The sequence below is a fragment of the Chaetodon auriga genome, chromosome 2 (genome assembly GCF_051107435.1).
Source record: "Chaetodon auriga isolate fChaAug3 chromosome 2, fChaAug3.hap1, whole genome shotgun sequence".
NCBI classification, from domain to species: Eukaryota; Metazoa; Chordata; class Actinopteri; order Chaetodontiformes; family Chaetodontidae; genus Chaetodon; species Chaetodon auriga.
In genome coordinates this window covers 21,655,488-21,726,248 of record NC_135075.1, presented here as the reverse complement: position 1 = coordinate 21,726,248, position 70,761 = coordinate 21,655,488, and the positions used below count along the sequence as shown (strand labels likewise).

Below are 70,761 nucleotides of genomic sequence, written 5' to 3'. Positions count from 1 at the left end.
TACCTCTCAGCCAACTACGCTCCGTCACTGGCCGCGGTCGGGGGATGGGCTTGTCATTCACTTCACCTTTAACCTCCTGTCTGCCTCTGGATTCAGCACCTACCAGCTTTCAGCAGAGGATTAAACAGCTATTGACTGAGGAGTGACGTGATTGACAAGTTAAGGTTTCCTTCCTTGTCAGAAGGGCCTCTGTGTCTGTCTGGCCCATGTCTTCCCAGAACTCACATTTCACATTCCAGCGCGACTTGAACAACTTCTGAATTTCTCTGCTGTGAAATAGGAGGGAAGTTTCTGGAGCCCCGCTCTTCACACTGTTTGTCTAAAACGACCGCTGCACATCGACGGGGGGAATAAAGTTCTTGAATAAACTCGCATTTGAGTGTTATGTAAAGTTCTTACTTTTGCCGTTTGTGTGCCTTAAACAGGGTTTCTCTCACGGTGCCCATGTCCAGTGTTCATCAGCGCAGCAGCACCGACAGTCTGCAGCAGACACTCGTCTCAGATGAGGGAATTTTCAGCCTCAGTGGAACATGTGGGAGTATAGTTACTGTATATTCATTTTAAGCCTTTGACTGTATTTCAACTGAAAGAAGGGCAGTTGGCGGTGGGCATCTCCACTGGTGCTAAAACTACTCGACACAGACAGCGACAAAAAGTTTTGAATAAGCCCTGTTTGGTTATGATTTTGTCTGGAGAGCCCCTACACTCGCAGGTACAGCACTCATGCCTCAAAGATACATACAGAGCACCGTTACAAGATGATAAGCACCGTGTTGCTTAACACTTTGACAGTGAAGTAAAAAGAAAACAGAACGCTGCTGGAGGGAGGTCAAAAATGAAGTGACGCTGCTGCTAATGTTCCTGTCAGGTGATACAATATGTATGGCAGGTGAGTTAGCTCTATATCAGCAGAAAGAGACAGAGAATAATAGCAAAAGGCGAAAAGCTAGAAGGACTTGTCTCTCTCAGTCATCTGGATCCACCTGTCCGCAGTCAGAGCCTCTCAGAAGATTTGCTGCCGGTTGGGGAATTCGTGGCTGAACAATGCGTCAGGGGTTGTCATATAAAATGTGAGTGCTTTCCCCTGAGTAATTTAATCACAGACTTTTATGGAGGCATCAGCCAGCTCACTGAGAGACAGGGTAAAAGGATTGTAATTGGACTTTTTTCATTCAAAGTAATATATGGAATATGTGGTATAATTACAGCGCGGGGTAATGGTCTGAGGACGACTGAAATGCTAACGTGCAGTGATTGGTTTAATGTGTGTTCATCAGGGGGAATTTGCACCATATTGACTTGAGACTTTCCTTTGGTGGTTATTTAGGCTCATCAGACATTAGCGTGTGGCTTCCTTAGCCCCCCACAACTTCTCATAGCAGCCGTGCAAGAAGATGGAATGATTGAAGACTTTGTCTTCTCAATAAATGAAACTTAGCAGAAATGGTCTATTATGTGCCAAATGAGTAATTTGTGTGGGCGGCGTCTAAGGTCAGCTCTGCCATCATTAAAAAGCTCTCGAATAGTCTCGAAACCCTCTTATGCAACTGTGCCGTTTGAATAGAAATTGCTGTCGACTTTAAAGCTCGTTAGCTACTTTCATTTCACCATCTGCTTGTCATGAAATTTTGGTGACAGCAGATTGTTTTTGTACTGCGTATTGTACCTCTGCCAAGAGGGAGGATTTAATAAGTTAACTGAAAGAGGTACAAGTACTGTCATCAATATTCACTGCCTTTTGTGTTGATCCATACTACGAGGTGGGATCATAGCAGATTGTCACTTTGTTTTTTCTTAAAGTAATTTGTAGAAATTTCACAGATAATGAAGCGAGGTCCCTCAGTAATAAAATCTCTGACATTTTACGTATTCATACATTTCTACAAACATGTTCCTCATTCATTGTCTTGCTAGTGATTGAAGTGTGTTAGCTAAGCATCATGTTGACTGATCTTATTATACAATCTGTAGACAATACTTTACAGCTGCGTGTGGTCTAGCCCCCAAACTCCAGTGACACCGTGGTAACTCTGTTTCTGACAAATCGCACATCAAACTCTAAACGCGTTTGCGGTGACACAGAAATAATTCTTTACGGGAAACCAGGCTGTTTCTGGATGGCTTGGGAGTTGTCATGCTACATGTTTACGGTAGCTTGGGCCTTTCCGTTCACATCAGCCACCTCATTTTTCTGTTTCTCGGCTAAACCAATAAGGTGTATCTGCTGCTCCGCACCGCCTCTGTGCAGCGTGGGTGTGTGTGAGGGTGCGTGTGTGCCACCGCAAGCATAATTTTAACCATTAAAGCGCGCAGCCTATTGTATCTAACACAGTGATAGAAAACTCAAAATGACAGAATGGTGTTTTATGCTCATTTTCCTCCACGTGAACTCGTAGAAGAGCTTTTTATTTTTGTCATGTGACCTCATCTAGATGAGCTCCAGACCGCAGCTCCATATATACAAGTAAGAGGAATGCCTAACAATTAGCAGTGTAATGTAACCTGATGACGGCGCCACCCAAACGTTCAAAACATTAGGTCCAGTCACACTTTCCATCATCTCTCTCATCATGAAACATTACTGAAATGAGATCCAGGTTGGGAGTGTGCGCGCACGTGTGTGTGTGTCTGTGTGAGTGTGTGTGTCAGCGAGAGACATAGGGAGAGGCACAGAAGAGGGGAGAGAGAGAGAGAGAGAGAGAGAGAGAGAGAGAGAGAGAGAGAGAGAGAGAGAGAGAAGAGCACAGCGTTTCACAATCCTCAGATAAACTCAATGTGACAAGATGGTTACTTTCTCCCTCTGCTGTGACAGTTAATTCTGGACTAGGAAAAATGTCAAAAATGTTTAGCTGCGCTTGAGCAGAGTTAATTACAGAGCCCAAGGCAACTCAGACTAGGGCTGCTAATGGCCTTGACTTACAGATAAAGCTCCATTTACCAAGACTATTTTTTTAGCCACTGATCTAATTTACTTAGAATCAAATATTTTGGCAGCGGCAATTAGATTGTCAGTGTTTGGGTTACAATTTAGATTACGCAGCAGTCTGGTTTTTGCCTCACCTGCCGTTAACCTGATTAATCTTTATTGCAGTTTCTCTCATGTTGTAATACTGTAGCGCTGTTGTGTTGTGTTTGTGGGATGCATCTGAAATGAAACCGCATATGTGCGAAAATATCCTCAACACTGGTTTGACATTCATGCTCCAAACTGTCACACCTGACATTTAGACCCTCTGACCACCTATGAAACAGCCTCTCTCTCTCTCTCTCTTTCTCTCTCTCTCTCTGTCTCTTTCCTTCCTTTGAGGTCAGTGAACCACAGTGTTAGTGTTTTCAAGCCGCTCTTACATGTCTTTGTGGTTGCATCACTTCCTCCTCGCAGGTCCCTTCGGCGCTGCTGCATTGACACGTGAAAGTCTATGAAACAGCAATCAAGACATCAGTAGCACAGGGGCCGGAGCCAAGTGAACCCAGTCCCGGAGATCGGGACCCAGAGATGGCCCGTGAAATGAGTTGGAGTTGGAAAATCACCGGGGGGATATTCCACGCCTCGCTGCCAATTTCACTATCATAATCAACCTCAGCTTGTAGAATGATATTATAGGGCCAACTCTTTTCGCTGACACTGTAGCTGCGCATAGATTTTTGTGGCGCGGAAGATAAGGGAGCAGATAAGACGTACGCGGGGGCTGAATTGTGGATTGTGCAAAAAAAAAAAAAAAAATCAAAAGAGAAGTGTTGCATTTTTGTTCGTCTGATCGTAAATGTTCTTGTTTTAAGGCTCAGTTTTGTTTGACTTAATGTGTTGATTGCATCCACAGCTGCTGAGAGAAGACAAACGTTTGGCTCATCTGACCATCATCAGCGTCAGGTTTTCCATCAGGTTTTCACTCAGCATTAAAGATCAGTTCAGTATTTTGATATCGGGCCTAAACTAGTACAAAAACACACCATGGATCCAAATACAGCAATATTTTGTACAGACAATACATATAAAACATTAAATGACCGTATACAGTATGTATCTGCAACCACAATCAAACACTCAGATACCACTAAATGTACTGAGCTCATAAATATCGGCTTCACTGACACATGGACGTCCTGGGATGCATAAAAAACATGAACATGTGCTACATCTAAGTCCACACGGTATCTATACAGGTTTATTACTTTATGTATACTTTAGATGAGACATGGTTGCACATTAACATACTTCCTCATTGGAAATATAAACTCTAGATGTCAAACTGAACGGCTATATGTCAAAAAGTACCTTGAAAGTGGTTTGTTTTCCTCTAACAGCGTCGTTACAGCTCTGAGATTTATTGTAAACTCCTCATGAACCAGTAAATCACAATAGGTGAAGTACAGACTGAGACTTCTCAAATTTTCTTTTTGACTGAATATACAGCTTCCTTCTTCTTCTTCTTCCTCAACAGCATAATGAGACATGGGAAAAAACCTATACATCATCAAACAGTCCCTAACATAAAAGAAAGGTATGGTAAGGTGATAATAATTGCAGACCAGTGTGTTGTACCAGTTTACCTGAGGAGACACGGTAAGAAGTTAGTAATGAGTTACTGATTTTGCGTCGATGGCACCTGTGCAGCTTAATCAGAAGAGATTTGTAGATATTTAGAAAGTAAACATTAGTTCATTAACATGTTAATATGCTATACTCTATGAATTATGATGGAGAGCTGTTTGTTTATTTAGCTTCTTCTCATGGTATCTGCTCAGGTGCAAAGTTTAATTTCTTCAAGCCCCAAACCAAAACACAGTCAAAACCACGTAGATAAATGAAGAATTTGGCGTGTGGGTTTTGTGTTTCAGCTGACCAAAGCTGAAGGTAGATTTTTCTGCATACTGTTATAAACACACCTTCAACAGCATCAGAACTTCGATGGTGCTGTTAATCATCTATTTTTAGTCCCTATATTTCCATAACAGATGTGTCAAACCACTTTTGCAGTGATGGCAGGTTCCAGCTGGAGTTTTACTGGTGGGGTGACCCATTTGTTTACATCTGGATCACAGATTAAACCTTGAAGAAACACATCGTCCTCTTTTTAAGTCTCACCTGGACCTCTTTCCAGCTTTGAGAAGCGTGTCGCTCTCGCTGTCTCGCTGTCGTTTACAAAGCTTCTTCATGCAATCGCAACCTTTTGATTGCCAAAGAGTCCCTCGCACTTGTGTTTTACCTCAGATTTCTTCACTAAAGCATCACTTCAGCTATCACTCTGCCTTTTAATCATTTAATGACCGAGCTGGAGGACAAATGTTACCCTTAGAGTTGGACCTGTATGTTGTCTTGTTGACAAAAAGACTTAAAGAGTTAAGTTTTAAGCATAAATTGACGGACAGGAAGAGGAGGAACACGTGACAAACCTTTGTTGAGCAGCCTTTGTTCAGAAGTGACGTGGCGAGCGTGTAATAACTTGCAGATCATTGAGATACTCAGCTCTTAGCCACGTCTTAATCTCCACAGCAGGTGTTGCACTGTTGCGTTTGCCCACTCAGAAGTGCTGGAACCTGATATGTGTTTACACACACTGACAACAGTCTGCTGGTCCTTTGTGTTCTCCTTTGTACCAGGTCGTATCCACGTATGAAAAACAGCTGAATATAGATTTAATCACTGTGCCACAAGACTTCCTAATTAAAAAAACATGTCTGAAATTGATCTTTTTCACTATTAACGTCAGTCCAAAAATATCTTCCTAAAATTCCTGAAGAGTTTTCGCCATTGATTTGAAAAGGAGAGAGACCTGCGCGCACAGAGAAAATCTAGATCAATATATGTCTATTATAGGCAACAGCAGGAGACCTTTGAAAATCTATTTATACCCGGGAATAAGCTCCTGCCTCGGTGTGTGTCTGTGTGTTACAGAATGGCCTTTCTTACTGTAAATCTCCAGGACATTGCACAGATCTCTCAGGCAGCCAAAGCCAATCGTTTTCATTCACTCGCAATGTACATCTGCCTTTGCTATGAATATGGCTGTCAGTCTCGTAAAGACCATCACAATAGAACACACTCATTAGTATTGTGTTGCACTGTGCTTCAGCATCAAGCGCCTACCACCCTTGACTAATTTTCTGTTTGTATCGAGAAACAAAAGCTCTCCAAATCCCCCCGTGGGCTCCGGAGTGGCTTTACTGCACATCAAACTATGCTAATTACCTTTTGCATGATTAATTGGACCAATTAGAATTAGTAGAGGAAGAAAATGATTCTTGGCAAGGTGCGAAACATTAATTAGTCATAAAAAACGTTTATTAGTGTTCAAATTTAATCTCGCAGAACACAATGGGATTAAGGGGAAAAGACAGTTAATATGTGGCGTGTTCAATCACTCTCGGCTGCAGATGGAATAATGAGTGTCACTGCTTACATTGTGCTCCATCACGCACGCACGTGCACACACGCGCAGCCTCCATCCCCTACCACAGTTACTGTACTGTTAGAAAACACCCATATTCATCCATCACACAAAGTGGCAGTTGTAACACAAACATTCCAGCTCTGATTGATGAGTCAAGACCATACAAACGACTTATACACAGTAATCCCCTGCAAGATTTATGGCCCGAAGGCGATGCATTACAAATTTGCAATAACAAAATCACCAACAATAGCAGCAGCAGCAGCGGCTAATGGTGATTTAGCTGTGGCAGCATTTATAATGGTACGGTATGGCATCAGTAATAACAACGCTGCATTACACTAGTTTACACAGTGTGTCTGTAGCATGGGAAGTGACAGCCGCAGGGCAGTTGTTTATGATGGTGACAAAAACAAGCAGGTACGGTATGGGCATTGAGCGCGTGGGTGTTTTCTCACATTTTGTACATTCATGCAATAAAACAACACGGGGAGTGGCTTCACACTGAACAGAACCTCAGCCTATAAAACATTACCGTAATCTGCATGCTTGCATGCTGCACATACGAATGGTGGTGTGTTGTGATCACTGCGCCATGTCTCACTGCTGCAGATTATTAGAAAATGACTGCAGACATTTTTTTTTTTTGTTCATTTCAAGTTGCTTAACAAAGTCTGCTCGCGAGCTGTTGTAATCCTCTCTGTGCTCATTGAAGAGGTACAAGCTTTTTGCTTCGTTTCCAGGGGAAACACCCAAACAAGTTATGAAAAACTGAGAGTTAGAGGTGAAATGTGAAACTTCAAAAAAGGCACACTTGAGTGTCTTCACACATCATAAACAAACTCAAACAAAGCAACTACATCAGTAATGAGAATGTTTCCCGCCTTATAACCATAATAAGTTTATCAGCAGAAGTCAAGTGTGGTTTTGTCACTTGTCTGCTGGATCACAGAGGCAGAATTTTCCGACATTGATGAGGCTCCTGTGCATTGATGGGAGTTGCTGTGCAGTCGCGTATAAACTGCAATGAGACAAAAACACTGCTTGGTTTCATAGAATGTTTAAATGCATTGCATGTGTAGGCTAATTTTGCATTGCAGAGCCATAAATATACTTCAAATGAGAACAGCAGCTCTTGATTTTGAGTGCGAAGCTTCTGCGCTTTCTCTGCTGGTTTAAGTGCACCAGTTAAACTACGGGGGGTGTGCACTGTAAAACAGGAATTTATCATCAACTTAATGTAAATGCATATGTTTTTTTAATGCCGAGTGAAGTCAACTTAAAAATTCAGAGGCGTAGTGAATGAGTGGGCTGCTCGGTGTTCACTAAATTCATCAAACTGTGTTGGTTAAGAGGAACGATTAGCATGTAAACATAGTTCCCAGCATGCAAGCTTTCTTGACACCTGCCTCTCTTTTTGCTTAAAGAGAGCAGACATGATGGAAACTTACTGTTTGCATTTTAGTATGTTAGGTTTTTCCATTCCACTCAAAGATATGTTTCACTTATTGTTTCTTCACTGTGCAGAACGGCCGAGTTTTGACACTTAAAAGACTGTTTTCACAGCTGGAGGCGGAAAGTTACCGTGTGATCACCTTAAATCTGAGTTTAATGCTTATGCATGATTTTGTGACGAAGAAATGGACATTATTTGCATATGTATAGATTGTGTATTCTTCAGTGAGGAAGAAGGATGAGATTTACCGAATTTAAAATTCAACATTTTATATGGTAAAACTATATCAGACATGAATTATCATTCAAAGCAGAGTATTTTCTGTGTGTCTTAAAACATGTCTGGAGGAGATCTTTAAATCATGTTTGTTTCCTCTGACGCCAACGGATGTTAGCACTCACTTCAGTCCTGACACCACTAATTTAACAAGGTCACAGGTGCACAATGGGCTCACAGTGGAGCAGCCACAGCTTTAAGACCACTGTCAGTAGACAGAAAACAGATCTGACTCGACACATTTGCATCATAACAACAAAACTTTGAACCGTTTTAAGTTGAACCAACTCACACTGTTTTACATTATGGTGATCATTCACTATATTAGACACATTTTCTCAGCAGTGTAGGAGTTGTCGTGCAGTCTGCATTTTCATTTCTTCAATCAATGTTAGTTCATATGTAAAATGTATTAAAAATAACTAGAGCTATGGTGAATTTATTCTCAGAACAAACCGTTTAAGAAAACCTCTTACATTTTAAAACAGGACCATTCGGATAGATCGCTATTTCTGTTCATAAATAACCTGCTTTCTAATCGTTATGAATGTAGTGGCGTAATTCAACAGAGGTCCAGCTCAGAGTTTTCAGCATAATGAATCCGAATGGTCAAATGTTATTCTAAACACAGAAATTACAGGTAGCACTCGCCAGTAAATCAGCTCTAAAATCTCATTTCTTTTTCTGTTTTATGTGACTTATATGAAAATCTTTTGAACAGAAGTGATATAGAAGAGCAATAATGTCCAGCACTAATTTAATACCTTATTACCATAAGCCTGGTGCAATGCATGCATAATAAATTGTTGTATCTTTTACACGGCTCAGGCATATGGTTGGGAGACCGGATTCTCTTCAAACTGCACCAAATTTGCATGATAGGATGTGAGAGTTGGATGGATTTGGGGATTATATGAAACACAGCTTTCATTTCCAGTTCATTGTACTAAGGAGAGGTATCACATTTACACAGATGGCAAGGAACTTGGAAATGCACAGCTCCTGTGAAACACAAAATGTGCACAGGAGGAAAAAAAAAAATGACTTCAAAGACAGAATCTATACTCTTCTCTCTTTTTTCCTCCAAAAGAAAATGTGTTATTTAGCATGCATTTTTTTTAATGGGCTGCAGCAGCACTTTGCAGCTCAGATGGAGCTGATCAGTGTTGTTAGTTGTCTTTAAGCCGCATGGTCGCGGTCTCTCAGTGTGTCTCACAGGAGGTTAGAGACCCTGTCAGGACAGTCATCGTGTCCATTATGCTGAGATCACTCTGGAGGTCAGTCCAGTGAACATATTACTGCTCGGCTGACTGGCATCACCCTGACAGCGCATGGCCATCTTACTGTATTCTGACATTACAGCAGACGCTTACATGTGTTGTTTTACATATATATTTATTGTTTCTTTATTTCTTTGTGTTAAAACATTCAAATATAATTTAACTTCCCTGTTTTCCTACTTTCCGCGTATGTACTGTTTGCCAGCGTACTGTTGACTGAGGCTCGATTGCTTTGTTTTGCCTCCATGCTGTCAATCATCTGATTTGACACAAGCATTGATTGCCTTATTACCATAGAGAAAAAGCCTCCTAGTTTGTTAGCCATCATCATGGTTTGTGCTTTCAAACTTGCAACTTTATTGTAGAATATTTTTATCACACCGAGCAGTTGGAGGAGAAAAAAACAGACTCAATTAACTCCCAGCCACTTCAGATAGATTTTATCACTGGGCTTGAGGAGCATGATCTTTACTTTGCCCCAGATTTTAGCTTCATGCAAAAAAGACTCCCACGAATATGAAAGGCAGCCTCTCTCCTTCGTGCTGTCAGTTTGAATCTGGTTGTTCCTGACATCTGACTCAATATCCAACCACAAATATCAGTGGCCAGGTAAGGCTGATTTGCAGTGACGTCAGGGGCAGGGGATTAGCCGTGTTAATCAGCAGCGTTTTCTCCAGGTGACACTAACGTGTCTCCTTTCGCTGGTAAAGGTCAGACACACAGCGGTGGAACTAGATGCGGTTCAAGTTGGTGTTTTGTTTTCCGTCAGCATCCGACAGCCCTCACTTCTACTGTCCACTGCGCTGACAATCAGAGATGGTTGTGTTTTAATGTAACTACAGGGGCAAACTGGAAGCTATGCAAGCTATGTATAACTAGAAGGGCATGTGTGGAATTGATCAGTATTTGATAATAACCTGACGTACATTCCCTCTGTCCGTCTGTCTTTGTTTCTTTGTTTTTTCTGTATGGCAGCCCTCAGATGTAAGACATCACATTTGTATGAACAGAACATTAGAGGTCAGGCCAACATAATGCAACAATTTCTTCACAATAGGTAAAAAAGTGACTTTGAGGTGCTTTTACAATAAAAACGATCAATAGAATTTAATACTCTAAACCATCTGGCTCCAGTCTGCAAAATGGATTTGCTTCAAAAAAAAAGATGCAGTTGCGTCACTAAATATTATTCCCAGATCGTAATCAAAGTTGCACAAAAGATGTATAATTCCTCGATGTGCTTGTGAGCCACTGTCCAACAGTCCCAGCTGAGGGCAGATTTGATCGTTCTGAAAATATTCATCATCAGCAGCATCATTTGTAACTCACAGCTATGGTAGTTTATTAGTAACAGCAGCTGAAAAAATGTGTTATTGCAACAGCGTAAGTGAGTTTGGGACGGTCAGTATATGCACTGTTGTGTGTGTGCACACACATACAGCACAAACACACAACACTGGTCTGACCAGCATCATCAGCCTAAGCTCCACATTTGCAGCATTAGACAAACCTGTAGCTCGTGGAGGCTCCTGATCAACATATCTCGTTCTGTGGGGATGAACTCTTAATTTCACACCAATTATTCAGATTGCATTATGACAGTTTCATTTCACGTCTCCTCTGCTTGCCATGTGCAGTGGGGGTGGGGTCGGTCTTTTTTACATCTGTCTTAAATTACTGTACTGTCAGTAAAGACCACGAATACCAGAATCGTCAAATTTCAAATTCTACACATGGGTGTTGGGTCTACATAAAAATGTAGTAAAACCGCCGAGCAGTCAGGGCCCATGCAGCAGTGTAAATCATGTCAAGCACATCTAAATATTCAACTGCTAACTTCAAGGCTGTTTTCGCCTCCTTTTTCCATTGAGAGTGTACATGCGACTATCAGTGAGCACAGGAGCTGAGTGTCTCTTTCTTTGTCGCTCCGTTTCATGTTTTATAATTGTATACTTCAAGGCCAATCTAAAGCACAAAGCTCTCTAAAATTAGCTTGCCTATGAGTCATCTTTGAAACCATCCCATAAAGGTTACATGATTCTCAACAGCAGCAACTGCAACTGTTGACTGCGATGGGGGACTTAAACCACAGAGACCCGGGTGCTGCCGTGTTCTTTCACACGCTCTCAGTCAAGCCTCGTTGGGTTCTGTGAATGGACAGGGAGGACTCAGGTACCCTCAAGGAAATGTTGATGCTTTAAAATGAAGGTTTGTGACTCACTGGATTGTTATGTTGTAATGTGTATAAGCTCACAGGGAACCAGTCGTTCTGTAGCAATGCCTGTTTTTAACACTGGAAGGATGGATGGACGTCAACATGTCTGCTGGTCGGGTGTTTCGCCTTTTTTTTAATATCTAACAACTGAAATTTTATACAGACATCGCCATGTCCTGACGACATTTGTGGTTTTAGGTGAAAAGTGCCTACAAACAAAACAATACCATCGGATGGATTGCCATTAAATTTGGTTCAGACTCTCACGCCCCCCTCAGGTTGAACTGTGATAACTTTGGCTATCCCTTAACTTTCTTTGATTTATGATCAAATACCTGGAAGACATTCCCATCAGCCTCGGCTGTTTGGTTCTGGCTAACAAACAGCGCTGTATCAAGCTAATACGCTGAGCTGAGGCGCCTAACATGGTAATCCTGTGGTATACCTGGCATGCTAGCAATAGCATTTAGCTCTGAGTCCTCTGTGCAGCCTCACAGAGACATTAGCAAGACTTTTGTTTACAGCGACTTTACCGCAACAGTTACAGTAGGAATTATCTCATAATGCTCCATAATAAGAAGTACGTAGGTCAGAGAAAACATTAGTAATCACAGCAGATAACTGATGATTTTTGTTGAGTTTAACAGGTTGTGTTTAACTGACTCACGAAAGCCCCGATCTGGTATTTTCTGCCCTTAATTATTCGTGTTTGCAATCCGAGGATTTTACAGATTTAACCTGCTGTACAGTCATTCAAAGCACAGGTCTTTTTCACTCGAGTGTTTCACTATTAACGCAGTGGCTGTGAGAGGATGAATCAAGAGCTCAACTGAGGATGAAAACATGTCTCTGTATCATGTTTTGCTTTTGATTTGTGTTTTGTTGTTTGCTATACGTTTGTTTATGTTGGTATTATGGATTTGAACGTTCACCATGTGCCCACATGTGCTTCCACAGCACTGACAAACAGTCCTGTCTGTCCAGCTGTCTTTGAAAAAATAACATTGTGAGAGAAAAGAAAGACTGTGAACACAGTACGTCAGCCTGCCAATGACGTCAGCTCGGTCCTCTCACAGTACAAACACCAGCGACTTTATGATTGAGAAAAAGGCAGCATTTGCTCTCTTCATGCAACTTTCTTTCCAGTTGTTGTTTGCAGCTGCACACTATTTAACACCTTTCTGAAAGTACTGTAACGCTGTTCAAGCTCCTGCAACTATAGACGCGCCGGTGTTCACATACAATAACTGTAGTTTTTATCTGTGCACCTTGCCTTTTATTTTATTGTTGCTAAAAATGATGTTCTGGCAGCAGAGGAGAAAAAAGGCCCTGACTGCATGAAGGTAATTCGTATGTATTATTCATCTCTGCCTCTTCCATTTATACTTACAGTTGGCTGGAGTTGTATACGATGAAAAAGCCAGTGTACACACTGGATGAGTGGCTGCTTGCAGCACTTATGTTGTTATTCCATGTTTGGTGTTTTCGTTCCCATGTTACCACTGCCTGTGCTGATGATCAGGCTTTATGTTTTGTGGATTTTATTTGACATTCAAAGGGATTTCACAAGACAGCTACATCGTATTCCTTTCTATTAAATTGAAGACTTTGCAGTCATAATATAGGATGAGTAAAAAGGTAAAAAGAAATATTTTCTGCTGTAAGAGGAAAACACATCCATCAACAGGCGCATGTAAAGTGTTGTAAGACATGTATCATCCTTGCTGCTGCTCGAATGGTGGCTATCCTCTGTGCTTGAGTATAATGTGGTGTAAATCAGTCATTAGTGTAGTTATAAAACAATGGCAGGAATATGTCCACTTGTCCTCTCACCGATTTACGTGGAAAAGGGTTGAAATGTTGCTCCATGGTCTGTGAGCCTGTCATGGAGGAAGTCATTTCTCTGCGGCACCATTGCTTTCAGATGTGGTCAAACGGCACAGCCTCCTGATGCAAAAAAAAAAAAAAAAAAAGAACAGGCATTTTCAGAAAATGAAGTGTTTCGAGAGAAATGAGTTGTGGAGGGACAGTCCCTTCATGGAGACAAGTAATATAAACTCACAGAGAGAAAGTAGTGTGGGAGACAAGAACCAGTTTTATAAAGTTTTCCATCAGCAGGGACCACCACATATAGAGCAGACAAACGACCAGTCAGATTGTATGTTCATATGCAGTTCGCTGTAGTGCAAGTCAAACTTTATCTCTCATTAAAACTGCATTGTATGGAAACCTCTGCTCAGATTATACTAAAGCGTTTCACTGAAATCAAGCAGACATGATTAAAATTTTTATGCGAAGTAATGAATGAAGCATTTAGCCTAAAATACAAATGCACGTTTTGTATATTTTTTAAATAAATCCTCATTTGTTTAAACAGCTGGCACTGCGAACAATATGATCAACAGAACGCCGGGTATTTTCGAGCCTTAAAGAGCAGCCTCTTAAGTAATAATGAGAGTGAGAAATGCAGTGCATTTAAGTGAAAACCCCTATTAATTATGTATGATTAGAGGACTCTTAAAAGCTTTGGGGAGAGAAAAGAAAGAAACTACATAAACAGAACATGAACTCCAGAATGGCTGGATGGATACCAGACGTGAAATTGTAAATGAACCTTAAATATACAGGTGACTGCAGAATGATGAGAGATATTGCTTCTGCATGGCTGGACGCTGGCTGACCGTTTGTGTACAGGTCATGTCACACTTTGTACTCAGGTACTGTCCATTGTTGGCAATCTTTGTGTCAGTGTTGTGTTTTATGCTTCTTACTTTCTGTATATAACTTTCTATTTCATAAATGTTTTTTTTTTGTAATCAAGATGTGTGATTATGATGAGAAATGTTTCAAATGTCCTTGCATTCATTTAAATATGCACTTTATTTGCCTTGTGTTGATATTTAACTGATATAAGTGTGCAGTGTAAGCACAAGAGAAGATAACATTGTTTATCCGGCATATTCTTGGAAGCTACATGTATGTTTTATCAAAGAATGAGTCACATAGAGGTCACTGGGAAATATCATTTCAGCTGGAAATACATTCAGACATGCAGGTCATGCTATACACTCTGCAACTTCTCCAGCCCTGTCTTGTTCCTCCTCCCCTCCTCTTTTATTCTTCCTTTCTTTTCCCCACTCTTCCTCCCTGTCAGTGGCATCGTGCATGTTTTCACCTCTAAAGTGATTGTACCTGATTTATATGACAGGCCTTTAACCCTGCGTGTGCTTGTCCATCAGCATCAGGCAGAAAACACCCAAGGGCATGTGTGAGCAGGACCAAATCTGGCTCTCTGTCATTCAGTGGCTGTAACCTCCAACGAGAATGCACTGCAACAAATCACGTTTATTCCTGCACTGTTAGGATGTGAGTCAATCACGTAAGGTGATAAGTGCTGCGGGATGCGTACATCCAAAAATACACTTCTACCATAGAGCAGTGATCTTACTGCATTGATTCTTTTTGAGAAAGCAGATACATGCATGTGTTTTTAAAACATGGGTACAGAGAGTACTCTGAATGCACAGTGACTGGCAGTTTGAGCACAACATTTGAATCAGTCTTAGATATATCAAATATATAAATATTTGCAGGCTCAAAATGAAAGAGTACACTTGCATATCTGAAAACACAATTTTATAAAGTATTGTAATGAATTAAGAGGCTACGAGGAATTAAACCAAACTGAACGTTGTCTCCACCTCCAGTCAGCAGACGGCAACAGACGTGAATACATTAATGTTCTAATGGCCCCACTTACTGGTCATAAATAGTAGTACAGGCTAAAATGGGCAAAGAATACTGGCTGTAGTTGAGATGATGAAGGTTAGAAAATATCCCCAAGAGGTCAAAGTCCATCTATCAAGCCTGCGGTTCACATGAGGAGAGGCGAAAACAGCTTTCAAACAAAACTCAATGTGCATGAAATAAATATTTTATAGATTTATTTGATTACAATTTACTATGGCCTTAGTAAAAGTCACTGCATCATTACAAAATATCTATCATTAATGTTATATTATGCTAAGTAGTGCTTATACAGTTGATCTGTTGATCATCAGAAACCGAATCGTCAACAAATTTAATAATCAATTGATTCTTAGTCGATTAGTTATTGAACAAAAATACCAAACATCATTGTGTCCAGCTTCTCAAATGGGAGGATTTGTTTATTGTTTATGTTATTATATATTGAATGTCTTCTGGATTTAAAAAGTTGCCCATGCGAAACAAGCAATTTGAATACATCATGTGCATTTTTAAAAGATGACGTAATGATTAAACAAAAAATTATCATAAACAATACAGATAATTATAAGCCAGATAATATTAGGCCTAATATTTAAAGGAGTGGCGGAAGAAGTACTCAGACCTCTTACTTACCAAAATGTTGCAGAAGTAGAAGTACAGAAAGTAAAAGTATGCATTCAATGGTCCAGTTATAAGAAATATTTTAATATCATAGCTGGTGGAGGTGGAGCTAAAACTTATATATATATAAAATAAAACTTTTCACACTAACGAGTAACTATACTGTCGTGGATGAATTAGTGGGGTTATTTTTCTATCTAATGCATACTTAGAGGTATATGGTAGCACGTATATGCAGCGTGTTTAGTCAAAGTTGTCACTCCTGCTACAGTACAGAAGGCTACTTCCTTATATTACTACGTGAATTCAGAGTTAGATAATCTCTCATTTCGTTTAATACATTTTGTAACGTATTTTTATTATTTACATTTTTGTCGTATTTTAAATGTTTCTGAGTCTCCTCAGACAGCTAGAAGCTTTGATTTATGTTACATTTTTCATTTATATGATTATATATTATTTCATTTAGTTTCGATGATGAGTAAACAACGGCACTCGTGAACCAAACCTTGAATGTATTTTCCCCGGAAATGGATTTTTGAGATTTCAAAATAAAACTCTTCTCACTTCGTGGTCACGTGACTTCTCTGTTTACAGGCATCCGGAGAAACATGGAGGACACCGCTGGCAGTAATCCCCAATCTCTCGGATTTACAGAGAAATTAAAGTCTTGGCTCTCTTGGTCATGGACTTACGTGTGCTTCATTTGGTTCGGCATGGTGCTGATCATGATTTACGTCCTGTGGAGCCCCCTGAAACTGCAGGAAACTCTTACCTCAGGTGAATTAATGCAACTGCTAGCTAGCTATTGTTAGCCTTCGGGTTTAGCTGGCAGCAAACGGGAGCTGCTGGTTTGACAGTTCGTTGTCTGACTGATTCGAGCATAAAGATAGGCGGCTTTCTGGTTTGAGTTATGTCGAGTCTTTAAATATCCATCACCAGCTCCTGGCTGTTTAATTTTTTTAACAGCAGCGTGTAGTGCATGTAGTCAAAAATGAGTAGTTTATTGTTGTGTTGTCAAGTGTGCCTCTTTAATCATCATTTAATCGAGATAACTCACTGTATGTGGCTGCATGTCGCCTGCTGAACTGAACCCACTGCCGGTGTTTCTCTGCCGACAGATCAGCTGTGGTTGTTTTTAGCTGCAGGTCAGAGCAGAGGACACTAACTTTTCACAGTTCTGGTTGCATTATGGTACTAAATTCACCGTCTTCTTTTTCCTCTGCTTTCAGCCTCAGTGTTTTTGAATACACTGACCCCCAAATTCTATGTGGCGCTCACTGGAACCTCCTCTCTCATCTCTGGACTCATCCTTGTGAGTTATCGCCTTCATTGTTTCTCACACAATGGAATACATGATAAATATTCACACAAAATTAGGTTTACTTGCAGGCCACTTAGCTGACACAATTAGCTATAACTTCCTATATTTCAAATTCTTATTCAGGATGCATGGAAGCTTTGCTGTTAACCAAGGCTAATGAAACCTGCTGCATTGAGGAACATTGAGTGCAGTCATAGAAATGACATGTCTAGAAGATGGACAGATAGTTTAAGTGGAGTTAAATGATTCATCTATCTAGTGTCTAATTATCATTAGCACTCTTCAAGTGATCTGATAGCAAGTGCAACTATGGGATAACTTGAGTTTTCATTGTCTTACATATTTTTTGTAAAGCCCACTGCCACCATATGTGTTCCCACCACAGATATTTGAGTGGTGGTATTTCCGTAAATATGGGACCTCGTTCATTGAACAAGTGTCAGTGAGCCACCTGCGTCCTCTCCTGGGTGGAGTGGAGAGCAGCTCCTCCACTGGTCTGTTCACATCAGTCAATGGAGAGGCAGAGCCGAGGCCCAGTGTGTCAGGTAAGTATGGATACGATAAAACTGCAAGCTAATACTGCTCATATCATTACAAACACCAATAACAGTGTCGTCCTTCTGGTAGAGTGTAAGGTCTGGAGGAACCCTTTGAATCTGTTCAGAGGAGCAGAATACAACAGGTATGTGTGAGTTTCAGACGTGTAATTCAGATTTAGCTGTGTTGAATGCATCGAGTAGTACTTCAAATGAATGTTTCATCATGTGAAACTGAACTCTGCAGATACACCTGGGTAACAGGGAAGGAACCCTTAACATACTATGATATGAACCTGTCTGCTCAAGACCATCAGACCTTCTTTACAGGAGACACCCCACAGTTAAGGCCAGAAGATGCTGGTGAGTTTTAATCGTCTACAAACTAAAATCCCCAGTTTGATGAGTAGAGCAGAAATCAGAAATGTGATATAACTTTGTTTTTACGAGCACAAACGACTGCTGGCATATTTCCTTGGGAGAGATTTGGTTCTCTGGTTCCATATATTCACATTGAAGTGCTTTTTTGTTTTTCGCTGTGGAGTTTTTTGGCTCAGACGTATGCAATGAAACACGTCAGGACTGTAAGGTAAAATGTGTCATAAGCTTGAGTTTATCGTCTCGTTACAGTGATGCAGAAAGCCTGGAGAGAGAGAAATCCTCAGGCCAGGATCAGAGCAGCTTACCAGGCCATAGAAATGAATCATGAGTGAGTCCTGCTCCAACACAGTTACATATTCTCTCCATAAATATCGTATCTATGAACACAATACTGTATCTTCTTCTGTACTGTTGTAATGCATTTAGTAATACATACAATACATTAAGAACATAAATGCATTAATATAATCATATTTTGGCTGTTTATGGGCTCTTGCACATTCAAGTTATTGCCTTAGTTGCATTGTGTTTTTGACATGTGTGCAAACATTTCTATTGTCGTTTTGTATGACAGAGGAAAATATAATGTTGCATGTATGGACTGTTGAAAATCTGCCCCTTTGTGTCTTACATCTGCGTGTGTGTGCAGATGTGCTGCAGCCTACGTGCTCCTGGCAGAGGAAGAAGCCACAACTATCACAGAAGCTGAACGCCTCTTTAAAAAAGCATTAAGCATCGGTAAGAATGCATTTGAATAGACCTTGATGACAGCAGGACAATGGCTAGCTAGTTGATGAGTAATTACACCCACTTTGAATCCTGCTTGTGCGACATACTTTGCCGCACCCTGTGCAGTGCATCACTTGAGAATGCACTGTTGTGCAACTTCACATCACACATGAAGTAGAGCAGACAACATCTGTCCACACCCACCTGTGATGAAGGAGGTAATCACAAGCAAAATATTCCATCAATGGTCATCTTCTACACAAGACGCAAGATGTAGTGTGAAGCTGCTCTTTGGATTCTGAGGCCTATTTAGAACACTTTCTGTCTTATCAATGTTTTAGTCTTCTAAGTGTTTTTTTTCTACATTAAGTGCCTTCTATTTTCTGTTTGCCTCCACAGCTGGGAAAGATATCAACTTACTGGTGTACATTAAACGCAGACTGGCAATGTGTGCACGCAAGCTGGGACGCATCAAAGAAGCAGTAAAAATGATGAGAGATGTGAGTTTCCTTCAAAGATGTGCACCTCGTAATGCTGCAGTGTGCAATTACTCATGCAACTGCAGAGGCAACATGTTCGCTGTATTTAAAACAGGAGCAGTACAGAAGTAGTAGTAACGTATGGGATCTTATTTGTTTACAGTTAATGAAGGAGTTCCCGCTGTTGGGAATGTTAAATATACACGAAAACCTCTTGGAGGCACTTCTAGAGCTTCAGGCATACGCTGATGTCCAAGCAGTCCTTGCCAAATATGACGGTAAGACTAGACCCAATAAAAATGTCATTTTCCTGAAGTCGTCATACTATGTTTGGACAGAGGTTAGCTTGGAAATGTATGACTTATGTGACATGAACCCAATTTCTTCTGCCATTATAGACATCAGCTTGCCAAAATCAGCCACAATATGCTACACATCTGCGCTGTTGAAAGCACGGGCTGTATCAGATAAGTATGTTGCATGCCATTAAACTGCACTTGTTTTATATGGCTGCACTAACAGCAGCGTTGAATGACTTTGTGAGCAGCGTTCTATATGAGCTGTTCTTGTCTCAGGTTCTCTCCAGAGGCCGCGTCACGGCGAGGGCTAAGCACAGCAGAGATTAACGCTGTGGAGGCCATACACAGAGCCGTTGAATTCAATCCACATGTGCCAAAGGTCAGTTGTTACACTCATGAGTGACACGTAGTCTCTGATGGTTGCGGGCCGTGAAAACCCACCGATCAATCAAGGATGTGATATTGTCAGTCGATTGATTCATACGTTAAAATACTGTATATTTTCATCCACGCAGCTGCTGTGCTGTGAGTGCTGTGGGCAGATTTTTTTAATTCCACCTCAGTCTGATCACACAGGTGTCACATGACACCCAGAACAGACGAAGCATGCAAGTAAACACTCAGTCAGACAATCAAAGATGAGTTATGTTGGCGGTAACAGGTGGTGCAACTTAAATAGAGCATCTTCTTCTTCAGACATGCTGTATTTTGGCTCACCAGCAGGTGTCAGTATAGGTCTGAATACAGTCGCTCGTCTTTCATTTTATCACACCTATAGTAGCAGATTTAGACCCTAAACCTTGTTTTTATATCTGTATTTTTTTATTCTATGTCCAGATCAGTGATTTTGATGATGATTTTATTTATTATTAATCAATTCAGTGGGACGCTGCTGTATATTTGATGGACATAGTCACACCACTGTTACGAGACAATGCAGTATTTTAGGAATCAGACATGCATCATGTCTTTTTACAGGTAGTTTAGTCTGAATGTCATATTTGGGTCCCAAGAAAAACTGGAAGTGCAAGACAGATTGGTCACAGTTTTGCATAATAGAGAGCAGCTTTATGTACAGCTGAACCAGGGAGAACTACAGGACTACAACTGGATATCTCTCTGGCCTTTCACATCAGTTCCCACAGGATTAAATGTCACACATGCACACAGAGTCATACACAGCTAGTTGCAGCAGAGTTTTGTCTCAGTTTAGCCTTTGTAGTGTGATGTTGTTTCATCTCATGCACTCCTTTTCTGAGAGAGAAAGAGACTCAATGTTTGTGTGTGTGTGTGTGTGTGTGTGTGTGTGTGTGTGTGTGTGTGTGTGGTTGGAAGGGGGAGCGTCAGCCAGCACTTTGATCCAGCCTTTGATTTTAAAGTGAGGGCCCTCATCTTCAGTGTCTTTCCAACTGCTCCCTCCCCACAGTGCCCAGAGGCGGCCATCCTCTCTCCTCTCATCACGTACCCTCATCCCGTTTCTTATCCTCTCATGTTCCCTCATCCCCTCTCATCCCCCTGTTTGAGTCCAACAAGAGAGGCTGATGTCGGCTATCAGTGCCAGCTTTATCAAAATGACTCCTGTGAGTTTAGGTGAATAGCTAAATGACATTGTGAAATTTGTAAGACACCTTTCACAGAGGATTATTGGTGGGCTCATCTTTCAGCATTTGACTGTGGTGAAGGGGGGGTTGTTGCTTTGTGTTGTCTGGTATGTCTGAATGATGAGTGCACCTGTGACTGTAGCCTTTTTAGACACAGGCTGGCCTGTTGCCCCTCAAAGTAGGATCTGCAAAGGGCTTTTGCCCAAAAGTTCTGTCCTCTGCTGTAGATTTAAGTAAATCTTTGCTCTTCTTTTTCTTCTTCTTCTTCAACATTACCTGATTGAGAAGGAGTGGCTGATTCTAATAAGCTATCGATCAGTTGCTAATATCATGAAGCTTTGTTACAGCTATAAACATAATGTTAAAGGCTAAAGGAAGAGTTTGACATTTTTTCGAAATACGCGCGTGTCTGCAGAGAGTCAGATGAGAAGAGTGATACCACTCTGTGTCTGTGTGCTTGATATGAGTCTACCATCAGCAGCCCGTTAGCTTAGCTTAGCATGCAGACTGGAACAAAAGTGTATGGAAAGCATGTAGTGGTTTTTTTGTGCTGTTTCATTCAGGCCCATAACCCTTCTTAAAACCACAACACGTTTTTACACTTTGGTTTTTGTTATGATTAAACAAACAATGCAGCGTGTTAATTAGTGGACACAGCCAGGCTTGATGTTTCACCCTCCTTCTATTAAAAAGCTTTATTAAAATCGTTGGACCATGAAAAGGAACAAACAAAAGGACATTTAGGTGTTGCGAAAAGTGAGAGTTTTTATGCTAATGCTAAGATAAGCTAACCAGCTGCTGGCTGCAGCTTCATATTTACTGCACACTCAGAGTGGTCTCAGTCTTCTCATCTGACTCTCGACAAGAAGGCGAATAAATGTGTTTCCCAAGACATCACTGAAGCCTCCTAACAACACGTTTACCTGACCGTAGTGGCAATTTTAAAGTCCCATATCATTTCAAGTTATATCCTCATCTACATTACGAGCAAAAAGAAATAATAATAATAATTAAGTGAGATATTAATGAATAAACTCTATGTTGGTGTAAGGTGGCAGGAGATGCATCAAAGGTGACTCAATAACAAAGCTTGTGTGTGTTTGTGTTGCTATAGAGAAGCTGTACCAGATACTTCTGTGGCACTGAACTGGAACAAGCAGAGGAGAGCAGCTTTGGCAAATCCTTGTGTTTGTGGTTTTTTCTAAGTTTCTCAGTCGTCATCCTTGTATCCGTTGGCTGCCATGTAGTAAGTGTAGAGAAATTGTCATGTGTCAGGATGGTCGCCATTTGGGCCCCTGGACCAGAAAGATAAATCTGATTTTCTCCGCCCTCATTACCAGCACTCAGGTGACCTTGAGCGAGACCTTTGACCCCAAATTTCTCCAGTTGGACTGCTCAATAGATCAGACAGGGGTTGTCCTGGGTACCTTTCCAGGTGTGAATGTGTGTTTTTTGTGAATGTAAACAGGTCAAAAATCAACCCAGTGGCCAGAAGTGAAGGAGCAATGCTGGGTCAAGCATTAAGTGTGTGGGCGTGTTATCAAGCATGCCACAGAGATTATATATGAATATCATGCTAGGCTACGTCACATGAGCTAATTCAAACTGCTCAATAAAAGCTACATGCACACACATTAAAACCCACATCCACACGTTTCAGTCTATCTCAGTGCTGCCCTCATATCACATGACCCTTTTTCTTTTTCCCTATCTTCTTGTCCTTCTCCATTCATCCTCCTCCCCTTTGTTCATTTTGGTTTTCCTCTCCTCATCTTCTTGTCCTCCTCTTCCTCCACTCTTTTCTCCATCTGTCCATCCATTCTAATCAGCTTCTTTACCAGCCTGTGGTTAAGAAACTGACAGTTTGCCTGATGCTTGGACGGCTGATCAAGTGCTCCTGCTATCTGACTCTGCCGTGCATTTACACAACCACTTCAGTTCATACACATTTCATTTTGAAGCTGCCTGGGTCACCTGATCCCATCTACCTTGCTAGTTTGCTCCACTTTGGAAAGCAGTTTCTCATCTCACCCCATTCTGGTTGACGTGGTCTCATCTGCATCGCCTGTCGTGGCTCAAAAATGTGGACCTTTGCTTAGTTTACATCTGAAATTGGCTTTTTGGTTTGTAAATTGAGACAGAGAAGCAGTCCTGGGTTTGTTCTGGATTAAGATGGATGAGGTTTGATGCAGTCAAGGAAAAGGGGGGGAGGAATAAACGCTGTGAGTTTTCTGCCACTGTCCGGTCTCTCAGTGGAGGCTGGAGTAGCGGTGTTTACTGACTGTATGAAATTCTTAATCTTTGTTTGCATTTATAACCCCAACACCTGTTTGTCTTAATGTTCTTTCACGGTATGTTTGTCTGACCCTTATGGAGCAACTACAAGGCTGATGTCATTGTTGCCTGTGTGTGCCATTGTGAGAGGCAGAGTGCTGCAGATTAGAATCAGAAGGCAGTTTATGAGTTATGCTCTGGGCTTATGACTACCCAGGGATAAAAGGAGAACACATGAAACTCAATCCCTTCATCAAAGAGGTGACGGGGAGTGGAGAAGCAGACCGAAGAATGGGGTGGGGGTAGGCCAGCACAGAGGACTGAGGTGTCACCAGGTCTAATGCCGTGGCATGCGAGGAAGGACAGCTGAGCAGCCAGCCTCTCTAAATGGTTAATCTTAATCTTAAAACACAGGAGGACCCAGACCTACATGGGTGCCACATATAGTGGTGATTCATTATTAACAACAGACCAATAAAGAGGTAGAAATATGCGTAAAACTGTAAAGTATTTACCGTTATCTGTCAAATGCCCAGTTTTAACCAAAATAACATACTTAACACATCAAAATGATCAAATGTGAAGTTCAAGATTGGGCCCCATGCATGTGTTAAATAAAATCCATGCTATTTTATCAGTTATGGCAGTTGTGTTATGCTCTACAACAGAGAGGTGTTAGGTTTCCTCTTGAGCTGGCTGGCTGCCTCAGCGCTACAGCTGGGGGTGTGGGGAATGGTGAAAGGTTCATGCTCAGAAGAAAGGAGGCCGAACTGGTGAGGAGGATGAAGGTGGACAGTCAGATGTCTTGGCTGGAGCAGAGAGAGAGCTGATTTAAGTAAGTCAGACAGGGTAAGTGAGAAGGGCAAACAAGCAGCTTCTGGTTGCCTCTGGCTGCCGATCGTTGTAATGACTGCGGAGGATGTTGAGATGGAAAGAGGCTAGAAGACAGGACAGTTTACTAGAATGGTTGAGTGAAGTGGAGGGTTTACACCTGTTGGGTGGTTGCGTGCTTGATGGGAGGGTGAGAGATTCAGAGGGTGGCGAGTGAGGAACAGACAGCATGCCGCCTGGCAAATGGTCAGCCCAGAGCAGAATATACAGATATATTTAATAAATATGGCCACAGCAGCACAGGGATAGTTCAAACATGTGATAATGAGGATAGTTTAAGGATGAATGGGCTCTGGAACAATCAATGATGAATTGGTTAATTGTCCTGAGAGGTTGAGTTGTTGATCATTATTCAGTTGACATGAGTGTGCACCGTTATCAGGCAGTGGAAGTGAGAGGAAGTGGAGGATGAGTAACTGCAGATCAGCAGTAAAGTAGTTTTGTTCAAGCAGGGGGTGGGAAGTAAAGGTTGGGACAGTCAGAAACAAGACTAAACATCTACAGCCATGCTCACAGTGCTGTGAGGTTGTATGAAGGTACAGTGTGGTGCTTTGAGCTAAATGCTAACATCCGCATGCTAACAAGCTCTAAATAACAATACCAACAGGGGTGGGGATCACTCATGATATGATGCCATACTGTCACAACACATTGCCCACAATAATAACAGTATCACGATACAGTGATTCTGCGATATTTGATACATTGCAAGAGAATCACCTGATACATCACGTGCTAGCGTGATACAACTAGCTAATTAGCACCAAACACAAAGTACAGTTTTGCATTGTCATTCGTTTTGCAGGTATTTGATCATAAACCAACGTATTAGACCAATTGAAAATTTGAACTGATGATGACATTAGAGGAAAAGTCAAAGGGATCATCAGAGTTCTTACAATTTATCCAGAGGAGAACGTGAATGTCTGTGCCAAATTTCACAAGAATCCACCCAATAATTATTTCAGTCAAGAGGCAAGTAACCAGTCTGAGTCCTGGGATCCAGGCTCATATTTTGAAAGCTAAAGGAGCATGAATGAGGATTGGCAAAACACGGGACAGAGCCAGGTCGAAGAGTCTGCTGTGATCATGAGGGCGAGAGCGGAGAAAGAGGGTAAGGCAGGGGGAGATGGGTGAAGCAGCATGGTCTGGCTGGTTAGATGGATGGATGGCTGGCTGGCTGAGCCTGTGACCATGGAAGGGATTAGACAGGATTAGCTGTGGGGTAACCTTCCCAAAGTGTCAGTCTGAGATCCAGAGCGCTGTGAAGCTGGCTGCCTGGGAATCCAGCCCAGGGGGCCCCAGTCCCGCACATGGGCTTTGTTTAACACAGACCCATGCCACAGTGGACACCACAGACATAAAGAGCATAGAGTGGCAGGTTCATCAAAGTCAATATGTACCTTAATGACTTAATCCATGGACTGAGCTTGATCAAAAATATCCTGTAAATTGCAGAAAAGCAGTACACAGTATGCTCATGTTGTTATTTCGAGATGCTCGTTCGCTGTTATCTCAGACGGCGTACCTGTTCTATAGGTTGTAACTCTGGGATGTGGGCCTTTGTCAGCACAGTGAACCTACTGACTCACTGGGACAAACTTATACAGGAGGGAAAGAGAGGAGGGGTGAGCGGGGGGTGTTACACATTCATGGAATGAGTGTACTGTACTGTAACAATAACACACACTCGGACAGCTTTGGAAAGCATTTCCCACCCACCTTGAACAATTGCAAAATAAGGCCGTCAACAAATGTCTCACATGAAGAAAATATGTTTTCAGTCCGCAGGGAGGAGTTGCACAATAGAATAAGTGAAGTGGTGACTGAAAAACAAGCAGAAGATATGAATGAAAGTGTTAAAGCTGCTCAAATTCATTTCTGACCACAAGGGGGCAGAATAAAAAAAAAAAACCTACATCAGCAGAATTCAGGCTTATGTTTGCCTCTTCTTCGTCTGCTGAATGTAATAATGTAAATATTCATAAATGTTGTCTTATTTCGAGTACGATGACATGAAACGAATGCTTCCAAATGAGTGCAAACAATGGACATGGTATTAATCTTAGCCGACGAGTCTCTGAGCCAGCTGAGGTGTTTTTTGCACATTCCACTTTGTTGGACATGTAGTATGCAATCATCTTGTGTGACTTCAAGTGGTGTAAGAACCTGACTATGGTTACAGTATTTTTGAGGCAGAATTGACAAGAGAACTGTACCCAGTAGAAATATTTCACAAAAAACATGCTTGTTCTCACTCTAGCTGGCTGCTGTAGAGGCGAAGGACAGTAACTAAATGGAGCAGATTTGCTCTTGTTAATAGCTGAATCTAGACCAGCCACTCAAGGCACTGTGGTGTATACTTACCAGAGCTCTTGTATTTCTTCCTCTTCCTGTGTGCAGTACTTATTGGAGATGAAGAGCCTGATTCTGCCTCCAGAGCACATCTTGAAGAGGGGTGACAGCGAGGCAGTGGCATATGCTTTCTTCCACCTGCAGCACTGGAAGAGGGCAGAGGGAGCCTTAAACCTACTACACTGCACCTGGGAGGGCAGTATGTACCACCAGCTCTTCTTCTTTTCTTGTTTAACGTAAAGGATTTGTTATCATTCCAGTTGTGAAGAGCCGAGCCATCACAGACCCGACGCATCTTCCCTCTGTGCTACTCTTCATTTGTAAATTGTGTGTCATAGGTCTTGTATGCACAGCACACCCACAGAAATCCTCTGCTTGTTATTATACAGGGATGAGATCATCGCTCACACGAAGCACAGGAGGAATGTTATTGTTACACTTTATTAGGATGTTCGCATCTTGTCAGTCTGTATAATATTCCGCTGCTTAAACCATTTACTGAAAATTGTGTCAGCTGTTTTAAACACTGGACCGATAAGTCACATTTGGTGTGTTCTTCATCTTACTTCAACCTCCTCTTTGCACCTTTGTCTGTCTTTACAGCCTTCCGGATAATTCCCTACCCACTGGAGAAGGGTCATCTGTTTTACCCCTACCCAGGATGCACAGAAACAGCAGACAGGGAACTGCTGCCCTGTAAGTCCAGTAGCCAAAGCCTACGTGCAGTCCATGAATGTACTCCACTGCTCCCAGTTCGTTTGTGTGATTAATCATCCTCTCGCTATTTAGACCCTCGTGTTTTTCCTTCTTTATCTGCAATGGTAATGACTTCTTTTTCTGGCCGTTGCTCCAGCGTTCCACGAGGTGTCTGTGTACCCAAAGAAAGAGCTCCCCTTCTTCATCCTCTTCACAGCAGGCCTTTGCTCTTTCACTGCCATGCTGGCCATGCTCACACATCAGTTCCCTGAACTCATGGGTGTCTTTGCCAAAGCAGTAAGTACCTAAACTACACATCTCAATTTCGCCTCAAAAGTTGCTAAAATGTCGATGTTGATTCGTATAGTCGCCTTTGCGTCTTCACACCAGCTTCACTGAGACTTGTGTGTAAGTTGGCTGAGCGGTTAATCTCTGATTGGGTCTTTTTTCTATCTGTGCTTTAAATACATGTTGATTGTGACCTGAACCCTTTAACCCCTGTGGTAATCGCTGCCTTCCATCACTGACAGTAACACTGGAGGCTCATGGGAGTCGTAGGCCTGTAGAGTCTGTGTTTCCCGCCAAAACAAGCTGTTGTTCAACCTACGATATCAGTGACCACAGCTGAATAATGGAGCTTATCACCGTAGCAAACATAACAGCGTAGCTTCCAGCGTTATAGATACAGGAACTTTAAAGGCGTGCATGACTTCCTTTGACTGTTTATTTATTATGGAAGCGTTATCTGTTTTAGCCAGTTTGGCAAACTCCTTACTTCGGCTAATCCTTTGTTTATGGTCACCCTGTTTATTAAGGCCTGTCGTTATATAGACTTGTAGCAAAAACAAGGCCACAGAGAACATCTAGTGCTCTTCCTTTTGTTATGGGAAAGATTGAGTCCAGATAGGATTTTTACAGCAGCCCCCAAGCCTGGTTTGTGTAATGTTCACATGGAGTGCATGAAAACCATTGAGGGAGGAACACAGAGGTCTTCACTGCCTTCTGAGGAAAAACAGATTTCTCTGACTCTGCTGCTCTTGAGCAGAAGATCCAAGCAAGGCCGGACGGTGGCGGCGGTGGCAGCCTGCCTGTCCTTTTATTTATGGATAGCAGACATGTATAGCATAGTAGTTGAATATGTTTCATATATTAAATGGGATTAGAGGAGTACTTGATTTGCACTTGTCTGGCCAGGCTGATATGTCCACTTATGAGACTATTAAAGTGTCAAGTGTATCAAGCACACCTCAAGTAGTTTCAGGGAGAAACCATATTGTGATATTTTAGAAGACATTTTGCTGTTACCACCTTACTTAAATCACTATCATGCACATTTGAAATGCTCTATTATACACATACCCGATCCTAGATCTTAATCTTAGATCTAAGTGGATATAAACTGCTGGTGATCATAAGAACAGGTGGTTGAGTTTCTCCTTCTAGTTTCATAGTCCTGAGAAGAGTTTGCCAGATTTGTAAGGGAATCACAATATTGTTATTGCTCCTATTTCATAACTGACAGCAGAAAATAAAAATATAGTGAAAATATGCTGCTGAGATACATTTGGATTACAGTTTTAGACAGTTTCAAATTTAGCCCTGTCCATCGAATAGGAAGTGCACTGGTTGCATAGTAGATCCATTGACCTTCTTTCACGATAATGGATTAATGTGAATGCCAGCCATCGAGTAATCCTATTGGTTCACGCAGTTGCTACCTGCCATTGTCACAGATGACAATTTGTACAGGCAAACAATGCATGATAATGGTCAAAAATAAGCAAATAATGTTAAAATATACATCATTTGTGATGCCAATGTTATCTTATTACGACAGATTATCCTACAAAAGTCTTCGCTCTTGTTGTTGGATCATACATCATAAATCAGTTTCAAAGGAGAGTGATCATCCAGTTTTGAAGTGTCTTTTGCCTTTTGCTAATTTTATCTATTAATAATTTGTCACAAAAGTAAAAAACACAGATAAGGTTTATTTCCTTTCCTTTCATTTATTTGTTACTTAGAGACACAAAGAGAAACCAAAAGAATGAACATGATTGATTTCATGTATAAAAGTGTGTTGACATCCAAATCATGGATAATATAAAGTTTATCCTCAGATATGATGAATATATTGGACTGTCAGCACTGTTTCTACAAACAAAAATTTAAAAGTGATAAAGTCAGATAATGCTGTTTTGGCTTTCTCTTCCTTGTACTCGAAAGCTTCTGGATTATACGTGTAAATATGTTCAGCTGTGAACCGCCCTGCTGCAACTCAACACCGAGATCAGTCCTCCTAAAGGCACACCTGTCCTGTTTCCAGACAGGACAACAGGCTGCGCAGGTGCATGTTCTTAGAAACACCTCGAACGTAGGTTGATGGTGGACTGAAGTATTGGTTTCAGTTTAACTTTGTTTCTCCTCAGTTTTCTTAATCAAAAGTAATAGTTTCTCTTTCCTTTTGAATCACATTTATGGTAAATGACGGAGTGTTTCACCCCAGAATATAAAAGTTCTATAACATTGTTTTAGTGCTTCATAAGTGTTGTGGATTTATTGAAGTGTGTTGCTTAAACATTGTCTGAGAAAGGGTGGGAAGAGGTTCAGCAGGAGGCTCATTGTGCTCTTTCTTCCTTTCAGTTCTTCAGCACACTCTTTGCACCCCTGGGTTTCTTTGCAGACAAGATGGAAAGCTTCATGCCGTCCAGTTTTTGGCACCAGCTGACTCGAATCTGACCCCATCTCTCACACACACACACACACACACACACACACACACACACCGATACAACTCCAAACCCTCAGACAAAAAGTGTTTGCTCTCCTGTCTTCAGCATTACCGTCCACTTGCTGCATTGTTACTGATTATGTTAGCTGAGGTTGTATCAACACGCCAGTACCACTCTTAAGATGCTCTCCCACACTGTTCCAGCACTTTTTCCAAGACCACATTTAGTGAATACCATTTGCAACAATTTCACAGGGTCATTCACTGGTCATGATGTTAGCACTGAGCAATTTAAAGTTTTTCAAGTATCCCACAAAGCCTGGCTGCACATTTTTTGAACACAAATCAAATTAGGAATTTTTCAGAGGTCCTCCTCTGTTCCATCACAGTAATAAACTGAGTCATGAAAAAAGCTGAAACTGCATGTTTTTAATGCTCCTCTAACTGTCTACTGAGATGAGTTTGAGCCAGTTTGGTACTGACAACAGCAAATGGAGACGAACATGTACATGATGGATGTCTCCTGTAGAATATTTTTCCCCGCTCAATTATTCATGCGCATCAAAAAGATCCCATCAGGCATTTGGGATAGGAACCTTTGCGTCCTATCTCAGCCCTCCGTGCCCTGCAGACATCCAGTGGGGCAGATTTAAAAGTCTGTAAGGCCTCCTAAAAACAGAGCTGTGATTTACTGCCTCGAAGTGCCTGCAGTGTATACAACGCCTCTGCAGTTCAACAGTTGTTACCATGGCATGACACCTCAGCACTACATCACTGGGGCAACCGCGGCTCTTGCAACATTGAGATGTAAGGGGATCATCACTGGTCACAGTTGAGCCTTTCATGGCATAACTCATTTGTGCTGATTGCACCGCAGAATGTTTTAAGTCAGCGTGTTGGTCAACTTCTCCCGTCACCAAACAAAAATGAAAGAGGCGGTCGTCAGACAAGCCGTGTTTTTAATGCGTATATTGAATATTGAATTTCACAAAAAAAAAAGTTTTTATGCCCCTGCTTGAGCTGGTTTTTGCCTTTTTTGAATATGCATTTAATGGAAGATGGAAACATCTTTTCCGAATAAGTTCTGTCGTAGCGAACGTTGAACTCGCATGATTGATCAACTGTTTCTGCTCCAAGAGAAGAAGAAGAAGAGGAGCTGTTTCACCTGAAAAGATGGCTGGTAGAAGCAACAGTGTGTGTGTGGACCTCATTGTTCCACGCACACATACCAATCCTCCCCTGCCTCTGATTGGCTTACTTTGATATTCTTACCCCAACCCTAACCAATCATCACTCCTCATGCTTAAACCCAACCAACGAAGGCATCGAGTACTAGCCAGTCAGAGGCAGTCAGATTTGCTATGAAGCAGTCGACACCGTCTCTTCTTTGAGGTTTATTGGCATTTGGCAGTCACCTGGTTTAGTTTCCAGCTCGCAACCTCTTCTTCTTTGACTACTCTGTTCCTTACAGCCACGCATAAAGTAGCCTGTACGGCAAACTTCTGACGAAACTGCTCTGTGTGGCCTCGCTCATACGCTCCAGCCCAATCAATGGAAATGCATCTAATTTGCATTTTCTCATTTTTTTTCTTTTTTGTAAAATTTCGAAAAGTTAGCTTCAGAATGCTACTGGGAATCAGCTGGTACACATAACCGCAGCTGATATACACAAGATTACAGTAGTTCTAAATACACTGTATTAGAGTTCTTTAATGAGTGACATTAGCCCCGATGAGCCCTCAGAGAAACAGAAAAATGGGTAGAATGAACAGACATGCACAGATGTATTGTACAAAGTAAGAATTATTTTACTTTCTGTGTACAAAGACTTTGACTGTGTCTGTTCATTTTGCCAGAAAGGGAACTTTTGTTGGTTCTGCTGTAACCGGTTTGAGTCTGAACAAACTAAACAAGCTGAGACACCAGTGTTACCTTGCTGTAAAGTATAAAGCGAAAGCTGGCTGATAATGTAATAACCTGTCAGTGCCTGGTTTGAAATTGTAATAAAGCCTGTAAATGTAATCTGCATTCTTTTAATAATTGAAGTTTATTAAAAAAAGAAAACATTTACAGATCAAAGTATAGTATATTAAACAATTTAGTCGAGGATGATGATAGTATGATGCCACGTCATCCCAACTTTTTGTTACGTTAACATTTTTATTACATTTCAAACCACTTGAGGCAGACATGTTTACTACACTGTTACCACACAGTTATTACATTATTGGTGGCTGCAACAATTTGGAATTCATGTCCCATGATGTACTTTAAGTGACATTATACTGACCACTCTTCACTCCACATGTAAACAAAGTGACAAAGTGCCTTTTAGTACATCAAAATCATAAAACCCCAATTTGGTATTTCAAGTTCAGCGGCATCTCTGTTCAACTTTGACTGATCAAATCTGATTAATAGACACCTTCAGACATTTGAATTCATAACAGAATCACCAGATAGAGCAGCTGAGGAACAAAGGCAGACTTACTCGTGAAAAAGTAGAAAATGACAAGCTGGGTATGACATAACAGCACAAAGTGTGTGTTATTACAGTTCATTTTCAGTATCTAAACTGCAGAGATTCTGTTTGACGTTTCACTCTGACCTGTAATGTTTGTCTGTTTAAGTTTGTGACACTTGAAATGTCTAATTTTATAGCGTGCAGCCAAAATGTAACAGCACATGCTGAAGACAGGGGAATGTTTGAACAGATGTAACTACCCTTGGATGAGTTTGAAAGCAAAACTCAAAATAAATTACTCTTTCTGTGCATTTTCCTTCTGTGGTGTTTGTTCTTGTTTTGTTCTGGAGCTCCTCTGGTTTTTCTGAATTGGTATTTTCTGAGTTCATATGTAGATACTGAAAACTTGCTTGTACCTGCACTCAGACAAAACAAAGTGGGCTTGTAAAGAACATTTTTGTCTGATCAAAAACAATTACAATTGGTAATCTCCAAAGCAAACTATGCTGTAGTATACCGGTGGATTTCATTTCCCTTCATCTTTTAAAATCACTCCTGTATTGAAAAGGAGCTGCTGTCTTGTTCAAGGACAAACGACTCATTCCGCCACCCTGCTGCTGCTCCTGGACTATATAAAGCCAAGAGTCATCATGGCCATCTTTATGATTACACCACTCCACCACCATCAGCAGATGCTTTTATGTGGCATGTTCCCAGTGAACCACCGGTGCCATAATCATACTCCATACACTCATGCTTAAAGTGGCGAGCAGCAGTAATGAAAATTGCTGTTGAGGACTGTTGACGGGTGCTCAAGTGTTTGCTCTCCGTGCCAGAGCATGGTTTCAGGCTGCATGTTGAAACATGAATTGCTTGTTGACCTCTGAAGCGAAGTGCATCACAGTCAGGGTAACAGCAGAGCAAAAAAAAGAAAGAATACAGAAACAGAACAGTTTCCTTTTATCTCCTCATGATAAGATAAGAGATGTTAGAGACATTTACAACATGCATGCCCATAGTCAGTAGAGTTAGGAAGCAAAATCAAATGCCAAAATGATGATTGGGGACATGTGCTTGTGTGGGAAAGCCACATAGGCGGTAAATGATGTCCCACACAAACACTTAAAATTGCCAATGGAAAGATGCACTCCTGACAGTCCCACTAAATAAGAGTTTTTATGTGCTAATATCCTCCTGCCAGCCCAGTAAGCTCGCCAGCACAATGAATTAATGGACTCATGCAGCCTGGGATCTTTGCCAAGTGGGTCCCTGAAGGTCACACACAGTACGAAATAAAAATCTGACTCCTATCACTTCAACATGCTGCTCATGAAGGTGTGTTATGTGTGTTCATTTGTCTGTTTCAGCGTGTACAAATTGATCCTTCCAAGAATTAACTGTCTGAAATGTGTTTTCAATATGAGACAATAAGACAGTATGAGATAATCGAGCATGTCTGGGACCGCTACACAAACACGTAAGCTGCAGAAAACATCCCACAGGTAATGTACACAGCCTTAACAATATCATGGTGGAAGAATACCAAGACATACCCCTAACTGACACCGCAGGCCTACAGATCATCAGGAGTGTGCCATGTTGTTGCCAGGAGTGTGTCAACGCTGCAGTGGGCCGCACAAGTTATTAGAAACCATTTGTGGGGAATAAATGTCATTTTGCTTACAAATGATTTGGTGCTAAGCATATGTTTTCAATCTGTTTTTGGTGCATGTTTATGTATGAGTGTTCCTTAGGGGTCAAATTGTGTTAATGCTTCATTATTTATACAGTCTTAGATTGCACAAATACAGTCCGGTTATTTTGGCCATACCGTTTTAGTAATTAAAAAAAAAAAACACTATTTATAGTGTGTAATTTTAGTTTTCTTTCTTTCTTTCTTTCTTTTTTTTTTTTTTACAGTCGTGCAGTTGGATTTAGCTTTTTTTATATTTCCTGATGACCACCCCGTGAGTTAATAATCAGCTAACAGGTAACGTTAGACTTCAATGACTGGAAAATTAAACCGCTGCCATTTTCTTTTTCTCACACATTTCAACTGTTTGTCATATCTCACACACCAAAACTCAAAAAGATGCTCAGAACAAACAAACAAACTTAATGTTAGGTGACACTATTTATGAGGCCATCATTCAACTGGAGTGAAATCAACTCAGGCAATCTAACAGGCTACAAAGTCACGTGACACATTCTACCGGCTGGTGCTGAAATCTAACGCACCCTTTATTATCGGGCGGTTTATTTAAACGGTCGCTCAGAGCCTCGCTGCTGTTTAGCTGTACTAGCCTCCTGCTACACTGCTTTTTATTTTGCTAACAACGCGTTTTAAATCACTTGCTGCTTCCGCCACAGCAGCTCACACTGCTGCTAATGTAGCATTTAATCGAGGAGCTTTCCAGCTAACAGCCAAAGCCTTGTTTTGCTAGCTTACACGGAGTGTACCGAAGATCAACAACTTCATCTATTCAATGCCATTTCAAGCCGAAAGCTGTTTTCCTGTCACCCTGTCTGCAATGGGACCAATTACTCTACCAAGGTAAGATGCTGTACTGCCTTTGTGAATATGCTTTTCTTGAATTATGAGTTTGTGTGCTTCGTTCTTGGCTATATTAACGACCCGTGACTCTGCTGACGCCGCTTGCTCTCCTGTTGCTTCTGTGCAAATTTGCTTATGAACGGTGTGTTTCTGCTAATTCATGTTTCTATTCTGCTTTCATCTACACTTGAGCCTGCTGTTTGATTGCTGTTTGCTGTCAGATATGCTTTCATTCTGTAGTGGTGAAACATTGTGAATTTCCCTTGGGGATGAATGAAGTATCTATCTATCTATCTATCTATCTATCTATCTATCTAGATATCTATCTATCAAATACTCAGGTATTTTGAGTGTTATGGACTGGCATTTTTCTTCCATGGCTTCTGCTGTTTTGGCATTGTTTCTTTATGATATTGGCTTCATGGTTTTGTCACACATTATAAATCATTACATTCACATTTTCTCCACACACTCTCACTCTTCTCAGCAAAGCAATACTAAACTATTTCAGGTTAAAGCAATGTGTTGAGGTGACAGCTTGCTTCACTGTATGTCATATGTTTGCTGACCTGCTGAGCTCCTGTGGTTTTGTGCTGCAAGTGTCTATCATGTCATAATCTGTCACTGCACAGTGAGTTGTTGGTGGATTTACTCAGTTTGCAAGCTGGTGTATTCCCTTTGTGGTCTGCGTGCCCAGTCGGAGAGTAGCCACATGGCTTGTGCTTGTAGCCTATAGTATACAAAATTCATTTCACCTACTGGCTGGTGTCAGGCTTTGTATCTGATGTGGCTTTGAGGGGAAATTTATGGTCACTCCCCAGTCTTTGTTGTGCTGATCTTGGTGTATGGTTGTGGAAATGTAGTGGCACCTAGATGCCAAATATCACTTATGTATTCCCATAGTAAATCCACTGCATGCAACTTGACTGAATGAATTTAAGGATAATGCATTTGATCATTTAACATCCAACGTGCATCAACAGCCGCATGCCCTGCCGAAGTATCCTTGAGAAAGACACTGAACCCCAATATTCTCATTTATTGTAGTACGTCACAGGAGATATATGCATCAGGTAGATGCCTACAATGTGTTATGCTGTGAAAAGACAATTATGTTGTATAATCTTTAGTTTATCAGAGTCTTTTCCTCTTTCAAAGCTATAGAAACATACTGTGTGAGATTTAGAGCTGGATTTTACCCTTTCTCCCAGTAACAAATGGGAGTGATGTCACTTGGCAAGGACAGTAAATACACTACTCTATAGCAGCTACAGTCAAGTCCAATTTCATGTCCACATAAAGCTCTTAATTACTGCTGATAGGGTCATAAGGGCCATCTTCCCTTCCAAGGGAAACAGTGAAACTGCTAGGACATTTTGCCAAACATTTTCAACACTTTTCCTAAATAGTCTAGAGAGCAACAATTTCACAACGTATCCATATCAACATATTGCCCATATTGCTGTACATCATAGATATTAATCATGCAATTAGCTGGAGTACAGTGTTTTGGACTGGAGGACTAGTCAGACAAGTTCAAGGAGAATATTAAACATGTTTACTTATGAAATTGACACAACACTGAATCGTTTCTGACTCATTACAGTTTGTAAGCATGGATTACAACATTTCTCTCTTCTGGTTTCCCTGAATGTGAAACATGTGGACCACACTGTTAGTCTCTCCCCCGGGCCAATTTTAGCTCTGAAATGTTGTTAAATTGAGATGCCCATTTGATATCACTGTGATGGCAGAGAACGCCTGCGATGCCTCGCTTGTTATTTTTACAGAGTTCAACTGTATTACACATTGTGGGGGGACAAAGCGGCACGGATACTATGACAGATTTCAAGATCAGCAAAGTATCATTTATCCACTCTGTGTGTAGAGCTTAGCTAATTGCTCGGCTATTTACTTTGTGAAGAACATTTTAAGATTCCTTAAAGATAATGTTATATTTCAACTTGAGAGATACTTTGCAATGTAAATTCTGTTGCTGTACTTCTGCAAAGTTCTTCTCTGGGATTACTTGACATTGAACCCAGTGAACTTTAAAACACCAAAACGGTTGGTTGCAATTTCCCTATCCTCTCCCTGCCATAACTGCATCTCGGATAAAATGGAGACCATATAAGCTGCAAGAGAACGGAAGACCTCTAATAGGAGTGACAGAGGGTGGATCAACAAGGTTTAATATAGAGCCAGTAAGGTATTTTGGGACCTGCATTTCAAAGGTGCAAATACCTCCCTAGACGGTAATGCAAACTAGGACACCGGTGCACCACATGCTGACAGGAAAAGATTGAGTTGGACATAAAAAACGTGGCATTGGCCTTAATTGAACGGTGAAAAAATTTCTTTTTGTAATTTTTTATACCTAAATTTTAGTGTTTCTGAAATATAACTACAGTACATCTGAAAATCAAAATCTTTTAATGGTATGTTGAACTAGACCCACAAGAACTCACGTACAACATTCATCCTCAACCATTATAAATCCATAGTACAGATCAGTGCAGGCCTAGTGGTTTCCAATGTGGATTTAGGCATAAAATGTTAAATTTCATAACTGACTGAAATCAGCAGTGGTATGCTTTATTACGCTGAGCCAAACTGGGGAATTGAAATATGAATTTTTGAGGGCCAGAGCAGGACAGGCCCAGGTCGGCCCCTGCTGTGTGTGAACAGCTCTCACCTTTCTAATCTTTAATAAAAACACAGCCAACATACTCTTCATTTACATTAAAAACAGGCTCCTTTGTTTGCAATTAACTTTTGACTTGTGAACGTTTGACATGGTGTCTCATTTGGTCTTGTTCAAAGCACTTTACTTTGGCTCCCTTCTTCATTACGTGGACTTGAAAAAATGTGTTGATTCTCAGCATCCACAGCTTGTTGTCAGATTCATTTAGATCTATAAACCCCTCTGAGGGTTGTGTCTCCAGTGGCCCAACATTGATGTCTGGCTGCATTACCAGATGTTTAAAAGTCAAATTCGGGGTTTGCAGCTACTTCTCTACTCTTTCTGCAACGTCTTGGCCCAGTTTCATGAAATACTTCACTTCTTACAAACCAGTCAGAGCCAGTGAATATGCGCACAAAGGACTGAAAGCACAGTTGCTTAAGACTGCATTCTGTCTCAATACGATGACAGAAGAAACATGCTCTCTGGCCTTTGTAATGAAGAGCATGCAATGAGAAAAAAAATCATCAGATTTAAGCTCTCATAAACAGAAACTTCTGTTTTGATACCTTCCTGTATAATTAAGATCACCATCTTACAGTGCATATCTTGCTGTTCAGATTTTGTGAGCATCTATGAAAATATAGCAGCATTTAAATGTTGTGACAATTAATGTACATTAAGCCTTGTAGTTTGACAGAAGTAGCATGACATTATCAGCAGCGTAAACTGTTGGAGACATACAGGTGTGGTGTCTGCTAAAGCTGGCAGTAATGAGAATAATTAATAATCAAATTAAACCAACATCATGAACCTTCATCAAAAGAAGAATGTTTTTTGGATCAGTAAAGTTTCGCTTCACCAGCTGAGACCCAGAAGCACCCAGGCCTTAAAATATTGAAAGTGACTGAATAGTGAGTGACGATCAATTGCTTTAAAAGTTTACTTGAAATTAGAACAGCATCAATGCAGAGTGTAGGGAGGTTCACTGCCATCAAAGTACAGGCGTGGGGGGTGAATGAAAATTAAGAAACAACCAAGAGAAGCTAAATCTTGGCGAACAACAAAGGCTGCAGGTACTCTAGCTGACCAGATGTTCAGATAAAAAAGAGCCGTGTTGGGCATGTTGTTTAAGGTACCAATGATATAAGATCCAAGAAGGGCCGTTTTAATAATAAATCCATGAGTTTGTGAGCTTATTAGACACCAAATCACTGCACAGCAGTTTGTAATGCTCTAACACTGGATTTGACAACGTTGGAAAGTTATCACGTTGAAAATCACTTTATCCTCCTTCATGGCGATCACCAAGTCATCAGAATTTTGGTATTCACATTAAGTAAATTACACTGAATGTGCACTTGCATGTAGATGATCAGCCTATGCAGTGCCTGCCTGAAAAAACGCATTATGTCGCCGCAAAAGTGAAGCCAGATCCAATGTTTTTTTTTGGACAACGCTACTTTTTTCTTTTTTGCAGTGGCCTAGTTGAAATGAATGAGGGGTTATGTTTTTTTTGTTTTTTTTTGCAGTGCCGTTTTAACATGGCCTAAGGACAATTGCTGAAAGCTGTCGGTGTACCGCTGAAACAAAAAATGGAAAAGACAAAGAACCAGAGGTAGAAAGTACGAAGTTTTTCACAAGGCAACACAGCCAGAATGTGTTAGACCAATTACAGACAGTCAAACGTGTGGGATCTTGTATGAGTAGTCCTTTCAGATCACAGTCCAAAGTCCATCTTCCTCTTCACTTTTCCTGTTGGTGTGTCCTTTTTCTCCAGAGAACTTAAAATTCTGCTCTGCAGCACGTACGCCGCCACTTTGTCTCAAAGTCCTTGCTTGATCTCCTGTTTGTGGTTCATTTGTGTTCACAGTGTGATTGTCTGGCTTTTTTGTAGCAGGAACTTTTTCATAAGCTCGACTTTGTGTTTGTTCATTAGAGTTGCACTAATTAGCAGCAACTGTCTTTTGTATTTTAGATGATTTGTTGCAGTACCATACAATGACATGATTATCATTTTAAATGATACAATGTCAGTGTTTTTACAATATCTCAAAAGATCTCTCCATCTTTCATTATCTCTCTCTGTTCAGGCTAAATATTTCTATTATGATATCAATCTGAGCTCTCATGTGCTCACACAGTCTTTACATGATGTAAAACAAGCAGACAATACCTCATATCTCTGCCTTAACCAATGGTGCATTTACAACAGTCTAATATAATATTCAGCCGTTTTGTATCAAAGATCCAAAGTTTGTCTTAAAAAAGTTCAACAAATTGCTCTTAGAAACACTTATTAAAGCAGCACACAATCAGTTAACTGGGTCTAATTTCCAGTTCAGCATCAAGGTCTGTGAAGTCTCTGCTTCAGGAAGTGTCATTGGATCAAAAGCCAGAGGTATTACAGTTAAGAGATGCCAAATGTATATCCCATAATAAAATGCAGTTATTAGCGCGCAGGTTAATGAGTCAGTGGCAACTGTGATTGGTCAGGTCTCCTCGTTAGGTTATGTCCAACCAATCAGGTCGCTTGTGAGGCTTGCAGGTGTGAACATCCACGAGGTCCTCGCAGTCATTGCACTCCACAGCGCAGCACCACTTGAACTTGCACTCACACTTGGTGACCCGTTTAACACGCATGGTGTCGTAGCCCCGTCCACAGCACATGACCTCGCAGCCGTCTGTGCCTCTGGAGGACTTGTTGCACACTCTGCCTGCTGTGCCCAGAGAGCCTGCAAAGACATGGATATATTTGTGTTACAGGGGAAATCCTAATTTTATACTAGAATAAATAGAAAAAAAAATATGCAACATGTGAAAATGGATAATTGTCATTTATATATATTTTTTCATATAAATGAAAAATCAGGTAATTAAAAAAACCCCAGAAACATTAAACAAGCGTTAACCCCCAAAAAACTAATCCAAACTAACTAAACAGACATAAGTAAATATAATTAAGTCGTTGTTAGGGCAGTTTTGTTGTTTTTTAATAAATAATAATAAATAAGAAAAAATTGTATTGTGTTACAAAAACTGAAATTACCAAGGATAGTATGCAAATTAACCAAGACTGAGAACAGTAAAGACCTAAAGACTGCAAAACCAACAAAAGCTGATAGGCTCTAACCCCTACAGGCGAGATAGATCGATAGAGATTAGAGCTTTTTCCTGAAAACAGATGTATGCTTTCTTTGGACATTAGGTTGGTGATATATGAATTTGCGGGCCAAAAAAACAAAACAATGACTTGAAAGATCCTCAGTTTTTTTCCTAGGATGGCGATGGAATGACCTGCTCTACTCTGGTTAACTTACCCTGATAGTCTTACCCTAACCACTGATCCCTCCCTATGCCTAACTCAACCAATGAAGGCAACAAATACTGGCCAATCAGAGAAAGAATAGGGTGGGTCATTCCATTGCCATTCTAGGAAAGAAAATGGGGGCAAGAGGGACAGCAGGGTTGGGTGAGATTATCATTGGATTAAATAACATTACACAGAGTTATCTGATCCAATGATAATATAAAAGCATTGGTAAGTGCAGCTTTAAAGGAGTTAGGACTTCTTTTGGGAACGACATGTACCTTTCCTTTGGCACATGCGGTAACTCTAAAGACACTTTGTTCTTCAGTGGCTGTTAAGTAAATGTCCTTGTCACATATCAGCTCACCTTATTTCCATTTTGGAAAACCTCCAGTGACGACATACTGTAGATGTCCAGAAGTGCTAATGTTGGCAGTTGACCACCTCTGAACACCAGGGGATATTTTGATGCTGAAAGCTAAAACTGCTTCTCCAAAGCAAAATATCACTTTTCCCACACTCTTCAGCTGGGTATTAGCTTCCAGACATGTTGACAGAATAGTCTCAGAGTCAAACACAAAGGTGTCCAAGTGCTCAGGTGTTAAATCTAGACCTAAGATCAGATGCCATGTCTAATAACAGAGCATCCTTGAAGTAAAGAGAAAAGGATAAGAGGAGATATTCCCCTCAGGCTCTAGGGAGTGGAGCTTAATACTGACCAAAGGAAGGATTTGAAAAATAAGCCTGCATGTATCCTTAGGCTGTGAATTCCTATACAATGGAGATTAGTGGCGAGGAGGGTCATAAGCGTATTTTAAGATCACCTTTTAACAAGGAAAGTCTTTCTTTTGAGTGAACACATCTCCATTGCCCCTCAGTTGTCAAGCTACAACCAAGCTAACAGCAGGGGAGAAGTGGGAGAACCCGATAAGTTCGTACCATCATGTCCCCTGAGCACATATGGACTATGCTGTCTAACCTAACCCATTAACAGTGAGGTAGAGAACTCATTCACGCTCTATTGAAGGGGTTGGATTGGAGGAGAGAGGCAGGGCTTAACAAAGCAAAGCAAACTAGGTATTAAATGAGATGTTAAAGGTCAAATCACTGAACTTTAAGCTGTAAAGGAATGCGAGCCTTCAGTGGACGAGTCTCTGATTCTTGTAGATTTTGTAAAACTGACATTGAACCAACCACTTATTTGACTTACAAATGAAAATTGGTAATTTCTTGTTGCAACAGTTTATATTAAAAAACATAACATTTGTAACCTGAGCTGAAAAATGCTTCGCTGAATCTCGGTATCTAGACTGATGATGTTTCGCTGATGATAAAACATGATTAAATTATACGTAGGTGCATACTAGGGTTGTCCCAATCCAAGTCCTCTTATATTGGGCATCTTTCCATAACGAGTGCAACCCAATACTTTCGTTGGATTTTTAAGATGAGAAATACATTAAGCATGGCTAAACACTAAAAGGATTGCATAAGAATTAATTTTTAGTATGTATGATTTGGTTGAGATAACACTTCAAAAAAATCAAAATTGAAAAGAGCACTGAGTTTAAAATGTGTTGTATGTTGTTTCCCTTTAATTATAAAAGACATAATCATACTTCATTCATTCACTCACCTGCTGTGCGGTCCATTAGACAGTAATCTGGTGAGTTCTCGACATATACCAGCTCATTCTTGGTGCTTCCCTTGAAGTCCTTGTCAGCCACCATAAAGCCCGTCCCGTCCTGGTTCATGGTCACCTCGATGGCTGTGTTGTACTTCTTGCGAAGGTAGTCTCCAGTTCGCCTGAAGTCAGACATAGCCAGCCAGCAGGTTCTCAGAGAACAGGAGCCACTGACCCCGTGACACTTGCACTCCAGCTTCATAAAGCGCTTCACTGCCTAGAGCACAGGTCAAAGGTCACAGGGTGTTAAGCCTATGAAGTTGCCCATGGCATGATGAAGGTGTGATCAGCCCTGCTAGAACACTTGTTGGATAAATATTCTTCAGTCTGACTGGATTTTACTTTCAAGTTATTTTCCACCAGAGGGTTTTTGAAACAACCCAACTTGTCACCTAAAACTTAATGTACTGATAAAAGCAAGTATAATGTATGCTGTTAGGAGATTTGATCTAATTTTGGAGTGTTGCCTTTACAAGAACCCAGAGGGATATTTTGCTATTTTCTTCAAAGCTAAATCAAGTCAGTAACTTAACCAGTGCAACACTTTATTATTGGTGGTTTATGCGGATAATTTCCTATCCTGGTAAATTTACTTATATATTGCAATATTTATAGTACTATATGTTGTGAAATAGTAAATCCTGTGGAAACTCTGGGATTGGAGCCTGCAAAGACATTTAAATACATTTTTGAGAAATTATAATGAGCATTTTTCAATGTTTTTTGGTTCACTCTAGTCAAGAATAGCTGACAAATATAGTTTGTCACAATGGTGCAAAACTTAAGGATAGCTTAGCAGCTTTTCCCAGAGCTTTCAACCATGTCTCACAGTCTTTATCAGCACAATGAATTGTAATGCTCATATTTAGTGATATACTGCAACTCCATCTGCTGAAAGCTCTGGAAAAAGCTACTAAAATACAGCGCAAGATTTCCGAATTAAAGGGATGTTTGATAGACACATGTCATATGGCCAAAGCCTACTTGAAATAAAATTTTCTCTTCAATTAAACCACCAAATTATTCAATATAAGATATGGTAGGACGCAGGCTTACATGTCTTGAAATGTCTCTACTGCAACACAGAACGATGTTAAAGCTCATTTGTTAACTTTACAGCTGCCACTCACCATCCGACCGCACCGGTTGTTGTGCAGGTTCATCAGTGCCCGAGCGTCTTTCACCATCCTCTCTCGAGCATCTACGAAGGCCTTTGCAAACTTGATGCCGTAGTTGATGTTGTCGCTGCACCCGCCCCAGTCAAAAGTGCCCCTGTCATCGCTAGCTCTTCCTCGCTTTTGGCTGTCGCAATTGCAGATCTTTAGCTCCCCCTGACTGCAGGCCCTGGTTATGGCGTAGACCACTCCTGCTGAAGAGATGGCGTACACGAACGCTGCCTCTCTGCTGCCTGGTGCACAGGAAAGAGAGGTGTTGCAATGAAATCCTTCAGAAAATAATGTATTAATATCAATGGGAAATTGTTTTCACTGCTGCTTATATTTGATAGGTGAGTGTTGTAAACATCAGAAACCACATTGGTTTTGTTACTTTCTTTGGTAAGATTCAAGATGTTCTTTTAGTTCACGGTGTTACTGCTCAGGAAAGCAGCCTTTCTCCTGTATATTCCAGACAGCAGGAGCACAGAAATCAGTCCATTTATGGTGGATGGTCCAGACAGAGGTAGCAGCATGTCAGCTATAACATTACAGTCCAGCCGACTCTCCTTTCACCTTTTTAATTTGCACAGATGGCAGCTTTCTCAGTCACTGGGCTATGTTTTCATTTCAGGCAAGAGGAGATTTTGGGGGTTATTTGGTCTGGCTTTCCACCCACCTCCCATCCTCATTCCTGCTCACGCAATGAAGCAGAACACAGGCGATATGTCAGGGAGTAAAGCTTTGTCTGGCTGCCAGAACCATCTACCCAAATATTTACATCTCCTATTACTGTTTATACATCACCAGTGTGGTGATCTGCTACTTGTTTTCAGAGAATATCCACTTTCCCAATCTTCCCTCATTCTGGAGAAGGTAAAAAAAGAAAAAAAACCCAAAACACTTTCTCTTCCTGTTTGTATTCGAAGGCAAAGTTGATTTAATAAGACACCTATTAATTCTCTGCTTATCTGGTAACAGCAGGGACATTTACGAGGATGATTAAACTCGAGTGTCACTGACATAAACAACCAATGCCACGCACGTACAGAGAAGCCAAGGACAGAAATCCCAGTCACACATGTGCAGACTCACTTCTCAGCATCACCCTGCCAAACACTGTGTGGTCCCGGTCCAGCGTGCTGCAGTTCCAGCGGTGGTGTCTGAACTGGTGCTGGCACTCTCTGATCCACTCTTTGGCTCCCTCGCCTATGGACTGCATCAGGTCCGGGTGCCGCTGGCACAGCTGTCGCTGCTTGTTCACCAGGCCTGGAATGTTGTCGCAGATCACCCGAGCACCCAGTGCTCCGATGTACCTGCAGACACAGATCCAACACTATTGTCTTCTGTGGCTCTGGCTCTTGTTGTGTAAGAAAATAATCACTTATGATGTCATGATGATGTCAGCAAGGTTATCTCAGCTTGGTCCTGTGCAGCAATCGTGCAGTGTCCGCAGAATGGAAACAAGGGGAAAATCCTCAAGCACTGCTAACTTTTTATTCACACCAACAGGCTAAGTTAGCTACTTTTGCTGAGTTATATAGTTGTAGTGGTTTTTCAGAGGGAATCCAGACAAACTGTGCACCTCATTTTAAATAGCAGGATCAATTGCATTAGTGATAATATTAAATTAGAGAGTTCCATTATGGGCAATGAAGGATCCAGCATCTTTGGACCTTGATGCATTCTAAAGACTAGAGGTCAGGACATCTCAGCGTCTGCTGACTTTAATTTTTCAATCTGTCTCTTACAAGTTTGTGTCAGTACAATACTAAATCACCAGAGTCCCCTGTAAATGCAAAGTTGGCCATTTTCGGAAATATACGGATTTTACAGCAAACTAATTAAAATGTTACATCTTGTTTGTTTAATCTCTACAAAAATATATAATTTCATTATTATTTTTTTATTATAGGTTTGTGTGCTGGGCTATCTTGGTTTGGACAATGGTCGGGTAGAAGAAATACGCAGATGATATAATCCGGCACATAATTCCCGTAAATCGGCTATTTGACATTTTTACACTCTGGTTTTTTGTACAGACTAAACAAACAAGATACAATGTGTAAGTAAGCTTTTGAGGTGCTGGTGGTTGGATTTTATTATTTTTGGCCAGGTAGCTAGCTGTTTGCCCCTGTTTCCAGTCTTTACGATAAGATGCATTAGCCGACTACTTCATAATTAACACACATACGAGAGCGGTATCAATCTTCTCTTGCAAGACAGTGAATAAGCATATTTTCCAAAATGTCACACATTTGCTTAAGTCTAGACTATTGATTGGATCCTACAGCGTGCCCATTTTTCTTCACACCACAGCCCTTGTCCACTTGAGACTCACATATTCAGGATGTAGAAGAGATTATTAAATTCCTCACGTTCAGTGAAAAGCACCTCTTTCCCTGTGACAGGCCTTTGCCTCCTGCTCTATTCAGACATAATCCCTCACTTTGTAGCAACTCTTAAAAGGGCGGATCACGTGCTGGTGGTATTGTGACACTGGGGGGTCTCTTATCAACAGGACATGAGGACAGTCATCTACAGTGCAAGTGACCGCTCAGGCCTTTCCCTCCCAGCCTCACAGATCAACCGTATGCAGGCGCAGGCCCCCCTCCTGCTCCCTCCCTCTCTAAGCCTGCACGCTCCACTCTCCATCCGGATATCATTATAGTCCCTAATCACAGCCACATTTGTGTCGCCTGGCCACTGAGACAGAAACGGACGTAGCAGGCAGTTTCCACTCCCGTTATGGCTGTCCCAGTCCCGTTCTAACTGCGACTATCTGCCTGAGCAGTAAAGCAGAACAGAAGCACTAGTTGTGTTTATTGTGTCGTACATACCGGCTGTGTCAAAAGACCCCTGACTGTCTCCAAGAGGACACACACATAGACAGAGAGAGGGAAGGGGGTCCTGTGCAGCAAGACACATGGTGCTCATCTACATTATCGCAATGGTTAAAAATAGGGCCTGACAATACAAACCAGGATTAAATAAGTATTAATCATCTGGACACAAAGCGTCCAAGCCTCTCCCGCTCTGCCTCTCTCTCTCTCTCTCTGGAATTTCTCAGCGATTTAATCACAGCCTTTTTCATGAGGTATTTGCATAAGACAGCAGCAGGTTTACACAATGGCAAATAGTGTAACAAATGCATTTGGCTCTCTTGGGAAATTACAATTCATATTATTTACAAAGGGTGCATTTTTAATCTAAATCCATCTGTAAAACAGAGTCTAATTGTTGTGGGGTGCAGGGCCGTAATTGAAAGATAAAGGAAGAATTAGAACCGCTTCACTGTGGTTAGTCAAATAAAAAGTACACATCAAATACAATTTCTGTAAATGTGACCTGACACACAAGAAATGCTATTTCAGGTGGGTGGGATTGAGAAGGCGGGGGGTGTTTAAAACCTCAAGAGAAATCATCAAGGGGCATTTATTCATGCACCAGCGCCTGCACCTGCCACTTACTCTGGGCAAGATGGATGGATAGGGGAGATTCCCCCCAACACCATTAATCTTCATAGACACACGACACACACTGCTGTGCTGAACATCTCACTTTGCATTGATGTTAAAAAAAAAAAAAAAAATCAACATCAGCAGAAGCATTCCCATGCAGAGGTGAACTAAGATGAAAGAGCTCTATGTTTACTTTTTTCTTGGAGGAGAAACTTTATTTTATGAAGGCTTGTTGGAAAAAAATGACAGAATGGCTTCATCGAAATAAAAGTTTGAGACCATATTTGTCAAATAAGCAGAGGAAAGTTAGATAGATCCCTTTTTTCCCCTTTTCACAATTTTCTGTCTTCATACCAGAGGACAGAGGAATTAAATTTAAGAGTAAATGAGTACACTTAAGAGTAAAATTTGCCTTTTATTTTAGTCATTTTTGGAACTTTTTTCTACACTTGCAGAGATTTTAATCTAATTGAGTTAATACAAATTTATCTCACTCACCACCATGATGAATCCACCCTGGGTGTGAAAATGAGCAGGAGCAAAATAAAAATGAAGTATATTTTAGAGATGGGTTTGGAGTGACGCTGGATTTTTGTCCCATTTCTGATCCCCATTGCCCTGCTGCTGTCTGATAAGCTCCGAGATTTCACCGGAGAAGACATGTTTCTTCCTTTCATGTGTTGGCAAAAGCTGCACAATCAGGTGCGAAAGTCCTTGACGATTGTCTGCCGTCCATCACTGGAGAAATACAAGAAGTTCAAAAGGAGGGAAAGTGGTTTTAAACTCCATCAGTTCAGTGCTGGTAGTTCAGTAATGCCGCGTTCTGTCAGTACATCCGTAATCTTCAGTGGCGTCGGACATTGTAATTAATGAGTGAGCAGAACGAGCCCTCCGCCTCAGATGTCTTGTATTAACAGTAAATTCAGCTCTTCTCCTCGGCTGTTGCGCACCGAATTTGATGTCACTAAAGCTGCGGGAAGTTACAAAGCACAACATCCAAGTGGCCAAAGTCAAATCGGAAAAGAGTCGCCTGGAAGTTCCGCGGATGAGACACCTAGTGTGCGCACCTTTGCTCCTGCAGCCGGGAATGAAGATGCGCACGGAAGCGCTCAGCTCTCCGCGACGGAGCGTCAGCTGTCTGTGACCCCCCCCTTCCTCCCTCCACCCCTTTGTCAGAAAATTACAAATAGCGCTATGCAGACCAACAGGCAGCAGGAATGGAGATGTGTATATTTAGTTGGATGGAAAGCAAGCCCTGCCTGTGGTGTCCACCAGTTGGTTTAAAATCAACGTTTTGCCACTTCAGAATAACCATTAACATCCAGCCAGTGATATTCTCACAGTGCTGAATCCAGTGGGGGGGTTGTGCCTGCACTCAGCTTTCAGGTCATTGTGTGTCTAGTAGCATTGTGGAATATCTTACTCAGGACTTGTTACATCTTGGCATTTTGTAGATCTAGAGTTCAGTTCATCAACAGTTCTATAAAATTGAACAATCTAGAGAGATGTGTTCAAAATATTTCTTTACTTCCTGTGCTAAAATCACACCAGAAAACTTCAAACCAAGCTCAAAACCATTTCAAACTTGTTATATACTTAATTATACTTCATGTTTGGAAGCTGTGCAGCTGAACCAAAACCTCCTGTGGGAACCAGGTTAAATACACCATTTATTCAAAGAGATCATTAATAGTATTGATACCAATGAAAACTTTGATGAAAAACATGATATTACTCTTCATTTAGACCAAATGTAGGTGATTCCAGTGAATATAAAGTAGGCAGATAGGTCATTCCTGATATTCATTTGTGTCATCAGTGTAGAGGAGAAAGTTTTGCTGGGGAACCTTCAGCTATGAGGGGTCAAGCGTTCATGCTTTGACACATCATTAAACAGGAACTTGGTGTCTCCATAGAGATAGGTAATCCTTCCCAGGGGGCATTTTAGACATTGTTTCATATGCCTGCTGGTCTTGTGTGATTAGTCTCAATGCAGTGCCCCTACAGAAGGAAACATATGAAAACATCTTTGCCGTTGAATGGACCTCTTAACTAGTGGTGTCTCAGATTTATGAGCCCAGGTTCAAGAAACCCGTTCAAAGGCAGTTTCCCAATAGTAAATATTCACAGATTTCAGTTAAAAAAAATTAAACATGTTTCCTAAAGAGCTGCCCAAAGGTTTCATCAGGTAGTTGCACTATTAGTCAGTCAATTTTATATCTGTAGCCCAAAGCACAAATCACAAATTTGCTTCAAAGGGCTTTACAATCTGTATGACATTAAACACCACCTACCCTTAGACCCTCTGTTTGGATAAGAAAAACCTGCCAAAAAAGAAGAAGAAACCTAACAGGAAAAAATGGAGGCGAAATTGTAATTCCAGAGCAGACAGACATGCAATGTACAGAAAAGACAGAAATGAATACACCATGAAGAAACTACATGGCAGTATTAGGTAAACAGAGACTAACATATATGAAAAATATGTATCTGAAAACATGTTATGCAACTTCCAAGTCAAGGCTACACCATTCACACGGAGGGAACAGAGGTGAGGCTGAGTGTCATGGAGAAGGCGCCAACAGCCCTGAAGCTGGACGAGTCAATTCAAAGCTGAGAATCATATTAGACTATGGACAGACATGGTGTATGCAAATATTTTGCACAGACCACATACTGTATGCAGTTTATATGTCCTCCACTTATTGTTGAGGGTGAGAAAGGGTGGAGAAATACTTTAGCCTTTCAGCTTGCAATTTGTGTCCCAAACCAGACTGACTGTTACAGAGACCTGTGTGGCATTTTGCCCATTAAGGTCTAAATACTTGTTGCTGGTTTGAAGAGAGACCTCCACATACAGGAGAAGTAGCCTCTTACATCTGCATGGTGGTTGACTTTTAACTTGTATCTGTCATGTGCAATAATGTCTTCTTTCTCTAAGTTTGTTATGGGGCCCTATATAGTCCTTAGTTCTGTTAGTGCTTAATAACTTACTAAAAAGTTGCCTTCATGCCATACGACTCAGGGTGAGAGAGTAAATACCCCCCCTCCCCAGCTCCAAGCACTTGAACCTCTCCTGTAATGCCACCAGAGTGCATGTTTGTAGTTCAGCTCATATTGACAGCCTCAATCCAGAAACAGGTTTGGCTCATCGAGCCAACGTGGAAACATATGACCCACCTCAAGGACATTTCTGGCTTGTATCCCTGCGACTTCAGCGAGTTACTTGTGTGGTGTGTGTGTCCAGCAGGTAGAGAGAGACACTGACAAGACGCTATGTGCACACAGTCTCTGTGTACGAGAGTGAGAGGTCGCTTTAATCAGTGCAAATCCAGGGGTGTTAGTTGGAGACCTACATAAAGGTCAGTAACAATGCAGCTGCCTAAAAATACCACAGCGCAGACAGCAAATGTGATAGTGTTGTAATAATGTAATCATAGGATTCTCCAAATGACACTTTTTCTTATCTGGAAATAAAAATAAATGTACTTATTATGATTAAAGTTTTGTAGGCTGTCCTCTCTGTCAGCATACGTCCTCCCCTCTTATTCTGTATCACACATATAGACAGAAATGCACACATAGCCCAGCTGTTTGTCCTTCAGTTATGTCATATCTGGATTTGGAGCGACACTCGGATCCTCATTACATGTGACCCTGTCTTTCTTTACCCCAGGACAAGCTATGGATTTTACAGTGACAACTCTATAACAAATTGCTTTACAGGGAGCAGGTGATGGTGGCGATAACGCTCGTCATCTGGCCCTCCCTCTCCTTCTGTCGTGCTTTGAGCCAGCTCCAGCTGTGGTCTTTAAGAGGCTCAGTGTGGGGGCCTGGGCTCCCTATTCTAGGCCCATCTCATGGCCTGGGCTAATTTTGGACAGAGAAGAGGGGCGAAAGGGAGGAAAGAAAAAGGGAGTAAGAGGAGAAGAAGGACTATGAGCCACAGCACAGATGAACGCTCAGATGACGATGATTATGACATTGTTGTGGGACCAGTGCTGTGACACCAGTCATCACTGATACGGACAAGAAAATTGATGGGTACAGACTGTATTTTGCTTGTGTGCACCAGGTCTGAAGTGAGAAGGTCGTAAATTTGGGGTTTAACTCATGGCAAGTTACGTGCTCCCTCCTTGACCTCAGTTGTGTCATCTCATTCACACCACATGACACTGCAGCCGTGAGACCATGCGTCTTATTGTATGTCTGCTTTTGTGCACCACAGTCATAAAGTACAGAGCTTACCAGATCCGCCCTGGAAGGACATGTGGCTGCAGCAACCCTTTTCAAGTTCAAGTTCATTTATTTATATATATATATATACATATATATATGGTGCTTCCATCACAAGCACGTCTCACACAACCTCACAGAGAAAAGATCCAACAAATCTACACAAGAACAAATTGCAACAACATAAAATTTTCACATCCACGCCAAGAAAAAGGATTTGCCAACTTTCTGAGGTTGGGCACTTAGAAAGAAATGTAATCTGCTGCTCTGAGATTTATTCTTGGGGGGAAAAAGTTAATTATTACCCCTCTTGTCATGTGGAATCCTAACAGAAGGAAAGCCAAAATCCATTTTGGGTCATGACCCGTAGCTCGAATAAAACTTTTTAAAAAGGCATAATTTCTTATCCAAGTCATGCAGCCCACAGCCTGCAGTCAGAGTTTGAATACTGATGCATTCAAAGACAAATTGCAAGTCAGTGCAGATATGTAAGACATCCAAGTTTTGAAAGTCAGGCATAAGTACAACTCAGCAAAACCAAAAACCAGACTGTGTGTACTGGACAAGCTATCGTTGGCGTTTATTTTATAAAAATCCAGTGGTTTTAGGATTTCTCACGTTCAGTGTTTCAAAATAGACTATTATGTCTTCTGCTCAGTGTTGTGGATTGCCTACTAGCAGATGACAACAGAGCATAACAGAGTGAGCAGCCGTGCTGGCAGTGGCAGCAGCGAGGACGTGGCCCCTCACAGCTCATCAACCTGAGCCTGTGTTTATGGAGGCTGAGAAAGATGGGGCTTTGCTGGAGGACCAGGCGTGTCTGCTGGATTTGGGATGCGGCCCTGCTGTCCTACACTGGAATGTTAATTAGGTGAGCTGAGCAGAGAAGAGGTGACCCGTCCCGTTAACCAGCCAACCCTTCCCCAACAACCATGAGGGGGATTTAGTGTGACGGAAAGACCGTCAGCATGTGCCCTGCATGCATCTGCTGGTCATGATGTCAGGCCCCATTGACTGATTGAGAGCATCTGCGCGCGTGTGTGTGTGAGAGAGAGGGACTATAATATATATATAATATATAGAACTCATAGCACATTTTTGTCAAGCATCTTTGTGTTTTCCGTGCACTTTCGCAATTGCAAATTCATCACCACCACCCAGTTTCTCTCATAAGTTGCGTCACTTAAACAACATACCACTAGAACACTGTTTACAGCTGAAGCAACACGAGGCGCAAAATAACAAACAGTTCAGGCCACTTTAAGGGTTTCGTAACTTATCTTCGCAACCCAAAAGGAGCAAAAGGAGATTCTTCTTTTTCAGCATCCAAATAGTCAAAGACACTATACACACACATGCAGAAACATAAAAAAATACACTGACAAGATGAACAGTGCATATGAGTGTCACTGACTGCTTCGAAAGCGCGGTAGGATGCAGCCACCTATTCAATAGTAACTCCTTCTTAAATGCACTCTGTATTATATTTTGCATGTTAACTGTATAAAACTAACATGCCTGCATTTTTCAGACGTCATAGATTCACAAAAAATCCGCAGCTTATTACTTCCTACTGTGCAGCCGGCTGTGAGCTACTACTGACCTCTAGAGGACGCTCTTTGACAGTACAGTACCAAAACTGATTGATTCAAACAAAAGCTGCCTGATAACTTTTTCTGTTTAATTGCGTTTTTTCATTTGTGAGATAAATTTAATTATAACACAAAATACATCATATCAGATTATGTAAGGCGGGGCCTGATTTTATACTACTTGTGATTATCAGAAACATTTACTAATGGAATCTCAGCTGTACTGCCTAGGTACAGGTATGAAATACAAGACAGATCAAGTTATTTACTTGTATTCCACTAAATCAGAGCTGCAATGAGTAATCAATTAATAGACCATAGAGAATTAATGAGCAAATATTCTAATTAATCATTTAGAATTTTTCAAGCTGAAATGCTAAAATCAAATCTCTGGTCCCAGATTCTCAAATGTGAGCATTTGATGCTTTTATATATGATAGTTAACTGAATATATTTGAGTTTTGACATTTGGTCAAATAAAACAAGCTAGTGATGATAATAATAATGATAATAATAATAATTGGTGATGAAAATAAATGGTTAGTTGCTGCCCAACACTAAATTATTCCAACTCACAGGCTGTAAACTTTTCCTCATTACATAAATATTATTGTTGGCAATAAAACCTACAGTGTTTTATAATTCCTGTGAGAGTATAAATAAAGAGATGAATACATGACAATCTTTGGGATTAATTTATTAAATTTGTCACTTTCCAGCTATACAGTACTGTAAAGGATCTGATAAAAGTAGAGATAACCAACACGGCATTTGTGTTGTGATATTAATCAAACCCGTGATTGACTATAAAATACTTGTGTGTTTTATATTTGTTTCTTATAAATGACAAAGGCATGGCATTCATCAGAATATCTAATCTTAAAAACATATTGTACAATGGTGCCTGTGTATAATCTGAGCCTATGCGATTATCGTAACAATGCATCTTTAAAGTAATACATGAACAAAGCTCAGTGTGAAACTGACTGCATTATCTGCTGTGTAAAACTATTATACATTAAGAACTAAGGAACATTTATAAAATGAACTAATACATTTTTATAAAAACAACGTACATATGAGTGCACACTGAAATGAGATAATGTAACATGCATCAGTCCAAGGTCTACATGTTACATTTGGTCTGAAATTACAGTATTTGTTTGGATAACAACAAGACATACTTGAGAGAAAATATAGAGAAAAAAAATTACCTCTCCACATGATAAACTGATTTGTGTTCTTTGGAAATATGACAATTTGACACCATAAAAGGACTTAATATTTTGCAACAGTATGGTGTGCCCAACATACAGTACTGGCACATCTGACACTAAAACTATCAATTGTAACTGCTCATTAGTACCAACCCATAACCACTACCTATAATCATGCCTCAGCGCATTTATATATATATATAAAAATCTAATAAATACAATTATAACAGTGTTTGAAGGGACCTCTGTTCAAATAAGCCTAGGATATTAATCCAGTCATGTACAAAATCTCAATCATGATTATGAGATGTGGATTACACCATCATGTCACAAACAGAGCAGCAGCTGACTACTTTATTGATCAAATGATCAGTTAATTAGAAGAAACCACCATATCCAGTTCTTTGACTCCCTCCTGGCCTGAGGTGAGGCCACAGCTCCCTGACAGGGGGCTGTCAGAGAAATGGCTGGCAGACCTGGGCGCTGTGGCCGGGGAGAGAGGGGCCTGGGCCAGGCCGGGCTTCTTCGGAGGAATGGGTGGAGGGTTGCCCCTATCTGCCCTGGGGATGGTGGGTGATCTGATCCCCTGAGGAAGTGGTCCTGCGGCCCTTCCGATGACTGGAGACAAGGGTGCCGCCAAGCTGCGGTAGTCTGTACCGAAGGGTGAATTGTTTGGTGCTGTCAGCTTCGGTGTGGCACTCTGCTGGGCGGTGGTGAAGCGAGAAAGGACTTGAGTGACTGTGCTTCGGGCAATCTGCTTAACTGGGCTGGCTTCTAGGGAGGAGGTGCTGGTCACAGGGGAGACGTCCTTTGGCGAGAGGGGAGGCTGTGCGGCCTGTGACTGAGGCTCTGATTCAACGGTACCCTGGAACTTGTGACGAGCAGCGTGGAAGCGCTGGTTAATCCCAGCCTGGTAGGGAGACTGGTAGCTACCAGGGCTTGGGCTGCCTGGTGGGCGTTTGGCAAGGACAGGCGAGGCGCAGGGTGAGGAAGGAGGGAGAGTGGAGGAGGCGGCGGCACTGCATGAGGACAATGTTTTCTGGGTTTGAACTGGAGAATTTTCATTCCCATTCTGGAGGCAGATCTTCTCTGAGGGGGTGCTGTTTGGACCATGGTGCCCATTGGTCTCCATCAGACAGTGGTGACCGTTGACTTTTGGATGCACAGCTTGCTGGTTTCCGTCTTCCTCAATGTCCTCGACCTTAATAGTGTCTACTACTGTTTTTCCTGAAGGGACTTTTGTGGCCCACTCCTTTTCTCGTGCCTCCACTGGAGCTGTAACTACCCCCCTCACGTCTCTCATCATATTGACCTCCTCTACCTTCCTCCTCAGCTCTTCTACCTGATTGCAAAATGGGGGGAAAAAAAGATTAATTTCAAGCGGAAATTTGGCAACACAATGCAAACTAATCTTCCTCTCTTGCACTTATATCAGAGGAAACATCGTGAGGTTGTTATAGCATGCACAGTGTACAATCTCCTGCCACCTGCGTGATGAATGTGAAAGGTTCACACCTGTTGCTGCAGCTGACAACAGTGAGCTTCCTCCTTCTTCAAACGTGAGCGGAGCTGCTCACGCTCGGTGTCAAACTCAGCCAGCTGCTCCTCCACCCTCGCCTCCATTCTCAGGGTTCTCCTCTTCTCATCCTCCAGCTCCTTTCTCAGAGCCTGACAAGCCTCCTTTTCCTGCGTGAGAAAAAGTCTGTTCACTCGGTGTGCAACCTATTACAAGGCTTAACATCTGTAGCGACAGAAGGAAATAAAGTGCCTTGCTTGGATTGCAAATGTGAATACCTTGTCAAGTTTACGGCTCAGCTCAGTCAGCCGGTGACCCTCCTCCAGAGCCCTGGCACTTGCCCACTTACACTCTTTGGCCAAAGCGCAAGAGAGCTGTTTGTGCTGAGCCCGTTCTTCCTCTAGCTGGTCGGTAATCCGCTGCTGTTCTTTTTCCAAACGTCGGACCTGGCTCCGCTCAAATTCCAGCTATAAAGACAGAGACACACAATAAATGAGCTTGTCAGAAGTAGTAAACATTGTTTTGTTTCAGACAGTGTGGAGGGTACTTCAGAGCTTTTGATACCACTTCTTCTAAAACACCACCAATCACTCACTGCATCCAGCACATTTTTGGACAAATATTTGCAGTGCACTCCATGTCACTGTTAATTAGAAGGCACCTGTTGTTGCAAGCGTTCCCTCTCCTTCTCCAGGATGTAAGTGACATCATCTCCCTCTGCTGTGTCCTCAGCATGCCTCCTCTTCTCCTCCTCCAGATCTGCAATGACCTGAAGCAAACACAGTGGGGAGACAGAGAGTCAGGAATGAAACAATCTCACATGAGTTAGCTCAGCTTGATATTTAGGCCAATAACAGTAATTTTCAAGCAACATGATTACTACATGGCAAGCAAAGATGCTGATGGCAATTAAGCTGCAGCTACATTAACAACTACTCATGTAGATGAATGCCATGTTCAGCCACACCTGAAGAGAAAAGTAGAGTTCACTCTGAGGTTGTACAAAGCCTAAAATGATGGAGTGCTTTGTGTTCAGTTCCAAAAGATGGGAATCATTATTTACAACAGTAATTTAAATGTTATGACTTTATTGATATATAATTTTTTACTATATTTAAAACAGGTGTACCTCCTGCCTCATTTTCTTCTCTACAAAACAAATGTTTTTGTGGTCTATGTATGCAAACACTTGAACTAATATGTGATACTGAAGAGAGTCTTGGGTCAATCCGTTGTATTTTTGGCGTCAGCGAGCATAGAAAAGTTTTAAAATCTAACTCTGTCACCGATGTGTTTCATGTAAAACTAATGTGATGTTAACATGAGATTACAGGAAGTTTGTGATTGGGCATAATGTCAGAAGACAATGAAGTGTTGTGTTTCATCATGGTGACTAATATTGTGTTCACACACGTTGACTGGAAATGTGACATCAGTGTGCAGGTATTTTATTTTTCTTTCTTCCTGTCTGTTATCCTGCGCCTGTGAAAGTGCCTGAGGATGTGTTTGGATATAGTTCATACTGAAGACAATGCTGTTTGTTTTCTTATTCTGCTGTTCCCGGTGAAAAATTATAAACAAAAGGTTATAAGGAAAAGGACTGATTTAATCAAAGTAGCTTTGTGTAACACCATTTTGTTTTGAGCAGTTTTATATATATTGTATATTAATAGAAAGAAAAATCCTCATTTTGCTTGACTGGTTTCCTTCTCCAGTCATGTTTTTTCCTAATATTTTCCATAACCGAGGCCAGCTTTTATCTTTTATGTTAGTCAGTTGAATTTTTTTTAAGTCCGCATATGAAACCAGCTCATTTCTGCATCCCCTAATTAAGAACCACACATCCACACCCACCCTTCTGTGCCTGCTCTCTGCTGCAGCCAGCTGGGCCAACATCTTCTCCTGCATCCTCCTGCAGTGGCTCACCACCAGTTTGAGAACCACCAGAGGGTTGGAGGTGGGGGAGGAACAGCCCTGGTCCTTGTTTTGGCCCCCGACAGCCTCACTGTCTCTCTGCAAGGCCAGAAAAGGGTCGCTGAGGTTGTACCTGCTGTAGCGTTCCTGGATAAACAGCTCTTTACGCTGGGCCTGAGGAGAAAGGAAGAGGAGAGGAGTGAGGGGGAGCACTGAGAGGGGCAGTGATGAATTAACTAGATGATTAATGTATTTGTGGACTGAAGGTTATGTGGTTGGAAATAGTGATGAGTGGAATTGCTTATTTATGCTTTTGCGCAAATGTCCTTGTTTACTGAGGGATTACAATTTGGCTTGTAATATGTGAATCTTCTCTTGGATCAGTTTTCTGGCTTCTCAGGCTTGTCTGAGTCTCAGCTGTTACTGTATGCTGACTCCTGTCCATACATTTTCAATGAGACATTTGTAGCCATGTCAGCAGCGTGGCTTTAGGGGTGACAATGCTGGCGGTCGGTCGGTCCAACGTTCTTTTTGGTTCAGACTGAAAATCTCAACAGCTATTGGATGCAATGCCATGAAATTTGGCACGGCCAGTCATGTTCCCCAGAAGATTAATCTCAGTGACTTTATAGTTTTGAGTGAAATATCTGAACAACTATTGGATGGATTGGTGTGAAAACTTGTACACACATTCAAGTCCCCATCAGGATGAACTATAATGCCTTTGGTGATCTTCCTACTTTCCATCTAATGCCATTATCAGGACAAGATGGTAATCTCTTCAATACCTCTGTGCCTACATAGAGCTTCAGAGATGCTAGCATGGCTCTAGACCTTTAGTGTTGTTCTGCACCTTGTCCACCATTTGCCTCAAATTGTAAACACCAGTGTATAGTGTACCTCAATGGATTAGTCAAATCTAATACTAGTTGCAGTTAATTTAAGCAGGCATTAGCATTCAGTCAAAAAACTGACATCCATACCGCTGAACTTCAAAATTGTTATGATATGACTTTAGTTGAAACATGCTGCTGTCATATGTCTTTCATTTAAACAGGAAATCGAATACTGCATTTCACAATCCCTGATCAACATCTCGAAGAGCTAGAGTGGTAAATGAGCAGTAGATAAAAGAAGGGGAAGAGAGGAAGAGGAAATGCATAAAAAGAGTGCTAGCAGGAAGGAGGAGCAACAGATGGTGTGTGTCTGTCTATCTTTAGCAGGACAGCTGCTCTGGACTGGGACTTGGCCAAGGCAGACCTGTTCTCTGTTTAACTCAAGACAAAGGAGGGATAATAGCAGCAAGACATTTCAGGTTGAGCAGATGCCTTTGGGCCTGCCGTGAAAAGGGGCTGAAGTGTGTGTGTGAGAGAGAGAGAGGGAGAGAGAGAAGGAGAGAGGAGGAGGGCTACAGCAGAGCTGGCAAAGTGTCTTAGTGAGGTTTCAACAAAAGAGGATCAAGAGATTAGAGAGAACAGTATCCTCTCTAGCAGGGTGAGGACAGGGCTCCTGATGACTGATATCAAGATTACTTAAGAAGTTTAAAGTGTCGTCAAGAGTGTAGATGGGCCTGCAGAGCAATATTCAGCCAATTCGATGTTCTTACAGAGCATTTAACTGCTGTGTGTGTGTGTGTGTGTGTGTGTGTGTGTGTGTGTGTGTGTGTGTGTGTGTGGGTGCTACAGCTCAGTACACAAGAATATTGGACCATGAACCCTCCAAAATGGTACTATATTGGAGAAGAACTGTGTTTAACTGGGGATGCACCAATTCAGCTTTTTCTGTTCCAGCACAGATTTCTAATACCTCAGCTCAAGCTATCAGCCAATACAGTAGCAGTACGAAATTTAAAATCTGCATATCTTACTGGCTGCATCTTTTTACTGAAAACATTTTTTAAGTAGGTTAACACGAGGCCAGGGCTTGCTGTTGCATTATGGGGCGTTTCATTTGAACTGGGAAGTTGGAATTTCCAAGTTTCCAGTCATAAATTTCAACTGGAACGACCCCTTAAATCAGGTTTCTGGCTTGGAAAGTCAGAAGAACCTCACCAAGCCAACCTCAAAATTCAAGATGGCTGCTGGAAGGTAAATGGATTGCGCCACTAAAAAGTGCTGAGTTGGCAACTGGCTGTGACTGAATGTACGTAACTGATGCGGGAATTTTTTTTGACAATAACTCACTGACAAAGAAATTGGATGTTAAGTGGATAAATTGCATCATGGCTGATACCTGGTCTGCTTAATAAAGTGTGTGTTGGAACGGTGCATCCCTGATATTCTGAAAAGAAATAGTTAAAGAATAATTTCCTCAGGCTGCCAATAATCCATTCAAAAGCCCGACATTTACAGTGGTAATCGAGGCATTATGACATGACTGACACTTCTGTACCAAGACAGATGTACGTCAAGGAACTGGAAGCATAAGACAAAGCACTTTAAAACAACAAAACCTGTCATCAAGCAGACGAAACTCTAGAACTCAGCAGGTTCTGTCAAAGCAAATTAATTGTTTTTCTAGATAAACCCAGTTAGAAAAATACAGGGATTGATGATGGATGGCTAAAGGCAGAGAACCAAAGTTCAAACAATATTCCACAACAGATCACAGGCTTCGTGATCGTCATCTGCAATAACATTGGCTCATGTGGCACAAAGAGAGGAGGGCAAGGCTGCGAGGCTCTGCTGCTGTTATTTGATCCAGTCCGCTGAGGATGGTGTGAAGGCGGATCAAACAGCATTGAGGGGTGAAACAGGAAAACACAGGGCGCCCAGGAGGATTCAAAAATGCCTCTCAAATGTGGGCGATACCCAAAGCCCGATGACCACACAGCACCTAAACAAAAGCCTTGAGTAGAATACCTTATGGATGTGGTATATGGTCCTTTTCCTCGTTGTGTCTGTACAATACAGGCTTCACATCTAATTGACGAAGAAAAACTGCCAAAAATGCCTCTCAGAGACCTTTTTGGAATGCATTCCTCTGATTCATGTACGTACTGTAGATGCTAAAGAGAGAATGCTGTGAGCAACATTTTACACTATCCATCAATTTTTTAGGGTAAGTCTTTCTTTTTCTTAAAAGGCAGATTCTTCAAAGAGAACTCAGTCTTGGCCCACAGCCCATCCCTGTTCCTGTCAATGACTGTCTGCTCTCTGATGTGTCACTTTTACGGTCTAAGATTAAATAAGCTTGGATCAGGTTTTCCACTCTTGACACCTACAGCACTTTGCTCAAGGATATATACTCAGCTTTACTTTAATCACTGCAACTACATGCAATACTAACAGAAAAAAAATGCTCACACAGGAGGATAAGATTTTGAAACGTACAAAGAACACATATTTAGCATAGATCCCCCCCCCCCCCTTTAGAAGTTTCTATGAGAGTTCATTGTTTCTTCCTTTTTTTCAGTGCACACACATTTCCATAACTGGATAATTGGCCTTTAAATTGTCAGTTTTTTGAAAATCACAGAACCCCTATTAAACACAGACTCCTTCTCTCTCTCTCTCTCTCTCTCTCTCTCTCTCCCTCAGCTCCCTGTCCAGCCCTTCAAAGCACATACAAATGTGCACTTCCCCGACACAAAGGGAGGCTGTTTTCCTCTCCATCAATCCTGCACTGCTGCAGAGAGAGTGGAGGAAGCGAAAACGGGGATTACAGCGAACACATTTCTAACATCACTTAAAATTTAACACCCAAATCTACCAGAGCTTATTCATTTCATCATACTGTACATGTACAATACCCAGAAACATTCAGAGCACGTCTTCTGTGCATCACAGTATACCTTCATTCTTCATGCTTTTCTCTGTTGGCTACAGTTCTTGGCAACCTGTGTGCTTTTGCTTGGGAAGCAGTCTTTGTGCCATGGCTGCACTGGTTCCAATCCAGCTTATCTTTTGCTGACACATGCCTGGACTCTTTCAGTTGTGCAGTGTTGGCGACAAGATCTGTATAATACTGAGGGAAGGTGATTCTTACCCTAGAGTCCTGTATATTTCAGTGCTGCTAAGGGAGTTTGCTTAAATACCCCCATATGCTCATGCGTGCACTTCATGATCCCTGCAAAGGAACTGGATATTTGAAGAATACTGTCCATTATAATCACATATTTTTGGATGCTAAGCAATAAATGGCCCCGGTAACTGACACAGAATCAGCTGATGCATCTCAAGGCTAAAGAGAAAGCTATTTTTTCCCTAGTCCAGTGCTTCCCCATTACCAAAGAAAACACAAGGTAAACCTGTTTGAAGCATGTCCATTTGGAAGTTCTAGTCAACCACTCCATGTGAGCGCGACAGTTAATTAAAAAGCTCATTTCCATATTTGAGTCCCCCTTTAACTTAAAGCAAAGACTCATATGCCTTTCTCAAAGCAAAGGGACTACTGGATCACTGCAGGGCTTTGTGTGCCAAACACAAGCATTGCCAGAGACTTAACTTCCTTTTGAAAGCCACAGCGTGAGCAGCTGCAGAAGTGAGTCACAAGGGGAAAAATGCAGCGGATAGTTAGAATGCCAGTGATAGTTCTGCATAATTAAATATAGAGCACCATAGAAAAAACACATCATTAACCTCACATCCTGCACTCACACCATATCCTGTAGAAAATCGCTGATGAGAATGTTAGATTTTTAGAACACTGAGAATAGAGACTACACATGAAAGCTTGCCAGTTCCCATACTTTCAGCCAGATGAGCCAAAGGCATGAAAAGCAAAGTAGTAAGCAGTGGTGTTATTACCATGGTGATTTGTGATTGAGCTAAACATTTCTCACATGACACTTGGTGTAGCGGTGACACATCAGTTAAGACAGACAGAAGCAACATGACTGGACTGACTTCTCAAATTACTTCATGTCCACGTCTTATTGTTGGAACAGGACTCAGAGCCTGCAGCCACGCTAGCAGCTCGGTGGACCTGTACTTAGACACGTCAGTGCTTTTAGCAAAATGCTATCGTCAGCATGTGAACTTGTTCACAGTGACAATGCTAACATGCAGATGTGAAGCAGGTTTTAAGTTTACCATATTTGCCATCTTAGTTCACAGTGTTATTTGCTAGTTGGCACTAAACACAAAGTACAGCTGTGAGTGTGTTTTCATGTGAGGGCGATACCCAAGATTCCACATCGCCAATTCCTTAACAGTAGAACAGCAGAAAGGCATGCAGTTGTGCTTCACCTTTGGAAAAGCCTGTGTCCTCCAGAGATTAGTTCACCTCAAGAGATCCATTTCCACTTACTCCCTGCTATTAATTTTCTGCAGGTCAGTGATTATACCCTTAATTAAAGCTCTGTAAGAGTTAACACTGCAGCACTGATCCAATCCCAGACCTGAATGGGTTAACAGTTTGTGCCGGCGGAGCCCTGAAAGAAGCACAGCCATATTCCCCTCAAGCTCCAGTTAAGGCCAATGTTTATTTGTTCACTCCTACTCTCGCTCACATTGAGTCATCAAGCACCCAGAGTGCTGTAACTCTTCTTGCCTTAGATGGCCAGATCCCAGGAGAGATGTAGGAATGTGGTCTAGACACAACACTTGAACATTCAGCAGCAGACCCTCTTCGACGGCTGCTCTCTAGTTCACTGGCTGCCTCTCCAGTTTGTTTTTCAATGGTGCATTTTGTACCTGGAAAGTGAATAGCATTCCAAGAGCAGTACGGCTGTGAAGCTCAAATATTAATAGCAAGAATAAAGTCTGCAGCATTGTATAAATGTCTCAGAAAGGTACGGCCGTCTTTTGCGGAAAGGCACCATCATTAAGTTGCTTACTCAAGGCTTATAAGTTTGTGGTTTCTTAATGGTATTACTGAAGTATGTTTACAGCTGTTTTAATAAATGAGGAAACATTACAGCTGTTTTAATAAATGAGAAAACATCCTTAAGGCCATGCAGATAGTCACTGTAAGCTTGAGTACGTGGGCCTGCAGGACACAGCACGGCAAAGGACAACGTGTGAGAAAATAGCCAGGCAATCCTTTAATTGAAATGCAGCATTAACCCTGGCAAAGTAAGACATCCTAGGGTTGGAAATACATAGATGCTCTGTGTCAAACTGCGTGTGTGTGTACCATAAATTGTAGCTATTTCTAATTGAGTTTATATTCAAGTTCACTGGGATGTGTCTGCTCATTTAAACTCATGAAAAGGATGACTTATGAGACAATTCCCCAAGAGATTTACTCCATTCAGCAGAGGCACAGACACTAGTCTGCTGGGAGCAAATTGGATAGATCCAATAGAGTATTAACTTCCCAGACACACTGTATACAGAGAACTTTTTAACAGGAAATTACTGCCACCAACAGAGTTACTTAAATTAACTTTTAATTGTTTTAGCTGATTTTTTTCCCCCCTCATTTTGTTGCCAGATCCTTATGTACCTGAGGACCAACACATCTTAACTGGCATCGATACCCAACCCATGTAGGTTTGTGCAGGCCCACCTTCTATAGGTTTTAAAAGTTGGTAGTTTGTTCCTTCACAGAGAACTGTGGCTGCAGTTAGCTTGAATTTATGTCCACAGTGATGGGCAGGAAAAAAGTATCCAAATGTTTACAGAAAACCTCCCAAACCACTGCTGCAGCATAATCGGTTTCTCAGTTGCATCCAGTATGACTTTTGCTCGTGTTTGTCTACAAACATCCAAACTGCTAGCTACAAAAGGAAGCATGCAATGTTGTGGCGATATGCTACAGCAGCGTTTTTAAATCTGACATTTTGATACTTTTCTCCTGCTATGAAAACACCATTACATGTTTCTCTATCTAAAAGCAGCTTGTAGGCCTAAAGGGGGACAGTGTTTGCTACTACAAAGACAGACTTTGTGCAGAGGATCACTTTGACATAAAAATTATGTTAACAGCTCCATTGATTGCATACCTTTAGGGCATCGATGACCAGGTCCCGGGCCTCCAGCTCTCCCTCCAGGATGCTGAAAAGCATCAGCAACTCCGGCTTGGTCAAACTCTCCATATTCAGCTTGGACTGTGAGGACAAAAGATGAAAGAGAAGAAGTTAGTCGACTTCACTGAATCTAGATTTTATTCCTTACAATTGAGAAACCACATAGTGAACTTCTTAAATGGTTTTCCCACAATAATTTCTCAATTATTTAATTCCATCTTGAAAAACGAAGCCCCTTGTTTTCCAATTCCCCCAAATCAGACATCCAGACAGACATCTGATCTAGCCCACTGATTTATGAGCTTTATGTGGATATGTGGTTATTATCTCGGGGGAGGGAGCAATTTCGCAGCACAGACCCAGCGCACAAAATATGTACTAACATTTTTCTCTCGTATGGAAAGAAACCAGGCAGTTCATTTTACATGTAATTCAGTGGTGTACTGCATAACAAATCAACTGAAGTAGTCACGGTGTGCAGTGTAACTCAAGCAAAGTGTGAGGATAAAGCAACTACTGTTCAACAAAATAAACACATTAGTTAGCAGGCACCTTAAACAGCAGCACAACTCACAACTGCAACAGCACAACTAAGATCCGAGGGCTACATTTTCCAGCAAAGCTGCTCATTTCATTTTCCTAGTTTGGGATATTTCAGCTCAGTGAGGTGACACAAACGTGGCAACACTACGAGACGGCATGTTCATCCGGCACAGATGGATCACATCTCAAATGAGAGACTGTCAGCTTCCAGCATCCAAGCTGTTCCGTCGTCTGTCTAAATTACTTAAAGCTGACAAACTGAGAATGTGCATGTCACTTCACTTTTCATGTGCAGTGTTGAAAATAATATCACTTTGTCTTGATTTCCCACTGCATGTCTCTTTCATAGTGGGTACCATGATAGTTATGTTGTGTAGGAAATGCAATGTGGTCTCTTTGTAGTGTCTCTGCACTCTAATCTCACAGCTGTGTTGGTTCTGCTGACAAGCCCTGCGGTGTCCACACCTCAAACATCCAACCACACTCTGACCAAGTGAACGTATGCGGGCACCGTCTTTGAAATAAGATCAAAGCTGTTGATGTTCTTACATTAAGCACCCTTTGTCGGATGAGAATCACCATGTGGGACGCTTAGGGATAGAAGTGCACTTCACTGGTTGACTACTTAATAACATAAGTACAGCTAGCTTGAATCACCAAAATATTCTCTCCGAAATGTGGCTGAAAAATCTCACTCGCTGCTGTTTACTAGACTGCCTTCCACACCTGAACTAGCATTCATTCAACAGGCCCTGGCTCTGCGGTCACCACAACTTTCCACATCATGAAGTCATTCGGAGGGGGTGGGCTGATCTCTTGGAGCACTGGTTGCATAATGAGACACAGGAGCCACTGGCCTTTCATATCAGATCTAGTAGCAGCAGTATTTCCCAGGCATCAACAATAACATCAGCAACAGGGAAACCTGAACATGACAGTGCTGTGACAGCATATTCACAGAATTTAATACACTGTAACACTTATGCAAAGCAGCGTGCAGAAGTGAGAGGAATAACCCTGGTGGACTGCACCATCTCTACAGCAGCGTCCGCTCACAAAGAAGGCACACAGTGTTGTAGCTCTGCCTTCACCAGCACTCATGGTCTGTGGCTTAACCACAGGGGTAAAATGCTAATTAAACTGCAGCGTACACACCTCCCTTGGTTTTGGTTTTACAGGCTTGCTTGCTAATTTCACAGGCCGCTGTAATCACTGTGAGAAGAGCGTGTGTGTGCAGTGTTATGAGAAAATGTCTGGCCCAGCTACATGTGTCATCACGCTTGTTTTGATCCTCGTATTACTTTACCTAATCCCCCCCGCAGTAACAGTTGGTAATCATGAGGGTAGGTATACAAACACAAAGCGATAGCATGGGAAACACAAATATTCCCACACGTTCTCCGTAGCTCCACTTCCGATCAGGAAAGCCTTGTGTCCATAATCCTTTTATCCCTGTTTGTTTTAAGCCTGGTCAGCCATGTGCCTCATCTGCAACTCTGTAAACTTATTAAAAGCACACAGTAGCTTTTACTGCAAAAACACATGCTTTGCTCCATGGGGCCTCTGGTTTGTGAATAGCTGCTGGATGTGTACAGTAGAAGTGGAAAATGAATATCCATCTCCCAAATCATGTGAAAATCCACTTTCCTACTGTCTCTGTCTCAGGACAGCTTCTCAGTTGACGGTTCACGTTGCATCACAGCAAAAGTTACACAAACACCCACAGACTATTCCACATTATGTTTAGATATCAGTGTATCTTTATAATCTTCCCTCACATCATCTTCCAGCTGGTTTTACTGGGAAGCGAGTGGGGATAAAAATCCAATGTATACATGAATTCACATCAAACCTCTGTGGCCTGCAAATCTGAACATGAAATGTGGGACAGCTGAAGGGAAGAACAGCCTGAGAGGTCTGCTGAATTTCCTTGTCACTGTAATCAGGATGTCTGACCAGATGCAGCATGTCTGAATACTAAATTGGATTTGGTAGCCAACCTATTTTTTGTTAGGCCACTTAAGTTACTAGCTCAGCTTGCTACCTGCTTGCTTTGATGCAACCAAGTGTTTAAAATCTACATATATATATATATATATTAGAAATGAATAAATTAAACTTTTATGCTGCCACTGCTGAGTAAATAAGCGTTATTTAAACCGGCGTCAATGTAAATGCATTCAACAAGCGCTACCGTGCAGATCATCAGTCTGACTGAAGGAGATGTTAAAAGCCACACAGATAATAATAACAACACATAATGTATGTTAGCCGACATTTTAACACGAAAAAACAGATCTTCGTGGCTTTTTATCTTCAGAAGAAGCGGTCCAAACGCTTCGGCCTGTCGTCTTGACTAACTACTTTTTCTACATCTTTTTTTTTTTTTTTTTTCTTTTGTAGACCAAAACTGTAAACACGGGAAAAAAGCACGATAAAATCATCGTCTCCACCTTCACACCGTCAACACAAACACGTTTTCTGTCCGTCTTCCTACCTTCATGTGTCCCTCGGAGGTCTTTGAAAACTCCAGCATGAACTTTTCTCCTGACAGAAGATTTGTTTCACTTGATTTGCGTCCTCTGATCCCGACGCAGCGGAACACCGGACGGCTAAGCAGTGTTTGAACTGACAGCAAAACCGGCCAATAGCCGACGCGGAGCTCTGGGCGGTGACCAATGAGAGACGAGCTTCTGGAGAAAGGGGGCAGGAACTGCGACGTCCGACCTCCTGGATATCGCTTGGATTTCTTTGTTTAGTGTTTCTTGAGTGTCTGCCTCGTCTTGAAGAGTTTCTTACGGCTTTCAGCAGCTTTTAAAATGACTTTACGGGTATTTTACCGAACGAAATGTTAAAACACGATTATGGTTTGTTTGTGGTCCGACACAGTGACTTTATAGCGACTTTATAGTAACTTTATTGTACTTCTGTACAGTGTCATACTGGTTTTATTGTATTTTCTTATGATAATGTTCCTATATAATATTTCTATAATAATTTGATACATTAATATGTTTTATGGTTATACTTTCATGTTTGCACATTTCAAAATGTAGATTGCAGTGGTGGAGTACAATAATAGTACAATACACTTAAAGTAGGTCTGTTATTTAATATAACACTTAACCGTTAATAACACTAAACCACATTGCTTAAAGGTATTTTATAAGTGACATTACTGGAATATTATTAATGCATATAGGCTTAAAATGTTGTTTACTTGGTCACGTTGTAACTACAGCTGTTTTTAAAATGATAATAGTGATAAAGTATGAGTATGAATCTGAAAATACTCAAGAACAATTTGAAGATATTCATACTTTCCTGTAAGTGTTGCACGTAAGTAAAGGTACTTAGTGTCTTTCCACCACTGATACGATGAACATTTGATTTGATTCTGCTGTAAAACACCATGCACACAGCATACTTGTCTACACATTTACAATCAGCTTTAGTTGAATATGGGTCATGATAACACATAGACCAGAAAGAGAAATCAAACAAACTGTAAAAAGCATGTAACACGAACAATATGCATCAAAATGAAGCATGACAAAGCATAAAACACAGAACTCCTCAGGTCCATAGCTCATTTCATCTCGCAGAAGCAATGAAAGTTGCATTAAATGTTATAAATGTCATCATATAAACCATCTGTTGACTGTTTACATTAATTATTTGAGCATTATTAATTGTTCCAGCAAAAGCATCCCTTGCATTGATTCCTGGATTTGTGGGATTACAGTATTATTGACTGCCATCTGGTGGCATAGTCACTGTACGAGCCAGCCTGGCTGGTCCTCAGAGCTGTAAGATGTCTGTGTGCTTGTTGGAGGAGGCAAGAGAAATGTCAGTGAGTTCACCTGGGAAATCAAAAGTTTTAGACTGTAGGTGAGCTAATTTGACAGCCAGTCTCAAACTCCAAAGGCCCGTCCAGAAGAGGAACACTTGAAGATATTAGGGTGATGTACCCTGTATTTCTGTGATTTCTGAGACACACTTCACACAACTCCTGTGTCTTATTAGCAGTACTCGCGAACAACACAAACTCGAGGTGTGGAGGTCCAGGTCTTTGTGGGGGGTACAGCTGTGTTGTTGTTTTTGCTGTTGTTTTCAGCTGTGAGGCATAGAGCTCCAGATGCCATGTGACAAAAATCCGATGAGATATTCACTGTGCTATAGACCTGAAAATCTAATGCTGCCTCAACTGCAAACTGGAGCTCTTCCTGTAGTACATAATAGCAGCCAGTAGAGTGCAATGCTCACACAACTCAAGTCAATGTTACAGTAACCACATTGTTTTAATCACCCAGTCCAAATGCAGAGTATAGTAGAGAAAATACAGGCTTTTCTCCGTAACGGTGGGGGAGCATAATGGACAATCCAGCACTTGTACCGTCACTGGTTGCTACTCTACTGATGCACTCATGATAGTTCACTTCAAATATGATCAGCAGCCAAATACTCAAACTGTGATTTAAGGTATAACACTGCAATCTCACTGCTGCAAAAGAGCAAAAACACAAGTGCACTTTGGTGTAACAGTTTGGCTGGAAGTTACAAGACACACCACCTTGTGTCAGAGCTAAATTGCCACAGCACGCCCAAATGAGTCACCTATCTATGACTATGCAGCATCTTTGTGCCATTTGATAATTGTGTCCCTTTTTTCCCACTCTGCTATCTTGAGGGTATACAGAGAGCAAAGTCAGAGAATCGTCCCTCCTGATAGGCTGCTGGTGCAGGGAGCCTCTTCAGCCTTAATAGAGAGTCTCTATTTCAGGCTCTTCAATTAAGCTGCTCTGTTCAGCCTGCTGACTGGCTGCTGTGGAAAATCTGTGTCCTCCAGGTCTTTGTCCTGTGTCCTCGTCTCTCCCTTTGCCAAACAATTTGAAGAGTAAAGTTTTCCATTTACTTTAGTTTAGTCTTGAAAAAGAAGTGGATACAGAGGTTATTGGCTTTTATTTGTACAATCTAAAAGATTTTGTCAGTGTTGACCTGCAAAACTGGAACATTTGCAGAGATTAGTGTTGAATGGAGTTGAAAAAATATCAAGAATATCAAAAATTGGTTTGGTTTGATAAATGCAGCGTTTGGACGTCGCTACCATTTACTCAAGTACTGTACTTTAGTAGAAAAGTGAGGTACATTTATTTGACTTTCACTTGTAATGTAGTATTTTTATATGACCATAGTAGTCTCTGCATATTGCAGTATTATATTTTTATATAAGC

The 70,761-nt window shown here is 41.4% G+C and overlaps 3 protein-coding genes across 4 annotated transcripts; 1 reads left to right on the top strand and 2 right to left on the bottom strand.

Moving 5' to 3' along the window:
• The first annotated feature begins 16,595 nt into the window (after positions 1-16,595).
• LOC143326819 (suppressor of tumorigenicity 7 protein-like) lies at positions 16,596-33,061 on the top strand. 2 transcript variants are annotated; one of them, XM_076740779.1, is made up of 15 exons: positions 16,596-16,770; positions 17,223-17,305; positions 17,700-17,859; positions 17,942-17,996; positions 18,098-18,213; positions 18,481-18,559; positions 18,881-18,969; positions 19,360-19,460; positions 19,603-19,717; positions 19,838-19,910; positions 20,015-20,117; positions 26,908-27,058; positions 27,463-27,555; positions 27,713-27,852; positions 30,199-33,061. In XM_076740779.1, exons 1-15 carry the CDS (start codon positions 16,602-16,604, stop codon positions 30,292-30,294), a joined length of 1,623 nt encoding a protein of 540 aa, XP_076596894.1. In that variant the 5' UTR covers positions 16,596-16,601; the 3' UTR covers positions 30,295-33,061. The 2 variants fall into 2 exon arrangements, with proteins under 2 accessions (XP_076596894.1, XP_076596884.1); XM_076740769.1 differs by having other exon boundaries at positions 19,603-19,910.
• A 6,679-nt stretch (positions 33,062-39,740) lies between these two features.
• LOC143330707 (protein Wnt-2b-A-like) lies at positions 39,741-48,273 on the bottom strand. Its single transcript, XM_076747442.1, has 5 exons — positions 48,095-48,273; positions 45,231-45,451; positions 44,112-44,389; positions 42,934-43,198; positions 39,741-40,722 (listed from the first exon to the last, which is right to left on the bottom strand). Exons 1-5 carry the CDS (start codon positions 48,271-48,273, stop codon positions 40,493-40,495), a joined length of 1,173 nt encoding a protein of 390 aa, XP_076603557.1. The 3' UTR covers positions 39,741-40,492.
• A 5,830-nt stretch (positions 48,274-54,103) lies between these two features.
• LOC143326945 (CTTNBP2 N-terminal-like protein) lies at positions 54,104-68,127 on the bottom strand. Its single transcript, XM_076741015.1, has 7 exons — positions 68,025-68,127; positions 64,961-65,065; positions 58,012-58,245; positions 56,819-56,926; positions 56,436-56,624; positions 56,157-56,327; positions 54,104-55,983 (listed from the first exon to the last, which is right to left on the bottom strand). The coding sequence occupies exons 1-7, from the start codon at positions 68,061-68,063 to the stop codon at positions 55,015-55,017; spliced, it is 1,815 nt and encodes a 604-aa protein (XP_076597130.1). The 5' UTR covers positions 68,064-68,127; the 3' UTR covers positions 54,104-55,014.
• Positions 68,128-70,761: the final 2,634 nt, after the last annotated feature.

Coding starts and splice junctions, on each gene's coding strand:
- LOC143326819 (XM_076740769.1), top strand. CDS start 16,602: ATGGAGGACACCGCTGGCAGTAATCCCCAATCTCTCGGATTTACAGAG. Junction 19,461..19,602: donor CAGTAAAAATGATGAGAGAT/GTGAGTTTCCTT, acceptor ATTTGTTTACAG/TTAATGAAGGAGTTCCCGCT. Junction 20,118..26,907: donor TCAATCCACATGTGCCAAAG/GTCAGTTGTTAC, acceptor TCCTGTGTGCAG/TACTTATTGGAGATGAAGAG.
- LOC143330707 (XM_076747442.1), bottom strand. CDS start 48,273: ATGAAAGGAAGAAACATGTCTTCTCCGGTGAAATCTCGGAGCTTATCA. Junction 45,452..48,094: donor AGGGTGGATTCATCATGGTG/GTGAGTGAGATA, acceptor CTGTGTCTGCAG/GTACATCGGAGCACTGGGTG. Junction 44,390..45,230: donor TGGCAGGGTGATGCTGAGAA/GTGAGTCTGCAC, acceptor CCTGTGCACCAG/GCAGCAGAGAGGCAGCGTTC.
- LOC143326945 (XM_076741015.1), bottom strand. CDS start 68,063: ATGCTGGAGTTTTCAAAGACCTCCGAGGGACACATGAAG. Junction 58,246..64,960: donor TGGTCATCGATGCCCTAAAG/GTATGCAATCAA, acceptor CTTTCTCCTCAG/GCCCAGCGTAAAGAGCTGTT. Junction 56,927..58,011: donor CAGAGAGCAGGCACAGAAGG/GTGGGTGTGGAT, acceptor TGTTTGCTTCAG/GTCATTGCAGATCTGGAGGA.